The 60,948-nt window shown below is 29.0% G+C and overlaps 3 protein-coding genes across 3 annotated transcripts in view; 1 reads left to right on the top strand and 2 right to left on the bottom strand.

Moving 5' to 3' along the window:
- The window catches only part of LOC105845678 (keratin-associated protein 4-3), a 2,641-nt gene extending 1,180 nt beyond the window's left edge, over positions 1–1,461 (top strand). Inside the window, exon 5 of the mRNA XM_065819062.1 lies at positions 1,347–1,461. Coding sequence (XP_065675134.1) covers positions 1,347–1,363 — 17 coding nt within the window. The 3' untranslated portion in view covers positions 1,364–1,461. The remainder of the gene's footprint in view (positions 1–1,346) is intronic.
- An 821-nt stretch (positions 1,462–2,282) lies between these two features.
- On the bottom strand, positions 2,283–4,701 carry LOC136091974 (jerky protein homolog-like). Its single transcript, XM_065819694.1, has 3 exons — positions 4,660–4,701; positions 2,921–3,503; positions 2,283–2,764 (listed from the first exon to the last, which is right to left on the bottom strand). Exons 1-3 carry the CDS (start codon positions 4,699–4,701, stop codon positions 2,283–2,285), a joined length of 1,107 nt encoding a protein of 368 aa, XP_065675766.1.
- A 24,952-nt stretch (positions 4,702–29,653) lies between these two features.
- LOC100208135 (NADH dehydrogenase [ubiquinone] iron-sulfur protein 3, mitochondrial) lies at positions 29,654–56,884 on the bottom strand. Its single transcript, XM_065820633.1, has 6 exons — positions 56,724–56,884; positions 56,145–56,234; positions 46,649–46,878; positions 42,346–42,471; positions 29,936–30,055; positions 29,654–29,845 (listed from the first exon to the last, which is right to left on the bottom strand). Exons 1-6 carry the CDS (start codon positions 56,812–56,814, stop codon positions 29,696–29,698), a joined length of 807 nt encoding a protein of 268 aa, XP_065676705.1. The 5' UTR covers positions 56,815–56,884; the 3' UTR covers positions 29,654–29,695.
- Between the last annotated feature and the right edge of the window lie 4,064 nt (positions 56,885–60,948).

The following is a 60,948-nucleotide window of genomic DNA, read 5'->3' on the forward strand; positions in this document are numbered from 1 at the left end:
TTTAAATTTACTTTGTTCCATTTGTTTACTGTGGTGTTTTTTAAAAAGAGGCGTATGTGTTATTCTCACCTGCAAAATCTTGGCTCCTTTAGATTTTCTCCTTACTCTCATCATTAAAATACTTTTTACCTTTTGTTTTGCAATTCCTTTAGCGGTGCTATGTGACAAATTATTCAGCCCTCTTGGAGTTACGTTAATAAGAAATAAAAAAATAACAAATATAATGTTTTGCATAAATTCAATTGCCATATTTTTAACATAATTTTAATCAATTTTAAGAATTAGTGCGGAAAATTATTCGTTTGGCTAAAAATTAGTCTATCACATTTGTTTGAGCACTGAAAACATAACGCCGCATTATTGCCGATATATATACATATATATGTATATATATATATATATATATATATATATATATATATATATATATATATATATATATATATATATATATATATATATGCATATATATATATGTATACATATATATATATGTATACATATATATATATATATATATATATATATATATATATATATATATATATATATATATATATATATATATATATATATATGTGTATACATATATATATATATATGTATACATATATATACTATATATATATATATATATATATATATATATATATATATATATATATATATATATATATATGTATACATTATATGTATACATTGTTCTTAAAAGAACAGAGCAATTATGTATTAGTAGAAAATCACTTAACAAAATTTTTTTCCATTTAACACTGTGTTTCATCAACAAAGATTCATCAGATTTCTGATGAACCTTTGTTGATGAAACACAGTGTTAAATGGAAAAAAATTTTGTTAAGTGATTTTCTACTAATATATATATATATATATATATATATATATATATATATATATATATATATATATATATATATATATATATATATATAGATATATATATATATATATTTATATATTTATATATATATTTATATATATATATATATTTATATATATATATATATATATTTATATATATATATATATTTATATATATATATATATATATATATATATATATATATTTATATATATATATATATATATATATATATATATATATATATATATGCATTCATATATATATATATATATATATATATATATATATATATATATATATATATATATATATATATATATATATATATATATATATATATATATATATATATATATATATATATATATATGTTTTCATATATATGTTTGTGTGTTTGTGTGTGTGTGTGTATGCGTGTGCGTGTGTGTATTATGTTACACTGTCATTTTTTACCATTTTTGTTTAGATGAAAGAAAGAAATAAAAAAGATAATTCCCACAAAGCACAAGTTTTTTCTTAATAAACAAGTAAAAGTTGTAACAAAAGATAAATTTTGAAATATATATTTACTTGAAATTGTATTTTCCAAATGAAGTTATTCTTATGTCGTATACCTTAAACTTAGTTATTTTAGTGTCAAGAAAGAACTAATGTTAAACTTTACAAAATAACAACAAAAGGGTTGATTATCATTCTGATTACCATTGCTAGCCATTGAGCTAAATAACTAATTATACGTTTAATAAACTCTGATAGTTGGAATTAATAATCTAATAGTCGGATTAGTTTGGTTTACCTTAACTAAACACATTCTATTGTGAACAACCCTTTTCTTTCTAGGTTTTGAACCCAAACCTGTTGTTTTTCTAGCTGCAAATATGGCAAACATTTATATAATTAAAATAATACAATGAACGCTCTATGTAAGCAACTCATTTGAACCAATTTCAAATAAAAATGTTCTTATTGGGAAAAGTTGCTTATAGGCAAAAAAGGAGTATAAAAATACTTAAAGTCAAGAAAATATTTTTATTTATTTCTTTTACAAACTAATAAATTCAGTTTTTTTTGAAAAAGATAACATTTTACTATTATCATCATATAAGCCTAGTTATTAATTATATATATATTTTTTTAAATTAAACAATCAAAATATAATAAATCTGTCGTTTAGTACAGCACTAATAGCCTAAACAAACAAAAACAATAACATATATTTGTTCATGATAATGAACAAATATATGAATTGTAAATGATACACCCAGAAATATACTTTTTCTCTTATTTTTAGTAACAAAATAACCTAATTGCAGGGTAAATCATCTAATGGAGTAGTTTCACTTTCTACTTGGGGATTTTCTTCAAGGTTAAATGAATAATTTGCCTCGTCTTTTCCACTTGTCTACTTCATAATTTTAGTATCTGCTAAATTACAATCATTAAATATCGAATTATACAATCTTGCCAAGAGAATATCATCTTCTTCTGAAAAGTGATCGGAAGGAAAGTTGTATTTAATTTCATCACTTGACAAAAAATGATGTTTAAATGAATTTTGTATAACTGACACTGGAATTTCATTCCATGCCTGCACCACTAAGTAAATAACATCATTCAAGTTTATATTTTTCTGTGCTGAAACTGTTCCATCTTCTGCACTTAAGGCTCCAAGACATGCAAATAGATGTTTGCGATGGCGTTGTTTTAGTGATTTTATCACACTTTGATCTAATGGTTGCAATAATGGTGAGTCATTAAGGGGAAAGAACATAACTTTGAAAATCGGGTTACCAGTAAAATTATTTTCAGACACAAGGCAAGTTGCATTATTTATTAAGAGAAGGGCTTTTACTGGAAGATTTTTAGATTCAAAGTGTCGAGTAACTGAAGGTATGAATATATCATTATACCAGTCACTAAAAAGTGTATAAGTTTGCCAAGCATTTTTGGATAATTTTTAATATACTGGCAAATATATACTTTTGAAGCAACAAGAAAATTTCGATTTCCTTATCATCATCAAATTTAATTTATGTGTACCTGTAGCGTTTACGCATCGCATAATTGTTACTCTTTCCTTCATTGCCTTTCTTCCAGCAGCGGTTTTTTCAAAATTTGTAACGTTAATTTTATTGGGCAACCTTTTATAGATAAAACTAGGTTCGTCGCAAACATATATTTGTTCAGGCAAAAAACCATTTTCAGCAATATAATTTTTAAATTTATTTTTAAATGAAATTGCTAGTTCCACCTTGCAAGACATACTCTCTCTACAAACCAACAAAATCCGTATACCGTGGTATTTTTTAAATTTCGTTAACCATCCATCACTTGTTACAAATGTTTCAGGTCCATTATTTAATCTATTTACTTCAAGTGCTCTTAATTTTATCATTTCTTTTGTAACTAAATTGTTTAAATATCGCCGCAAGAAAACACTGTATCGCCGCAAGAAAACACTGTATTGCCGCAAGAAAACACTGTATCGCCGCAAGAAAACACTGAACTCTGATTCACATACGTTTTGAATGCTTCTTCTTTCTTTATTTTCTTTTACTCTACTTATTGTAGATTTAGCCACTTCGTTACCAATGTCCTTTGTTTTCTTATCATTTTCAATGTCCTTTAAAATAGATATTTTACCATTTAACAAAATTTAACGTCTTTTTTTTTTTCTGATTCATACTTTATGGTTAAATTTAAAGCACAAAAATTTTAATTTATTAATTAACAGAAAATAACAGAATTCAAGTAACTGCTCTGTTTAACAGAAATTCCCTTCAAAACTGGCAGCACAAAACACAAACATATTCCAATAACAGAATTTTTTACAATTTGAGGTTATGTTATTATGAACAGCTAATTTTACTTCTAAATTAATCTAAACTTAACTCAAATATTTAGCTTTACAAAAATAAGTTGCTTAATCAGAACAGTTGAACTAAAAAAAATTTCTTATATAGAGATTACTTATAGAGAGGTAGTTATGAAGTAGTTGTATATGAAGTAAATGTATAGAGGTTGCTTATTAAGAATGTTACTTATAGAGAGGTTGCTTAAAAGCAAATCTCTACATTACACAGTGGGCCAGAATGCACTTTTACTGGACAAAATTCATAACTAATAGAGTATTTAATTATTTTAGTTTAAATAATTTATTATACAACAATCAGTTTGGCTTTAAGAAGAATAACTCAACCGAGCATGCAATTATTCAGTTGGTACGTGAGATTTCCAATTCTTTTGAAAAATCTCAATTTACATTAGGAATTTTTATCGATCTTTCAAAAGCATTTGATACTGTGGATCATGATATTTTACTTTATAAACTTAATTATTACGGAATAAATGAAAGAGTTAGTAAATGGTTTCAAAGTTATTTATCCAACAGAAAACAATTTGTTTCTTGTAATGATCTTAATCATACACAGTTTTTAAATGTTTCCTGTGGTGTTCCGCAAGGTTCCATCTTAGGCCCTCTTTTGTTCTTAATATATATCAACGACTTGCATAAAGCATCAAATCTTCTAAGTATTATGTTTGCTGATGACATAAACTTATTTCTATCTAACAGTGACATCTACCTACTATTCTCCGTTATGAACAAAGAACTTCAAAACATATCTAAATGGTTTAAAAGTAACAAATTAACATTAAATGTAAACAAAACAAAATGGATTTTTTTCCACCCGCTCTCCAAAAAACGTTCTCTACCCCAAAATTTACCAAAAATTTTTATTGACCATAATGAAATAAAAAGAGATTCTGTAACTAAATACCTGGGGGTTTTCATTGACGAGAACATCACATGGAAACATCATATTAACTATGTCTGCTCGAAAGTTTCAAAAAGTATTGGAATTCTATATAAGGCGCGTACTCATTTAGATAAAAATAATTTAACTAAACTTTATTATTCTTTTATTCATAGTTATATAAGTTATGGAATTATTGCCTGGGGTAGTACTGATCAAAGTAAGTTACAATGTCTCCATCGCCGTCAGAAACATGCGATCCGTGTAATTAATTTTGCGGATCGGTTCTCAAATTCCTCAATATTTTTCAATCAAATGAAAATCCTCAATGTTTATAAACAAAACGTATATAAAAATTTATCTTTTGTTTATATGTGGAAGTATGATTTATCTCCTTTAATTTTTAAAGACCTTTTTATTTTGAAACCTCTAAGCAAGTTTAACATGAGGAATAATAACTATTTAAATAAACCACTCTGTCGAACAAAGTTCAATCAATTCTGTATCACTTATCGTGCAGCTCATCTCTGGAACAAAATTATTTTGCCTAACTTCGGCTTACCCCTAACTTATTCTGTTTTTAAAATTAAATTAAAAGATCTCATTCTCTCTATTGAAAATATCTTAGAATATTTTTAATTTGTCTTATGATATATAATAATTTTGAAATGTATGTTCAATCTTTGTTTTATACTTGTTGACAATTTGTTTCTATTTATCTAAGTACTATTTTAATATTTTTATGTTAATTTTTTACGTTCTCTTATTGTAAAAAGGCGTTTTTATAATACTTTATGTACTCTGTTTTGTAAAAGGCTCCTGACGATAAGATCATTTGATCTTCTTTTAGAAGCCTTGTTTGTATTTGAAAAAAATATGTAATTTATATATATTACGTCAAATGTAAACAAAAACTTACGAAAAAAATAAAAAAAATAAAAAAAACTAATTTAATATTAGAGCTATATTCACTAAAATTAGTATGAGTACTAATATGATGTCTGCGCTTTTTATGAAGGTAATATTTTTTTATTTCGTTGCTATGGATACCTTTATTTTGCTTAGCAACAACCTACTTTTGTTATCTGCAGATATTTTATAAGTGCTATATTCACTAAATTTGGCATGAGTACCAATATGAGATCACACTTCTTACAAAAGTGATAATTTTTTAAATTTAGTTGTTATGGATACTTATATTGCTTAGTTACCGGAACTTTCCTTAGTTACAAAGTGGTAAATTGATATTTGAATATCTTATCGGATTTTTGACCCACCTATATCGAATAAAAATTGAGTATTTAGGTAAATAATGTTTTAGGAATAATAAAAGCAAAAAATAGTGCAATTAAACGTTATCAATTTTAAATTACATCAAAAAATTATAAAACAATAATATCGTTTGAAGATTGTTTAAGTAATTGTAAAACATCTGAAGGAAATGCTTTATGATTTGTTTGGTGTGATGTTGATTTACGCAATGATGAAATAACAGGATCACTGGAAACTAGGAGTCTATTGATAAGATCAGTATTTGTTGCTTTTCTGGATGTTTTTCGGCTGAAATTTTCGCGATAAGATTTAAAGTCTTTATTTCTAGCCTCTTGAGCTTCCTCTGACATAAGTCCGATGGGTAATGTAAGGCTTTTAATTATGTCATGTCCATGTATCAATACTTTGTGAACTGATTGAGCCATGTAATACCATGGATAAAGGGACACATATAGTCTAAAAGTGTCAAAACAATAATCCTTGAACTTTAAGCAGTCTATTTCATATCCTGAAGAGAGCGTTACCAAGATAATGTAAAATCTGAATATAAGGTTTTGGTCAATACCCAGAATTTCAGCTGTTTGTTCATATGCTGCAAAAGCAGGCCTTGAGGTATTGCCATCGTTACTTGTTCCAGAACCACCACTTTTAGGGAAATCAACAACAAGTCCCATTTTGTTCATAAAATCAGTCTGAATCTTTTGTTTAGCTACAGATGCCTTTTCTTTGTGTTCTTTAGATCTTGCTTGCCACTTTCTTGTTTCTTTTTTATATGCAATGTGCAATAACATCTCAAAAAATCGAATCCATGCATGAAGACTGGAAAGACCATATTTGAACTCTCTGTTAGTATAATCTATATTAAGGATATCAAGACTATTCATATTTTTTGGAGAGACACCACACACTGAACAGCATTGGTATGAGTTATTTTTTTCAGATAATATTGTTTGAACCTTCCCATCAATCATTGTAAGTTCAATAATACAATTCACTTCAATAGAAGATCCGCAAACCTCTAATAAAATCATACCCAAGCTTTCTATCTCACTTTTAATGTACTGATCTTCTTCAATCACAGATTCCTTGGATTCCATTTTGTATGCAAATCTTATGGGTCTACAATAGGCTGTGGAGGACGACTTTTGATTTCTCCAAATAGGCACCTTTTCGTTGCTGTTGTTAAATCCAGTCAAATCCAATGGGACAAGACAAGTAATAAATAATGATTCTTCACGCTTTAAATCTCTGTTAATGTCGGGTTCTGATAAAAATTGTTTATAAATGCTTTGGCCAGTAGCACCATCAAAACCAGCCTTACACGTTAGTGTCATTGTTTTTATTGCTTTGTCGTTCAATATCAAGTGCCTTAGCACAGGTTCCTGAACTGCACAGATTCTTTGCAAAGTATGAGTCATTAAATCTTTTAAAGGAACTGAAGCTGAATAGTCCTCCACTGTTATGTTTGCAGGATAACATTTCAATTTTGCATCTCTGACATCATTGTAAGCGGGGTAGATGTTATATTCTTTCTTCAAGGCTCCGCTTCTAATCAATTGATAGGAAGCTTTTGTCAGACTTGCATCAATTATTAAAGCCAGTGCTTCGTCTGCTGAATATTTAGTTGCTTTATCTGTATTTGATATATTTAAAACATTCTTGGCAGCAATAACAACAGATTCATCTCTAAATTTTTTATTAGCAGCAAAAAATAATTCATTGGATGAATGAGATTCAATTAAACAAGATACACGCCGTTTTTTAGTTTTATTAGAACTATTATCAAATGCAACTGGTTTTTGACCACGTCTACTTGCAGTTGGTTCATTGTCTTTTTTTCTGACAATTAAATATTCATTAAGTCAGTTCACAAACTTCTTTTCAAAATTTTTCACGGTATAGTTTGCAGATTTCCACTTTTTTTTATACAAGTAAACAAATCGTTGAACAGCATGTCTAAAATCAACGTCTTTAAAATCAGCAAATTTTGGCTGAATAAATTTTAATATATCTTCAGTAATATTTTGTTTTGAAATACTAAGATTGTTTTTTTGGAGAAAATTATGAATGTCTAAGTTTAACAAAACCATATCTAAATAATTATTGTAACAAGTATTTTGTATTTAAAAGTAAAATGTTATAATATATATGCCGCCTGGACTACTAATACTTGTTAGTAATTAAGTTACTACAAGTGTTAGTAATTAAAATTAAAAGTAATTAAATTACTGTCAGTGTTAGTAATTAAATTACTAACAACTACCGAAAATATGTTGTTGCTATGTTATGCAAAGTAAGGTATCCATAGTAACCAAAAAAAGTTAACCTCATAAGAATTCTGAATCTCATTTTAATACATACCCCCAATATTGTGTATTTAGCGCAAGTAAAATACTGTTAAAACAACGTTAATGTAAAAATGAGTTGTTGCTATGCAAAATTTAGTACCATAGCAACCAAGTTAAAACATACATAAAATCTGAACGGGGATTTAAGGGGACGAGCAATCAATTAAAACTCGATTGAAGCATCATATAGCTCAAATAAATATAAAACAACGCATGGCAAATTGTGGTAATTATTAGTTATTGTGCGGCAAAAAATAAGTTTCTTAAGAAATTTTTTTTTTTAATCTGTGATTTTCAAAGTATAACTGAGATAACATGCTATAACAAATTTATTTCACACATTGGTTTTTCTTATCTCTAAATACTCTAGAATAACATGTACTAATTTTTTGTTTCAAAAACGTAGATGTAATTGAAATATAACACAACGTTGATGTCACCGTTAATTTTTTATTTATAATTTTTTTATTTTTTTATTTTATCTCAATATTCAAATGCTTAGAGTCCTGGTAACTAAGGGAATTAATATAAATAAATTATTAATAGATTTCTCCTAATATATGTAGATACTAAAATTAAATAGGTTTTCAAGATTAGACAACTAAAATTTTTCCCATTTTGTCCACCTACTGGCCCACTGTGCATTATAGCAAAACTCTTCATTATAACAAACTAAAATCTCTACATTATAACAAAGATTAACTATTAAAGTATTAAAAAAAATTAAGATATAATTTCTGCAGTGAAATTTAAATTTGAGCAAAAAACATTTATGGCACGTTTTTGTGGTACTATTTTCCACTGCGCGCCGCGGCTATTTTAATAAATTTATTATTAATAGTACCACAAAAACGTGCCATAAATGTTTTTTGCTCAAATTTAAATTTCACTGCAGAAATTATATCTTAATTTTTTTTAATACTTTAGTAGTTAATCTTTGTTATAATGTAGAGATTTCAGCAAATTTTATGTAAAAAGATAATTTTTGAAGCCCAACTGTTTCATATTTTTGTAAATCTTCAATTGAAGCTCATTTGCTTCGTCACTTTAAAAGTTATTTTCTATAAAACTTTTTATAAATAAGTATAAAGTGTTATACATTTTTGAAAGCATCATGCTATGGAGATTTTAGAACAAATTCATAATTTTAATTGTATGGTTTTGTTTACTAATAATTAAACTACAAAATGAGCTAGAAAATAAAAAATCCTAAAGTTTACCAATATTTTTAGTAGTCACCCACGCTTCCCCACGCTTTATTTTTGTAATTGATTTGTAGCTTAGATGTTCATAAAATTGGTTTATTAAAAATTAGGTGCGGATACATGCGGTTTCTAAAATTATAGATAAAAAAAGTGTTAAAAGTCAGAAAACAGAAAACTGCTTTTTATCGTGCTTTCACACTATATCTGTTTATAACAATAATTTTGCGTAAGTTATTTTGTCTATTTTTTATTAAGAATTGATTTTGATGGACATACATTCTATTATTAGTATTGTTATTGGTTGTTGTATATGAAGTTAAAATCCAAATATACTCTTTACGGCCATCTATATTTAACAAATGTTGTAATGGAATACTAGTGAAACACGAACTTTTTTAACAATGATAGATGGAAAAGTGGCTCAGATATTAACGGATACGCCTTCTGCATCTACATGTACAATAGGTGAAGCTACACGACAAATGAACGATTTGACTAAAGTGTCTGCTAGGCTCGATAATGAAAGTTCGTATTAATACGGACTATCCACACTACATGCCAGGATTCACACTACATGCCAAAAATAGTCAGCTAAAAGTAAAGAAAAAAATGACAAAAGAAAAAAAAGGAGACCTTGGTACAGAAACGTATTCGTGAGCAGCTAGGGTTAACCGTCAACAAACCGAAAAAAGTAAGTCGCTATACCAATTATGGTAATACTGCTAGAAAATGTTTTTACAATGCAAGCTGCTTTTCTGAAATCACTAGAGTAAATAAAAATTTGATTAAGCGACATAATTCTAGAAGCTCTCTCCTTAGGTGTTATGATAAATACTGAATGTTTTGGCACATAGGCTACAGAAACTGCCTACATTTATGTGAGTAATTATACCTTGAACTATATGCCGTCTTCAGTACACAAAATATTACTTCACGGAGAAAATAACATAAAAAAAATGGTCAACTTTCAGAAGATGCGCAAAAAAAAAGGTAAATGTTTTTTTAAAAATTTCAAAAGTTACGTGTTTGTTTTTATTCTTGAGTTTAGCCAAAAGCTCGTATAAATGTTTTTATATATATTTTTTGTATATGAATACATTTTCCAATTAAATAAGCATTTTATGTATTTTTTGCTGTTTCGAATACTTTAAAAGTTTTTTCATATAATTAAAAAGAACATGTTTAATTTAAAAATAAAATAAAAAATGAAAATTTTGAATTTTTTGATTTTTATTTACAAATTTTATACTTAAATTTTTTTTTTTATAAAATATATTTCTTTAGAAGCGTCATATACTACTTCACATTATGCAAAATTTCAACACTTAATCTTTAGTAACAAAAAAGTTATTGATTTTTGATCCAAAACAGACCTTTATTATCCACCGTGCGGCGCTGCGATTCAGATACGTTTCGTTAGCGGATAAGTCCGCGCTTTTTAACTTGTCGTAACTTATGATCTCGTTTCGTTGTTAAACACTGTTGTATACTCTTATTATTAATATATCAGAAGATAATAAAAAACAAGCTTAGTTAATGAGTAACTAAAACGATAGTTTAAATGTTTTTAGTCTTAGCTTCATTTTTACTTTTAAAAACAATTTCATTGTTTTAGATCATTTCCATCATTTTTTATTTGATTTTATGATTTTGTGATTATTATCTTAGTTATAAACAGTTTTTACTATAGGTCATAGGTTGAATTCACCTTAGTTTATTTAAGGTTTAAAGGATTAAAAATGGCACATTGGACAAAGTTATCAATTGCGCAGTTTAGAAAAAGGAAATCAGATAAAGAAATTGAGCTAACCAAATTGAATAAATTTAATAAAAAACTTCTTTATCCTCAAAAGTGTTCTGGCAAAACCTCTGAGACATCAACTTTAACATTAGAAAAGAATGAGAATATAGGCTACCCAGGCAATGACGAGTTTGACAAATTAAAAAAAAAAAAAACGGAAACTGCAAAAGATGTTCTCAAAATATAATATGATGAACAAAGTGAAAACTGATTTCTCAGATCCTACTTCTAGGGAAAGATTATTAATACACAAAGAAAAATTAGAAGCGTTTTTTGGTTGAAAAGACCCAAAACAAGTTTGCAAAGATTTTTCTCTCGGTAGAAAATCTCTATGTAGAAAATCTATATATAGAAAATCTCTATGTAGAAAAGCTTCTCTGTTTCGCAAAAATTTTTCTTTATGTAAAATAAAGTTATCAGGAGTGTAAGCACAAGCCTCGCTCAGAACAATGATTGGCATAACATATCAGTAATTCTCTTTTTACATGAAAAAGGTTTAGAGCACTTTCTAACTTTAATACTTGGAAGCGCTTCTGTGCAAATCTAAAGAGAAACATCCAAGTTAACCAGAGCAACTGGGAAAAATGCTGGGTATCCCACATGGGTCTAATTGTGATATTGTTAGCGTCATCCAACTGGGTCCTATTTGACGGGAAATGCAATAATGAACCCAGATATTTGTTCAGTAAAGCGCATTTTCTTAGTTTAAGTTTGTTTTTCTTGAATAAAAAAAGAAATTGAGAATCTGTATTCTAAAGTTCTTTTTTCATTCAAGTGTCGCATTTTTTATTTAACATAAAAAAGTTAAGGTACTATTAATATTAAACTCGCTGTTAAGGCAAAAATTTGTATTAGACGCATGATTATTTAGTATGACATAATTTGTATGAATTAGTTTAAAAAAAAGATTTCAATTTCAAAATGTTTTTAAGCTACAAAAAATTATTATTATACAATTACTTGGTACTAACTGTTTGACAATAGTTCTATTCTCACTTAGATGTTCTCTCATTACGCCGCCATGATTGCATAATAATATTCTTCTTTAATTTGTATCGTTTTTTCTTCTTTAGTGCTATCTTCCATTTTTACACTAAGTTTATTAAGTAAAATAAAGATTTGAACAATATAATAATTTATAGCATATATACTTCCAAAGAAATAAAGATTAGAAATGTTTATTGATAACATTAATTAGGACATACTTGCAGTGTGCCATATTTTGCGCATAACAAACAAGTATAAGGCAACTAAAGACACAAGTAAAAGATACAAGCCGGCTCAATACAGTATATAAACCGTGTACGTGTAAGATAACCATAGCTGAATTAGAGTAGAGGTTCAGGGAATGAAATTTATTTAAAAGCAAACATTAAAAACAAAACACTATTACTATTAAATCTCTTAAACAGAAAGTTTATTATAATTGTGAAAAAATGACAATACAAATTAAAAGAAAAATACAAAAATAAATACAGGAGAAATAAAATCTCAATGTGAAATACAATTTATAATGCTGTGTAAATACTTTTAGTTGCTATCACCAGTTGCAATCGCAAGGACTGACAGGCAGTCTGCAGGGAATCTAAAGCAGTTTTATAAAATGGTTAATGATTGATGTTATTAGCCTTGACAAGAATAGCTTGTAAACAACTATTATATAGCAAGATTACAATGTTATCATTTAAATTTTTAAGTCTTGCTTAAATTAACATCAAGTCCTTAGTCAGCTAGGCTGAGGGTTTAATATCTATATAATTTTATATATAGAAAACTAGTCAATATCAATAACATTTTGATTAGATCTAATTGAACAATATTATGACATGAAAATTATTTTCTCTAACTTGAAAACATTCAAAAATTAAAAATAGATTTAACTTTGACTTATTTCACAATAACAAAATTAGTAATTAAACTTATTATTACAATAAAAATCCACTTAAAACTCTATAACCAAGTGTAACAACCAAGTGTAACAGCCTAGTGTAACAACCTAGTATAACAACCAAGTGTAAAAACAAATTGTAACAACCAAGTGTAACATCAAGTGTAACAACCTAGTGTAACAACCTAGTGTAACAACCAAGTGTAACAACCAAGTGTAACAATCAAGTGTAACAACCAAGTGTAATTTTCTCCTAAAAAAATTTGCCAAAGAATGTTCTTGAACTTTCTTCATAAAATTTATACTCCTCCTTGGTCCTTAAGGACTATACAAATAATAATCGTCGTATTTTTGGGGCATGGAATCCATTTTCGGCTTCACCGTTTGATTGTAGTACGTCTTCTTGACTTGTCTCCAACACACTTTTACTTTGCTCAACATGGTTTTCCGCGTTATCACAACCGTTGTTTGTGTTCATTTCTATTTCGACTTCAGGAATACTGCATAATGTTGAAGTGTTATTTCGAAATCAAATAATGCTTTACGTGACGCGGAACACCATTAACTTCAACAACTTGTTTCGAAATGTTTCCAGTTAGTTTGGCTGGCTGCCACTTAGTATTTCACTTTGCATTTGGTGGTTTCAACCATACGTTATCATTATTTTCAAACGTTTCGTTTATATCAGCTTTTGCCGGAAGAGTATCATTTCACGTCAATTTGATACCTGTATATTTTCTCAATTGGTCTTGAATTGTTTTTGTCGGCTAAGACATTGTACAAATATATTGTTTCCGGTATTGACATTTCAATCTTTCTGCAATTCTCTCAATTGTATAATGGTTTCTTACCACAATTTCATTTCATTTGTAATCATAAGCAGCTCGAAACTTAATGCGCACTCCCCAACCATCAAGAAAACTTCTCAACTCCTCAGTTTTAAAAGTTTCTTTGTTATCTGTCAAAATTTCAGATGGCGCTCCTCGCTCACAAACGATCAGGCGGAGTATTCAAGTAATGGCAATACTTCTGTATGAACTCGAAAGTTGTCGCCGCAGTGCGTATCTTGAAGGTCCGCAATCAATTAGAGTAAAAAATATTTCTGTGCAAAAATGCGTGATATCCACGGCCACTTTTTCCCAACTTTTTTTAGCGCTCAATTTTCCCTTCGTCCATTGTACAGGTGCTGGATCTAATAACTGATATGGTTCGCAATTCACTTAATATTATCCCGTTGACAAAAATGTCGTCCACGTAAGCGGATGCTTTCCTCTTCACCATTTTGTCTTGATGAATAATAAAACTCACAACAGATTTCATTATCTTTGGCGCAACATTTAATTCAAAACCAAGTCGTATCAAACAATACTTTTTGTTTTGAAATACCATTGTTTGGAATGACCTTGCGTCAATCAATAATTGCTGATTTGTTTCCCATTCTTCACCATTCCCTCAGCTTCTTAATACACACATCTGAATCTCTTGTATACGTTTTGATAAAACTATTCACTTCTCTCCAGTCCAAAACGGGTCTGACTTTATTATATTTATTTCGTTGAATAACAGTCATTAAGGGAATTTGTCCTTGGGTGGTAGGACCACCAAAAAGATCCTACCACCCAAAAGAATCTTATTTTCGTCATTGTCAATTAACCATTTACGATTGACCCAATCCCATAATTTGTTTTTGTTTTCTGCTCTTGCATATTTGGTATGACGTATTTGGTAACTTTGTTATATAATTGGTCGGGTATTTCTCCATTTCTCCATTTCCATTGAACTTCCCATTCGACACCATTAAATATTGCTTCATGATCTTGTTTTTTAATTTAAATTTTATTGACTTTACCATCGGAGAATTCTGGGGTTTATTTCTTGACAACAGTTTTTGATTTATGATTATCTTTGAACTTCCGGTGTCTACCATAGCTGTCGCTAACATACCGGTAACCTTCAGATGAATAATAGATAATGCACTAATTCCACCATTGTTCAGAGGCGACGTAGCGTACAATTCTTCCTCCTGCACTCGTTTCCCTACGCCTTTAAACATTTTCCAGCCACTTGTCCTTCATCCCCACATTTAAAACATCGAAAAATGTTCTTCGAAACCAGGTTCTTTGCAAGGGAACAGTTTCTCGCAATATGATTTAACCCTTTGCAGTTGTAGGGTAGAGCGGGGCATATATCTCACCTAAAAATTACTTAAAAAAATTTTTTTTTCGATAAAACATTTTAGATTATTGTGCTTCATTATTGTAGAGAAAATTCTAGAAATACCAAAATGCATTAAAAGTACCAAATGCATTAGTAAGTTTGCGAAAAATAAAATTTACGAATTTTCGTAATATTTTATTTTTCGCAAACTTACTAATGCATTTGGTACTTTTAATGCATTTTGGTATTTCTAGAATTTTCTCTACAATAATGAAGCACAATAATCTAAAATGTTTTAGATTATTGTGCTTCATTACTATTGCTAATTTGCTTTATTTATAAAAAGTTCATATTCTTTAGACAGTACTTTTTATCTTCTTTTAGAATGTGATTTTTAAAAAATATCTGGAATAGAATTTTTGAATCGTATTAATTTCAGTAAAATGATTTTTGTTGGGCATATCGGGACAACAAGTTTTTTATATAATCGTCAATATTACTATGGTAGTAATGCTGTTTAAGGTTGTTTTTTTTATCTAAAATATTATTTTTCTTATTTAGAAAAGCCATATTGGTAATTATTTCAAGTTAATTGTTATTTTTATAACTTAACTTCGATTATTACAAGTGTTTAGTGTAAACAACAAAGGTAAGAATTTATATAAGAATGATCAATCACCCAAAATGGGATGAAATATAGTTTTAGCTGAGAGTAAAAAGAAACTTAAAACTAGAAAAGCTGCTGATACATATTGCATATTTAAGTTTGCTCTACATTGGCATATTGTTAATAAGCCAGCTCATCAAAATTGTTCCCAAATAGTTTCAGGATTTTTTTTGTGTGATTTATGTGATCCATAATATTTTTGTTTAATTTTAAATTTAGTAGTTACCAATTTAATAATATATTCTAGTTTTGCCCTACTTAATTTTTAGAACAATTTCTTATTTTTGTTTGTTTAATAGTACATAATTTAATAGTGTATTTTATAATAAAACAGAAAAAAAATCTTTTTTTTAGTTATTTCTTTTTTGCATAAGTGTATGGGCATGTCGTTTATCTGGATATGTTACTTTTTTGAGAGTTTAATGTCTGAACATTTACAACATTGAACATTAAATTAAATGATAAAATATCTTCATTTCTTTTTAATCATTTTTTTAAAGCGTTACAATTAACAAATAACTGCTGCTTTTTAACTGCCCCCTTTTGCCCCACCCACTCCCAAAATTTAAAAATTTTACTAGTCTAGAGTTTTGTTACTTTGGTTTTCGTGGCTTATTTTAAAATGTTTTTTTGTCTTTCCGTTTTTTTATATCAACGAGTTTTGGGTAATTTATAAAAAACAGTGTTAACAATGATTAGTTTATCCGCAACTAGTATTTGTTTCTTAAGTGTTCCTATATGTCCCGCTCTAACCTAACACACCAACGGAACCTTTGTAGCTTGATTTCGAAACACAGCATCAACAGCATTATCTACGCATACATGGTTCAAAGCAGCTTACTTTGGGTAACATAACATCAATTGGATCTATAACGGCTTGACATCTTGATGATAAATCCTCGGGCAGTCCAACGACAAACACCAATCAAACAGATTCTTCTGACAATTTCGCGAGATAAGCTAATCGTTTCAAGTCGGCCGAAAACACATCAACTTTATCTCCAACATATATTTATCGTTTTACAAAAAGTTTGTTTGCCGTATAAGCATCTACAGAGAATGCTGCTAACAAAACACGCTTGACTTCTTCTTCTTGCTTATTTTTAGCGTTTAAAGTATCATATTTTAAAGAAGCAGTTTTTCTTAGAAGGATTGGAAAGAGTAATTCCAGCTTTACATTGTGTATTTTTGCTTTCGTTTGGTGTATCCAAACGACAGCGTCCGGAAGTCCATCATACTTTTTAAACATATCCAATAATTTAATACTTAAATCTATGCTCGGTTAGCTTTAAATTTCTTGCTCCAATCAAAACTTCTTTTCTTTTCAAAAATTTATTTTTCAACCTGAATTCCACTCATTCACATCTTTCAAAAAGTTTAACATAAATTTATATAAAACAACTATCCACAAAAATCGACAAATACATAATGTTTTTTAAGTATGATACACCTGTGCACACAAATACACATGTTTTTTAAGAAATTCTTTTTTTTCAAATAGTTCAAATAATTCAAGCGTTACTAACAATACTTTAAGAGTTGTCATGTAGGGGCAAAATTTAAAAAACATTTATGATTATGATTATGGTTTTTCTTTAATTATTTTTAGGCTTATAAAATACATGTTAAACTCAACTTTGATAAATATAATATAAAACTGTGCACGAGTGAAACAAAAATGAAAAAAAAAAAGTTACAACTTACCCCACACCATCTTATTATTCTTAGTAGTTAGTAATAATATATATGTATTATTTATTAAATCTTTGTGTAGGGTAGATACGGGTAATCTGAGCACCTTAAGCGAAAATTAGGATATTTTTAAAAATAATTATGCTGCATCCATAGTTTTTGCGAATAAATAAATTTAAGGGATCCCTACTCATGATCCACTTAGATATTTGGGCACCCGAAATTTTTTCTTAAAATCACAGATGTTTTAAAAATGTTTAATTGGAAGTTCACGTCTCGTTCCAAATTGATGTCGAAAAATTTTCTCAGAGGCAGGGTTTGAATCAAGAATCCTTTGTTTCTGAGGCAAGTGCGCTACCACTGCGCCACAACTGCTCAAAAGTGTCAAAATTATGATATATATGTTTCCATTATTTGATGTTCTACCACCACCAGATTACGGAACATCAACTATCAAGCCTATTTCATCTTTAAATCTATTTTAAACTTGTTGCTTCAGATCCTCTACTTTAGATTTATCTTCTACTGTTCTTGCTGCCACTATTTCAAAGTCATTTAATATCCAATATGTGATAAACATTCAAAAAAAAGTCTTCAAGCATGTACGGATGATAAATCAAATGAATAACTGCCTTTCATACCCTTTTTCAAAACCATTTTGTCAATATCATTCATTGCGTTGGGACTTGCCCCACATATAGTACAGCATTGACTAGAATTTGTAACGTCTGAAAGAGCAGTGTGAACTTTTCCATCAATTATAGCAATTTGTATTGTATGATGTATTTTGATTTTTTTATTGTTTATACCAACTTCAGTATCTTGCAAGTTTAAAATCTCAAGCTTAATGAGATCCTCTTCTGAATTAGAAACTGCTGCCGTTTCTCTTTCAAATTTAAAACGCAGAGGTCTACATTACCATGTTGACGATGTTCGAGGATTTCGCCAAGCTAGGTACCGCTTTCCATTTGAAAAGCCACACAAGCCAAATGGCACTAGGCAAGAAATAAAAAGTGACTGCTCATTGTTTAATTTTCTTGTTACTGTACCTTGCAATATTTGTTTATATATTGTGGCAGGATAGCTCAGTTGGTTAGAGCGTCAAACTAAAAGTTAAAACCCGGACTGTTGTACGATACGGGTTCAAATCCTGCCACCGCCAACTCAGCGCTTTGGATTAGTCTTAATGACTATTTGTGGCTGTTCCTATGCTAAGTCAACAATATCTTCGGATATAACATTGTATAGAAAAATATAGCATGAAAATTCAAATAAAAAAAAATAGAAAAATACAAAATGTCATGTCACCATAAAAGCCTGTTTTGTATATCAGAGAAAGACTGAGTCTTTCTCTGAGATACAAAATATCTGGAGTCCCTTCAGTGCTAAGGACATCATACTGTGCCTTGCCTCTTTTGTTTGCTGTATGATCCACCAAAGCTTGCAGTTTTATTTCAGCTGAAAAGTCTGAGACAGATATATTTGCAGAATATATCTAACTCAGACTTTTAGGATGCAAAGAATAACAGCTTTGCATCCCAAGCATCATTATACGGAAGATATATTTCAACTCCCTTTTCAACTGCTAGATTTTGAATAATTTGGTAGAAAGCTTTTGCCAATCTAACATCTAAAAAAAAACAAAGAGCTTCATCTTCAGACATTCTGCTATATTTTTTGAGGTTCTTTCAATTGGATTTTCTTTTCTCCGTTTAATTTCTGAAGCAAATTGTAACGCAGAACAGAATACATTTCAGTTAAGTGACTAACTTTTTGTTTTTTGGCCTTAGTAGTGTAGTCATCACAGTTTGCTTTAGTTTGTCTTCCTATAGGTATTGGTGTTACATTTAAATCTTTAGGAACATGACTTTGCCGCCATTTTTTATTCTCTTCTTTAATTCGAGCCATGCTGCTATATGACTTCCGCCACCTATCTCGTCGCTGCGTTGTTAAAGTTCGTAATTGCTTCTTGTTGCAATCCAAATTCATAGCATTAATAGATTTTTCCATAATACCAGAGTCAGGTATTTGAAAGTTATTGATGATTGTGCATAAAGAATGCACAGAAATCAAAATATTTCATTTTCAGAGTACAAAGACAAAAAATGTATTACTTAATTTAAATAAGAACAATAACAACAATATAAGAAAGATGATGTATTAATAAGGTTAGTGAAGCCATTTACTCATATAATAGTGTGTAAATGCTTACATTTTATATAATTTGTAAAGTAAGTTAAAAGTAATTTATATAAAGTAAGAAAATAAATTTACTTATACTTTACTTAATAACTTTGACAGGATCTTGTACAAAAGTAATGCAAAAAAGTAAAACTTTAAGGCACTAACATTTAGTTTGCCGCAACATTTCATTTGCGCGGTTTTAGGTACTTCTTCCCTGTAAAGTTTGAAAATATCAATAATATGTTTCCGCCCGTGATTAAAACCCTCTCTAATTTCGGTCCATGATAGTTTTAGCTATAATTATCATTCTCTGAATCAAACCGTCTCAAAAATGTTCACTCTCTGGCCAACCATTCGAAAGGTCTGGAATTTAGACAAAGCTGAAACAAGGCAGTTAGCTGAAGGCGCATACACCCATGGGAAACTCAGAAAGGGCGTTTTTATTTGAAAGGAAAATAATTGTCATAATAGTAAGTTCTTTTTAACAAGACTTTTACGTAAATGTATTTGTTATTAAAAAACTAAGAAGAGAAAGTTTAAACCTGTCCTGATTTATACGGGCTATAACACCACGATGTGAAGATTAAGGAGTCCCGAACTTTGTAAGAGGACGCTTTATTTTGTAAAGATTTTTTTGCCACTTTGATACAAAAAATGTCCACCTGCTCAAGAATATCCTTTGACTCTAAAAGTCTTGGTTTAAACAATATTATAGATATTATAAAGAAACCTCTTTTTAAAATTTTTAATCTTTCCCTAAAAAACGGCATTTTTCCTGACAATAACCATTCCACGGAACATGCAGTAATTGATCTTGCCAAACAAATTTTAAATGGTTTTGATAACAATAGTTACACATTCGGAATTTTTTTAGATCTATCAAAAGTATTTGATACTGTCAACCACATGATTCTTATTTATAAACTACGCAATTATGAAGTAGTTCACTCCAACTTAAAGTGAATGCAATGTTATTTACAAAATCGTAAACATGGAGTACCTTATGACTTAACATGTTCCCCATTTGAATCAATAAGTTGCGGAGTTCCCCAAGGATTAATACTTGGTCCTCTGCTGTTTTTAATTTATATTAATGATACTTATTTGCCTTCAAAAATATTTAATTATGTTATTTTTGCTGAAGACACTAATGTTTTCTTTTCTGACTCAAATTTAAAAAATATTTTTTTATATTGTAACCTCAGAATTAACATATCTTAATGAGTGATTTAGAGCAAATAAACTTTCATTAAATATTGAAAAAACGAAACATATTTTGTTTGCTAAATCATTTAAATCCGAGAACCTTCCACTTAAATTACCTGAACTAACAATTAACAATATTAAAATAAAAAGAGTTTTTTCAATGAAAATACTCGGAATAATTTTCGATGAACATTTAAATTGGAAAAGCCAAATAAAGCTAGATTATGTACAAGACAAAACATCTTTTAAATAAAATATGTTCAAAAAATTTATACTTTTCATTTATACATAGTCATAATAACTATCGTAATATTGCCTGGGCAAACAATCATTCATATTTCCTAAAAATTATTTATACAAAATAAAAACAAGCAAGTTGATTAGTTTTGGGCGCAGATAGATACGAAAGTGCCGAGCAGTTACTCAAGAAATAAATGTTCAAAACGTATATTTTTTTAAAAGCTTCACTCGAATTAATCATAAATATGAATCAAAAGACTCAATGAGTAATTACTACATCCCACTAACATCACTCAAAAAATGACTTCTCGACTATAAGCCGGGGACCACGCTTGTGGAATTCGGTTCTTGACGAAAATATGAAAAAAAAAAATCTATTGATACATTTAAAAGAACTATAAAAAAAAACTTACTAAATTTAAACATTACGTACATTCTCTCATTTTTTTTAAAAAATTGAAATAATTTTCAAAGGTTATGGTTATATAAAGTTTAGAAAATGGTTTCTCTTTTTCTAAAATAACATAATTAAACAGGAAAATTTGGTATTTCAACTACACATATATTAATTTTTTAAATATATTCCCAAAAATTACAAAACTACAATTGTCAACTAAAATAGAATTATTAAACTCAAACTTCAGAAAAACACATGATCATCAATTTTTAATGACGAGTTTTTAATGACTTTATTATGTACGGATATTTTGGGACTAGGCAATAAGACTATTTTTTTCATCTTTTTGCCCCCGCCATTCGTATATTTTACAAAAGAAAAGTAGTAATTTGTAAGGCAAATTTAGAAAAATAAAAAATTATAAAAATGAAAAATCAACCACTGCATTAATGAATGTCTTTTTGTAATTAAAAAAAAACAAAAATCAATGACGAAATTAAATTTGAAAAAAAACTAATTTTAAAATTATCAAATTAATAATAATAAAAATAAGAATAATTTGAACAGTATTATAATATTGTTTAAAAAATACAAATGATCTTATAGTCTAAAGTTGCTTATAAAAACTTAAGTCCGCGTCATTTGATTATTCACTGATTTAAGAGTTAAATTAACTTTCACTTCGAACTTTTTAAAGAGGAACAGAATTTGATTGTCAGACGAACTTATAACTTAATTAAAGATAATATTTTAAATCCCTTAAATGATTGGGGAGGTTGCTCAAAATTTATATGCTTATAGTTTTTGAACACTAAGAGATAATTACATGACATTTGAGACTTGTTAATGAACTTAAATTTAGTTTAAAATGTTAAAAAAATGTACCTATATATAAATGTTATAAACTCATCGCTCTTACGCTAATGGCATGAAATGTTATTAGTGTGAGAGCGATGAAAATAGCGACGAAATGGAAAATTAAAATTTTAGGGATTTATTGTTAACAGACTCCGATTATCGCAATACTTTTGAAAAGCATAACATAAGCATGAATATATAAATGTTTGGAGTTTGCTTCATATCGTTAAATAAAATTAAATTCTCAATCAAAAACAAAAAGCTTGCTACGAGCCTAATTTTAAATATGTGATTGGAGTCTGGTTGTTTAAATATTGTGATTTGCACTTTTGTTAACTTTTTTACATTAAATTTTTAAAAATTTAAAGTAAAAAAAGTAACAAAAATTTACTAAAATAAAAAGAACTTGAAGTTATTTCATCTGTATGATTAAACAACATCAAAATACTTTTTTTCACAATCGACCATATACTTTTAAATTTGAAAGTGTGCTTTTTTGAACCATCTTTCTAAATTCGCTATATTAAATAAATTAAAATAGGCGGTTGTTGTGGTTATGAAAAGTTATAAATTTTCGTTAAGTTAATTACTTTTACTTTTTTAACTTTAATTTCTTTTTTTTAAATTACTCTTGATGTTACCTACGTCAGTTATTTAAAAGTTTTTTTATTGTTATTGTCTGGTTTATTGTTCTTGCTTTGGAAATGGCTCTGCATTTTGCAATTTTATTCTAAGTTTTGCATTTTGGCTTCTTTTATTCAGCATGGTTATTGATAAAACCAATTTAACCAAAATGAAAGTTGTTTCTGGAAATGACTAACTAGAATAATTGTTAGATAATAGAATAATGAAGGAATAATTGTTGTCTGGAATAGACTAATTGAAATTAGTTTATTCCAGACAGCAGTTTTATGAATAGCTACTAACAAATAAATCAAAAAAATAAAATTAATTTTCATTTCTGCTAGAGTGGTTGTTACGATCAGAGCCGTCCCGAACGGGGAGTGAAGGGGTATCCCCCTCTCCCAAGCTGTTATATATGCATTTGAGTTAGTACATTTGTACATTTAGCATTTCAGTTGGCAAGTTTTAAAGTATAGTTGACAAATGTCAAATATCGAGGACCTTTAATTTTTTGTGTGTGTCTCTAGTTGGCAAAAAACACATACGACCCCCTCCCTCTCCTCCCTCAAAGAAAGACCTCTTCGGGACGACCCTGACAACAACCACGCTGAATAAGAAAAGCAAAAAGCAGCAGCATCGCTACAAATATGCCCGGCTCCTTTACGGTAAATTTTTATCAGGGCCACTAACCTATTTGTTCCCAACAAAAAAATTAATACTAAAACAAATAAATCAAAAAAAATGCCTTTTCAAAGCTTTTTTGCAAAAAAATCTTTCTTTCTAAAAATTTATAAACCCTAACTTTAAAAAAAAAGCAAATATAAGAGAAAATAAATAAGGGTACGACCCCCATTGCCCAGGAAACAAATTTAACACGCATGTTCATCGGGATTACACAAATGCTGATAAAGTAAAATCAAAGTAAAGTTTGAAATATCAAGTAAAATCAAAAAAAAAAAAAGAGAGATTCAAATAAGTGGAGTTCTCCAGTTGCCTCTGAAAACAATTTTAAGGTGTACTTTTATCAAAATTACACAAATGCTGGAAGTTTCAGAGCTCTAGCTAGTCTGGAAGGTCGTTTGGAACGTTTGAAAAAAAAAATACAAGTTTATTCTAAAGCACTATTTTAATTGAATAAGATTTTATTTTTCTAATCATCCTTGTGCGGGTTGGACACCAACGCAAAAAAAGGAGGTTATTAGGGTTCCCACAACCTTTAGTAGAAGTATGAACAGGTTTCCTTGCCATTTTTTTTTTAGATAGGTTATATATGATAAAACGGAATAAAAGATTATGTCTGATAAACACTCTTTTAATCATATAAATTATATCAAATAGTTTAAATGAATTATAATTTTTTGAAAACTGTTTAAGCAGTCGATGTCATTGCGGATACCAAAAATGTTATATTGCATCATATTATTATAACAAATTACTTGATTGAAAAGGCAAATACAAAGAAATAAAACTGGAGAAAAAGCGCGCTCTAACGAACATTGACTAAGTCAAGATTTACACATGCATGAATTACCTATAGCTTAGAAATTATGCCCCTTCCCTCCCCCCTTCCCCGCAAAAATGTTTCATTATGGCCACTAACCTATTTCTGCTCAACAAAAAAAATCAATGATTATTTAACAGCCCCTATTAGCACTCATGCAGCAGGAAGCCGGTCTCTACACTACTGGTGTACCCGCATGTTGACTATATTTGCCCCTATTTATAATAGAACTAACCCTTTATGAAATACTTAAAAAAAGATCCTTTCCCTATGCCCCACCACAAACACTGCCCACATACATCAGAGTATTACCTGAAGTATTACCCAAAAGTGCCCTCAATCAGTATATTACCCAGAAACAAGTATTACCCAGAAATATATTACCCAGAAACAAGTATTACCCAGAAGTGCCCTCAAAGCAATGGTTTGAATACGGTAAATATCTCAAAATTTATGTTAAATCAACATTAAATGACTGTTCTTTGAGAAAGTAAATAATATATTTTACATTTTACTTATTTGCAAAGTAAAGTATACAATTTCAAGGAAAAAATTTATTTTTATTTGTAATAGTAAATAACAATTTTTTTCAAATTACTCTTATATTAGTTGTTTGTGCTAATTAGTTACTTTTACACGTAAAAGTAATTTGTTGTTATGATGTAGTTTTATTTTACTTTGTAAAGTAAGTGTAATGTTCATTAAATATCATACGTAAAACTTACGTAATTACGTAAGTTTACTTTATAAATAACTTATTTTACATTTAAAGAGTAAATTACAATTTGATGTAAGTTTTTAACATAATTAAAACCAAAATTACTTTTCAAAGTAATTTACTTTACGCGACTTACCATTAAAAGTAAGACTTATTATTACAAGTAAAAGTAAAAATGTAAATAAATTTTATTTGTAAGTAAATTACTTTTTCAAATAACAATTACTCATTTAAAAAACTTAACTTAAGTAATTAAGTTTTACACGTTTATTTATATAATTAATTTATATAAAAAAAAAGGAATTACTTTTAAATGTAAGTAAATTATATATTTTTATATGAGTTTTGTAAAGTAATTTACGCTAAAAAATAATTCGCCTTTTTTATATCAAAATAAGTAAAAGTTCCACCCAAGTTATACTTTTTTAACATTATAATTACCTGCAATGTAGTGTTGTTATAGCTCGTTTGAAAGTAAAAAAATAGTTAAAAAATATTATATAAATTAAAACGCAAATGCAGCTAATTTAAAAGCACAACAAGATATCGGTTTGACAAGTACTTTTAAAATTTCATTTATTATTTGGTATTTTTTTAAACTGTGCATAATTTCTTGTATTACTGTTGATTAATGTTAATAGAATAATATATATACACATATTATATACATTTTTAAAAAGCTTGGTAATTAAGTTTTTAATAACGTATCATATGACTGTATCAAATGTATCACACGACTGTATCAAAACATTTTTATAAATCACTTATTGGCGGACGTGTATTTCAGGCACCCTCATTTAGTAAATCCGTAAAAAACGAATCACGTTTTACAACATTTATTGAAAATTATACTTTAACCCAAAAATAAAATTTATTATATTGAAAGCCATACCCAAACCAAACCCTAAGCCAAACCTAAACCAAACCCGGAGCCTAACCGTAAGTTTTAGGGTTAGGGTTTGGTTAGGGTATGATTTTCAACAATACTTGTTTCGTATAAGACTTTTTACGGACTTACTAGAGGGGGTGCCTGAAAACGTCCGCCTATTTTTTTCAAAAATATTTACTAGAACTACTAATGTTTAAGTTACAATAAAATCTGAACTCGGTTTAACTCATATACGAAAACAATTTTGAATAAAGTATTTACAAAAAAAAATCTTACATTTTTAGTCTCGAATGTATATGAACAAAAATGTCACTTTATCAAGTAAAATAAGAAACTATACATTTATTTTGTATGCATTTACCTACTTCTTTAACGTTCATCGTGATTTATTAAAGATTTTACTGCATAAAACCTCAAATAAAAATTTTAAAAGTTTGACTGGAAATGTAAAAAGCAAATTCAAACAGCTCACGCGAGGTCCGAGTTTTAACTACTGTTAAACCTGGAAGAGGAGTGGACAATACTCACATTGTTATTTAGTGATGTAGCTTTTAAAAAGTTTTCATAATATATAGTTAATAACATACTTTTATAAAATTCTCTTAATTGACTTTTGGTCGACTTATACCTTGTAATTTCTCCACTGTGCGCCATTATACGTCATTATGCAAGTGTTTTGATGTTGGTTAAATTAAACGAATTAAACTACAAGTTGTTTGACTATCCGTGGTATTCACCAGATTTGGCTTCCTCCATATAATACCTCTTTAGAAACTTGAATAGTAATGGCCGTTTTTTTTTCCTGAATATGAAGCCAGTTTTATTATAAAAAATATTTGTTATTTTATTTTTACCTTCAAATCGTTTTGGCCAATCTATATCAGCCATCATTTAAAAAACAATAAAAAGTTATTTGGGTAGAAAAAAATAATAATAATGATCACAGATAAAGAAACCTCGTTGGCGATAGTTTATGTTGTTGCAAAGAAAACTCTTAAAAATTTGGTTTGTTTTTTAAATTGTTTGATGTGATTTTCATTAACATTAAATTTTGATTCAGTCATTAAAATTAGTCAGTTTGTTTAAGAAGAATTTTTGTAATCGTATCTTTACAAACAAGGTTTACAAGAATTCAAAAATTTCAGCATTTATGTAAACTAGATTACCATAGATATATAAATCATACAACATGGTTTAAATTTAAAAAAGTTTTATTTGACATAACAGTCATTCTTTAGATACTCCAAGAAAATCCAATAGTATTTGTACTAAACACCACTTAACTCTTTAACGGTGTATAACGGTTATATCCGTCGAAGGTAAAGTGATACTTATATGTAGACAACGGATATAGCCGTCGTTGATTATCCTTTATTTTGAAGACTTGTATCTCAGGCAAAACTCTATGATTTTTTTTAGTTTTTTACTAAAAGATATGAAAATAGTTCTATTTTATGGTCTGTATTTATTTTTTCACGATTCATTAATTTCTTATTCAAAGTAAAAATTCAACTAAAAAAATGGCGCATGAAAATGGCACAAAACAACAATTGAAAAAAATGGTACAAAACACCAACCGGTTTTCAACTTTAATTTTTCAAAAAAATACGTATACTGCAGAAGAAGCCTTTATTTTTTTTTTTTTTTTGCGTCAGAAGAAATGTTTTCTTGCTCAAGTGAATCAGAATATACCGAATCCAGATATAGAAGTTCATGAACTCCAGTTGCACTCGTGACTATCTGTTAGACTTTTTGTAGAGCTTTTTGTACCTCAGCGCAATGTTGCAATCGAAGAATCTTTATTATTATGGAAAGGACGATTGAGTAGGAAACATATCCCAAATAAACATGCATGGTTTGGTTTTAAGTCTTTTATGCTAGCAGAATCTAAAACAGGTTTTATTTGGAATGGTTTACTGTACACAGGAAAGATGGAAAAGGTAAACAATAATAATTAAAATTTAACACATATAAACGCACATATTGTCATGACACTTATAGTTAGAACAAAGGTTATTGTGTATTTATTAACGATTGGTACGCTTCTGTTGAAGTTTGTCAAAATCTTTTTCGGAAAGGTCTTCCAAATGGAATAATTTTCAAGAAGCTACAATGAGATGAGAGTTTAATTAACAATATAATAAAATATGGGTGGTGTTGATGAAGGTAATCAAATGTTAACGGCTTACACCTAAGAACGTAGAAAACCAAGAAATGGTATAAAAATAATTTATGCATCTATTAAACAAATTGGTTTATAACGCTTACTGTATTGGTTAGAAGCTTGGATTTGCAAAAACATTAACTTTATTTCGCCAAAGCATTATTAATTACATATTTTCAAATTACATTACCAAGAACACCAATTTAAAATCTAGAGGTTTTATTTATCGAATGAGACTACTTGGGAAACTTTAGTACCTCCGAATCCAATCAAGACAAACTCAACAAGAAGATGTGCAGTATGTAGTGCTAACAAAATTAGAACTATAGATACACGTGTGTTGATTGTGATGTTGGTCTGTATGTTAATTCTTGCTTTTAACATTATCATATTTCTAAAGACTTGAAATTAAAAGTTTTATAACGTATGTTATTAAAAAATTGTAAAAAAAATATCGCTTAAACGTCCAACGCTAACAATCAAATTCTGACTTTTGGATCGAAACTCAGCACCGTACGACAGCGCCTCAGGCTGCGTATCAAATACGCTATGAGGCTCCAACCACAATATGCAAAGCATGTACTCTAATGCAAATATATGTACGTATGTATCAAGGTGGCCACATAAGATTTTTATAGGAAAAAAAGGATATTAAAAGTTTTTAGAGAAGATTCTGCATTTAATTTAGAGGATTTTTTTTACAAAACTAAAAAATTTTAAATGAAACCAAGAGACTTTTTATTTACAAGTTAAACGTCTATCTTTCTATACTTATGAGGTTTGCTCAGGGGTCAATAATGCTATTTTTTATACTAAATGACAACGATTTGCTAAAGCAATTTTTTACAATCCAACGCCCTTTCAGAAGTTAAGCAGATTTGAAGACCAGGAACTTTGATAATTTCAACTGTTTTAAATAAATAAATAAATAAATAAATATATATATATATATATATATATATATATATATATATATATATATATATATATACACGCACACATTCATACCCTTCAGAAGGCGAATAACTTTCACTGTTTAATTGTGGCTTCTAGGAAAATACAGTTGATCGAAATTGCGATGAGACACGCGCGGTGACTAGTATTTACGGTAACTAACTTAGGGGTTGTCCATAAATTACGTCACGCTCGGAGGGAAGACAACGTAGCAATATTTTGAAACTTTTTAAAGTTACTAAATTAAGACAAATTAATATTAAAAAATTTGATAAACAAATATATACATAAAAAGTTAATCCTTTTTTGCACTTTCAAGTTTAGAAACCAATTTTCGATGTTTTGGAAATTGCTCCCAAGGGCTTTGAAGCTCAAACTTTCGAAACTCTTGTGCAAGCTCAACAGGATCTTGTACTAATCGTTTTAGTTCGGAATCATAGCGAATCTTTAAATAACAAAAATTTATTTATAAAATAAAAAAAAGTATTAAAAACAACTATTATTATAAAACATTAAATAACACTTATTATTATACCTCATAAAATCCCGATAGAGGGAAATCCTTTCTCAATGGATGTCCTTCAAACCCGTAATCTGTTAGTATTCTTCGTAGATCTGGGTGGTTAGAGAAAAACACACCGTACATGTCCCATATCTATAAAACACGTGACAAATAGGGGAAATCAGATTATAAAAACAAAAATCAAAAAACGGAGCAATAAAAATGTTTTATATAAAAATCTATACTTCATTCAAGCTACATTTTGTAACTTTTGTCTTTCGATCTTAAATTAGTTTTAAGAAAAAACGAAAGTCATATAAAAATTATATAAAATATTGATTTATTATCACAAAAACAAACTGACCGACAGAAATTGCTGGCTGACCTAAAACAAAACAAAAACAAACAAGAAAATACAGCTAATGCTATATTTATCATTTATATCTGTTAAATTTATGACTTATGCATAGAGGGATGCGTGATACAGATACTTAATTTAGTTACTCACTACTAAGTCAGACTGCCAATACACCTGATGCAAATTTAAATTGACGTTCTGCCAAAACCTAATGCAAATTATATGGTCTCATTCAAGGCCACTGCAAAAAGAATCAGGTTGAGCGCGGTACTTTCAGAAGCGAATGGTAGATTTGAACCTATACTTTCAGAATCTCGGGTTTTTTTCGTCTCAGTTGTCGGTCCATACGAGACAATATTTTTCCGAGACGAGATCTCGTACGAAACCAAGATAAACCGAGATTTTTTCAAAAATGTTAAAACTATGAAAATAAACTGAAATTTTTTGAAAATTTTGTGTTTTATAATTTTTTATTATTATTATATTAATGAACCATAAATTTTCTACATTTATCAAATTAATGTTGACTCTTGAAAAAACTTTTCAAAAGACTTAAGTTATTCAAAGTTGCAGCTGTCATTCTCTCCCGTTTCTTACTACGGTGGTTGCTTGAAATTGAAAAATTTTGTTCACATCGAGTCGATGTTGGCTTGATTAATTTCAACGCATTTTCTAACATGCATAACTTTTCTGATCTGAATCCAGTCTTAACGTAGCTGTTAAATTCATCAGCAGTCAAATTATAAGGATCTTGGATTTGTTGTCGGGCATTGGATTCTCTTTTTTTTTCTAGGTGGGTCTTTGAGCTTTGGAACAAAGTTTGAAGTTGTTCGACGTCTTAAGGAAGCGAGAAGACGTAACTTAGGATTATTGGGAGTCTGTTCGACTGTCTGATGAGCTTCAGATGCAATTTCCACAACATCACCACTGTCATCATTACTGGATGGAGTGAAAAAATGTTTAAGCCAGAGTCTTTTCGCTTCTTCGATAATTTCTTTATTTGATGAGAGTAAGAATGGGGACACTTTCGGCTCTTCAAGAACTCTTGGATTGTTGAGAAATTTGAGCAGACTAACAGTTAAGATCGAATCCTTTTAAAAATCTCTATTTCAATTTCTTCAATTAAATGAGCACAAATAAAACTTTTCTTCATTCGCAATTCCTTTAACAAAAACTCTAATGCGCCTTCTGCAATGTACAAGTCAGCATCATCACCACTCAAGGCATCCATAGCCATTTTACATGGTTGAAGAGTTGCTACCAGTTCAGGAACGTTTGTCTCTAAATAATCAGGCCAATCATGTCCAAATGATTTAAGAGTTTTTTTCATAGCTGGGATCATGTCTTTAAAAGTTTTCAACATTTTCAATGCACTGTTCCATTGAGTTCTGACATCAAAAACTAGCAATTTGAATTTGATTCCAAGAGATTGAGTATTTCCTTTAAGCTTTTTGACAAATTTAAGTTTGTATTGGAATTTTTTTTAAATAGTTCGAACATCTTTGAGAGTTTTAGTACTAGGCAATGCAGGATTGTACTCAAATGCTTCCTCATCTTCCACATTTTCTTCATCAGAATTTGCTTCAACTTTATTTTTGTCTTCATCCTCTTCTTCGTTTGTTTCTTAACTAAGCACGCTTGGTGCGTTGCAAAAACTCAGAGATGTACATGCTAACATGTCACTTTTTGTATCTGATTCTTCTTCGCTTTGGTCTGATAATAAATTCTTATTTGCTCGATTGATATCTTTTTACGTTTTAGTACTCGTGTCACACAAAGATGGATTCCATGATCATAGCAAATGTGACTTTGAGAGTCTTTGAAAGAGACGGAAGGATTTAGTGCAAATACTTGCCCCATCCACAGTTTGACCAAGGCAATCTCGGTCAGGATCAATGCCGAAGGTTATTTATTGATAATTTTGCAACCTCAAAAGGGTTTTAGCATCACATTCTTTTCCCATTTTGATCATACCAAGATTTTGATTGTAATTGTTGGGTCCAAAAATATAGATGTTCATAACTTAATTTTTGTTTAAATGTTGTCTTATCACTCACATAGGAAAACTTTCCTCAATTGGATATTATCAGCATTATTTCCTTCATCACTTTGTCTCTCACATACGCTAATGAGCTATAAATTGTCAGACGAACTCTCTCGACGTTTTTGTAAGCATCAACCTATGTGTAATTTTCAATCAGCTTTTGCACCAATGGATTCGCAATTTGGTTGAAACTAAGTCCAATATTAGATGCTAGCTTAGCAACAATTTCGTCAGTCAATGTTTCACATTAAAAAACTAGTCAAACATTTTTGAGCGAGATTGATGATGCGTTGATTTTTTTTGATTTGTCAGCAGAAGGAACATGGCAATATTGATGGAACTTCCATAAATGAGCGTGAATTTGTTTTGTATTGAAGTCTGTTTGAATTTTTCCTTCGCACTGTCAAGACACAATGTGCATTCAACGTCATTTTTTCAATTTTGTCAAAGTTGCAGTTGCTATACCAAATGTTATGACATTTGGTAAATTATTTTTTTATGAATAAATTTAATAAACACTTACTTAAATTTATGCTGAGGACTCGTGTTTACTCAAAAACGTTTTGACTCTTCTCTCATTAAAAAACGAAAGCTTAAATTTTGAAGGTTTTCAATCATTTTCAGTTATCTCGGTTTTTATATTTTCACATTTATTTTCTCGATATTCAGAGACCGAGATTCCAATAAAGAAAAATGACTGAGATTTCCGAGACCGAGATGTCAGAGACGAGTGAGATCTGAAAGTATAATTTGAACCTCGAACCTTTATATTGTAACTCTGTTTATTCTACGCTGCTCAAATTCTTTGCTACTGACAGTGCAGAATACAGAAAGTTTTTACAAGAAAAATTGAAGAGATAGAGTTAACATATTTAACATACCTAACTACTATGACCTATTTTACAGGTCCTTTTTTTAGCTAACTTTATTACTATGGATCACAATTATTTTTATAAATTTTTAACTGTAGGGTGTGTTGATTCATTTTTTTTTTTTTTTTGAAAATCAAAAAAGAGTAGTTAATATATGTATTTTTACTATTAGTTAAATACAGGAAAAATTAAAATGCTAAATTTCAGTGCAAGCTTGGTATAATTTTGATTTGAATATTTCATCTTTTAGGTAGTTTTAGACGTTAGTCATAATTTACTCAAAGAAAGAGGCTCACTTCTATCCTTGCCAAGCATCTTCCCAACCTTGATTGGTCCAGCCCCAACTTTTATGACCTTACTGCGCCACTAACATCATGGATCGTTAATATTGAAATTCAAAAAGCTTTTTACACAGACTATTTTTACAAAGTTTTTACTTTTCTTTTCAGATGTTCACAAAATAAATTTTATGAAAGGCTGGGCAGGTTATATAAAGTATGTACACAGTATAGCCACCAATTGTAAACTCCCTTTGTCCCAACTTTTAATTACTCCTCCCTCTCTGCAATTGTATGCATTATTAATCAAAAAAAGGAGACCCCTTTTAAAAAATAAATAAACAACAATAAAAACCAAGTTTTTAGCATATTCAACATTTTTTAAAGTCTTTAGCTACTCCACCTGCAACTTTTCAATTCTACCATATTTTTTTTGCTAACATTTTTTGACATATGTGTTTTTATACATATGTATTCTTCTACATTTTTCTGCAAAACATGCTTTGTAAAATTGCTTCAGAGTCTGCATACCATGCTGATCGCCTAATTGTTGGTATAACAATATCTAAAACATCTTTACTCTGAGTTTTAAGTAGTTCTAGTTGATAAAATACATGTCTAGGTCCTTTAAACCAACTTGATTTAACTTTTATATTAAACTAATTAGGTATATAAACACTAATTATAAAGTTCACAATAAATCTTAAATTCTTTAGGTTTCCGTCAGTAAGACCATGATGAGATTTTGCCACATTCTGCAAAATTGAAGTGCTGTTGTTAGTCATCTACTGTGACAGACTGGTCCAATTTCCAGAATTGCTAACCTGATAGATAGTACTCCAGTCTATATTGCTTGACAAATTTGATAAGCTTTGGTCAGTGCTTAATAATCTCCTGACTGAGATAAATCAAAGGAAGACCTAAATTTATCTTAACAAAGTTTGTATTAATCTTAATCTCGGTTGCTGTGTCAAGCATTTTTCCAAGTGCTTCAGACCATTTATATTAAGATAGCGTTACACCATCTAAATGCGCAGTTAGATGTCTTAACCCTAATTCACCAGTGTGTAGATTACAAACGATCCAAACTAATCTTTTATTTAACTTTTTTCTACCCATTGCATGACTCCACCTGCCCAACCAGTATTGATATTTGTACTATCTCTTCAAATGGCTATGAGATGTTGATTTTGATTTTTACTGCTTAACCAAGTGATCTTCAATAACTTCAGTTTTTCTTTTATTAGTCTTATCTGGAACAAAATGAGAAAGATAGTCACCACCAGGATCATTAACAACAGAGCCATGTTCTTTTTCAATCAAATAAGGAAAACTTCTTTTATTCACTTTTATAAACATTTTTGTGGCATCTACTTTCCCATAAAAAAGAAGAAATGAAACTGGTTTTTTTTCTAGGTCTAATTCAAACTAATTGTTTAATTCTTTTGCTAACTTTTCCTGAGTCCTTTTAACCTTATTATGATCATTAATGAGTTGGTAATTGCTTTTGCTAATAAGCTTTGTTCCAAACCGCCAGTTTCAGTCCTCTGAGAGTGGATAAATTGAAGCTCTAAAATCGGTATTTTCTGATCTCTCTTACATTTACACTCTATATGAACTTTTCTATACATTCTTGATCATATTTGTATTCTGAACAAAGGATTAGTTTACATTTGAAAAATAAGATGTCCACAAGTTTGCTAATTTTGATTGAAAATGCACTGAAATAAAATCACTTTTGAAAGTAACACTTTTTTTAAAAAGTTATATTTTTTCACTACTCTTTTTCCTTTATTTTAAGAAATATGTTATCTAAAAAATTGACACATAGTAAGCGACCGGGGTTGGAATGTGACAGGGCCGGGTTTGATAAAACATAGCTGGGGCAGGGTTTGTGACCGGGGCTGCATAAATATTTATACATCCTAAAGTATATTTTTTAACTCAAAATTCATGTTATATTACTTTATATATATGCAAATATATAAACATCATTATATATCAACATATATATCATCATGATGATTATTATCTACATGATCATAATAATCAGCATTACCATCTTCTTACTCATCATCAAGAGTATAAAGTTGAGTCGTCAGCAAATAGATGTGAAATTTTCATGAACATCATTATTATAGATAAGTAACAATACAGGAGCAAAGACAGAACCTTGTAGCACCCTTAAAGTTACTTAAAATAAAGAAGAGTGTATGCCTTCAAGAATAACTTTAATACTGCAGTTAGAAAGAAATGACTCTTGAAAATGATTTAATAATCTCAAAAAATTTATAAAGATTTATAAAAATTTATAAAGAAACTAATAACAGTGTGAAGACTAATTGTAGCCTAGTTGGAGAGACCAAAGCGTTTTCTAGCACTTTGCACAAGCAGCCGATTTTTAATCTGATCTCTCTTCTGTAACAGCGTAAGGCTTGCAGTGTCTAAAACGAAACTTATTTAATTACTGCAAAAAATATTGTTGACATTCCTATATTGATGAATTAGAACTCTATTACTCTCGGACAAAGTCTAAAAGCACATTGTAAATGTAATTAGGCCTGCTTATTTGCTAAACTTGAGTCACTCTCTCATTGTTGTAAGGTTGCATTTCTTTTTTTTTTCTACTAATACTTTAAACTCACCTCCCCAGGCCGAGAAGGCCACTAAAGATGAGGAGGCTACCTAATTATGGTTATAACCCTCTCTAAACACTATAACTCCATAACACAAACCTTGATGAACAAAATCGCTGCGCGGAGAAATAAGTTAAGCGCTGTACTACCAGGGATGTGGTAGGGATCGAACTCGGAACCTCTTGCTTAAGAAGCGATCGCTCTACCACTACACCATTACCGTGTTATACTCAAAACTTAATAGTGGTTGCTTGCAATCTTATTGAAACTAAATTAGAGTTTAAAAAAATATATTAATATATGCCAGTATTTAATAAATAGTAAGTGTAAGTATAAAATTATAATATTATAAACTTTTTTCTAGCCCTTGCTATCAACCCCTGCTAAATCTTATATTTTTGCCGGGGCCAGATTTGCAAAAAGTCACATTTTTAGCCGGGGGTGGGTTGGGGCTACAGTCAATTCATTTTGACATACCCTAGTTTAACAGTAATGGGTAATTCCATGTCAAATCATCCAAAAAAATTAAAAAATGTCACCCTATGTTTGGGATTTTGCTAATTTTTTTATATGTTATATGGTTTATGAAAATTAAGAAAATTTGAAATTTGAAACCTCTAACCCCTTACGGTTCTTGAGATATTCAGGTTTTAATTTTCTTATTTATGCTGACTCAGCATTTTTTGCAAAATGTATTTTTGTCATTAAATAGCAATAATTAATGGACGAAATAAGGTATCATTCTGAAATTTGTACATAGACAATCTTCCATATGGCGGATACAACTATTAAATTAAAAAAATTTTTAGACCATGTTAAGTACATGTAAATTGAATAATAATGGCATTTATTTTGAGGTATTTTGACGGTCAAATTTGTGATGTCACCTTGATAATTTTTTTTTAGGCATTACTATAACTTACAATATAGGTATCAAACTTCACTATTAATTAAAAATATATTATTGCATTTTTTGACTTTTCTAAATTCAGCCTTTCAAGTAAAGCTTATATAAATGCTGAGTCAGCATAAAATTTATTGCTAACTTATTAATGAAAAAATTAGCTATATCTTAATTTCTGGTTGTAAAAAGTCATTTTCAAAGTCATTTTGAAGGCAATAATAGATGTATATAAATATAAATTCTAAATTTTTTGTACCTGGGGTAGGCCCCCCCCGCCCTCCCAAAAAAAACGAAAATTTTCCTAATTTTGTAAAAAGTTATTTTTAAAGTCATTTTGAGAGCAATGATAAATTTTTAGGTATTTATAAATATTTAGTGGGGTAGGCTTCCCCCTCACCCGCCCTACCACAAAAAATATATATATATTTTGCTAATTTTGTTATACCAATAAAATAAGGATTGCTTTCTTAAAATTTTTCCATCAAGCTTTTGGATGCCAGCTAGGTTGAGGGTCGCAAATAGGCATATTACCAAATCTTTCCAAAAATGTTTTAATGAAAATATATAAAGACAAGTTACCAAGAGATTTTTATTTGTGAGGCCAAATTGTGCTAATTACACATACAATTATATTGTAACTATATTTAAAAAAATTATATACAAGTATAAAAATAATGACGCAATAGAAACTTTTTCTAAAAATCTTGATTATTTTGTTCAATAATTTTTGCCAACTCAATTTCTGAAATTTTGTATACACGACCATTTGTTGTAGATGGCGGATCAATGGTACATAAAATATGATTTGATGGGACCCAACACATATCTTCTCGTGCAGGCCTAGAAAAACTTGGACTGGGACCATGTGGGTGCATAAATTGAATTTTATAATCTCCTTCTCCTTCATCTTTTTTGTTTATAATTCCAATCCACCAAAAGCTGTCATACATGCAAGCTACATAGTCCATATGATTATAAATAACTTGCTGCACAACCAGCTCATTTGGTATCTGCACAAGCTTAAATGTCTGAACATCAGTTTGTTGACTCATTCTTTTAAAAGAAATTGTATATTTATCAATTGGTATAAAATGGTGAAAGGATCTTGTTCCTGGCAAGGTTCTTCCCATAGTAAACCTTGGTTGCAATGATGATCGTACTTCATTTATTTCTATTTTATAAACTAAAATAAATTGAATGTTTTTTATATTGGTTACACAAAATTCAAACATCTTATCTACCTCCAAAATCTGTCCAGTCACTGTTCTTTTTAAACTAGCTTGTGCAGTTAATTGTTTCACTGTGCCGCCAATGCCATCACAAGCAGACTTACCATGGCTAGTAGCAAAAAAAACCCATTCAGCATCAATATCAAAGTCTTCTTTGTGATGACAAAGATTAATAAAGTTTTTAAAGTTTTTATATTGTGCTGCACATCCATCAGTGAAGTATTTAATATTACTAATCTGTAAAATGTTTGCCTTAATGTAATTGGTAATGAGCTGTTGTATTTTATATACAAAGTATACATCATGCTCAGCGTCATCAGAAAGGATGCAAAATGACTTTAATAGTAGTTTATCATTTGATTTATAGTAAATAATAATAGGGTGAAGTGTACATTTTGGTTTATTCCAATGGTAACTTAGCACCTCATCCTGAACAATAAATTGGAAGTTCTCTGCAAAGTCACCCAATACTATACACTCATTTTGATTTAATAACTCTTTACAGTCTTTGAGGTACTAGGCTTGACTTTTAGCTATAAGTGAATGAGATGTTAATTTATCTATTTTATTGTATATAAGGTCGATAACATCTTCAATATTATTTTTTTGATTGATCAGCGTAGTTCTATCTGTATGCTGCCATTGGTTAATTGTTATTTCTTTATCGCTGTTGTCAAACTTTGCTGTTAAGAATTCTTTTAAAGCAGCAATACCAGGGCATAACGGACATCGATGTAACATGCACTCTACATTATCCCTATTGCAAACAATCATTTCCATCAAATCTCTATAGTCTTTGTCAATTTTAAGAGCATCAGTTAACAACTTAACATTCTGATGATAGGTACAGACACAAACACAGTGGGTGCCAGACGAGTTTGTGGTTATACACCATCTAGGGCGAAGGCTGCAAAACTTAGAAAATCTGACGTTTAAGTTAGAATGTTGGAATTTAAATGCTACATATAGTTCCTTTAAATTAATCAATATTAGTCTTTATTGCATGTGTACCCTATACTGACAAAATCTTTTTTTCCAGGCAGCATTCGTGTGTACTCGTCACTTTGATAAAAGCTATGAACAAGATCAATGGTTGCGTGGGAAAGCGACTTTCCTTTTTTTGATGATGGTTTATGCAAAATTCCATGTTTTTTTTAGCTTTTCTAGCTTCTCGTACTAGGTAATTAGATACATTAAAAAATTCTGCAGACTTTGCGAGTGACCATGATTCTGGAGTTAGTGTTAATATCTGAATTTTTGCGGAGTATGATGTCACATTTTTTATCTTATCTTTCAATTCATTTAAAAGTGAGTATAGATCGTCAATTTGGTTATCAATTGAAGAACTTAATGGTGTACAAGATGGTGTCAATGTAATCATAGGATCAATATCATAAACTTTTTTTATTTTGTTTGCTGTTGCTCCAGTTATTTGATCAAATTTTCTTTTGGCAGCTGGTAATCGTTGGTGTTTTGGAATTGATTTAAGCTTAATAGGTGACACACCTATAGATCCAAGACTTTCATTGAGAGATGAACGTTGTTCTTGTTCAGGCTCAATCCTACTATAGCATTGATCAATTGATTTTAATTCTTTATTTATACAATGCACCCTTTTGTAACAACAACTGCATAATTTCCACCCAGGTACAGCAGCAATGTCTTGTGTTTTTAGAGTTATTGCCATTGATAGCGATATCTTCACATTTCCTATGAAAAAAAGGAAACAATCATTTCTAAAAACTAATATCAACTCACCATCATTGTAAAGAACAAATGAGTGTAATTGTTAATTTATAAATGTACCTAATTTTTTTTAAATTTATTTAACTACTATTTTAATCAAAATAATAAACTGTTTCATCAAAATAGTATAAAAATTACCTTTCACATTTTTCTTTCGATTTCCATGTTTTTTATATAGATTACACCATTTCTGAAATTTTCTTTCAAATGCAGCTCCAAAGTATTCTCTATGATAATAGCAAACTGTTGTAAACAATTTTTCACAATCAAATAAACCAGCTCTCCATAATAACTCTTGTTTTTCAACACTTGAAAACGCTGATAGATCTAAAAGACCTTGTCTTCTTGTTAAATCTTGCTTGTGGCAATCAATATTACATTCTAATCCTATAGAACACTTTTCCATAATCTAAACTTTTTAATCTATTCATCTATAAAAATCTGATTTTGAAAAATTTTACTAAAAAAATTTTTTTAGAAATACCATTCACATTATTTAGTTTATGGAAAACTATTTATACAAATTATTTGTTAGGATGTGTCATATTATATGACTTCCTTATATATATATGATTAAAAGGTAATTAAATTTTATTTTATTTACCAATCATTTAGTATAATTTATAACATTCATTAATTAGTTAAGTAAATATAAAATTGCTGCAAAGTAATAGGAAACTAATATTTACAACACGAAATTTTTGTTTAACCTTGCTTGTGGCAGTCAAAATTACATTCTAATCCAATAGAACACTTTTCCATCATTTAAAGTTTTTAATCTATTCGAAAAATCTGATTTTTATATATTTTACTAAATAAATTTATTTAGAAATACCATGAACATTATTTGGTTTATAGAAAACTCTTATTACAAATTATTTGTTAGGATGTGTCATATATGACTTCCTTATATATATGATTTAAAGGTAATTAAATTTTATTTTATTTACCAATCATATAGTATCATTCATAACATTCTTTAATTAGTTAAGCAAATATAAAATTCCTGCAAAGTAACAGTAAACTAATATTTACAGAATGAAGTCTAAACAGAAGCAATAAAATAAAAATGGGGGAGGGGGAAGGGAAGCCTCCCTCAGGTACCAAATATTTATAAATACGTATACATTTATCATTGCCCTCAAAATGACTTTTTAAAAAAAATTATAATTTTGTAAAAAAACTTTTTACAAAATTAGGAAAATTTTCATTTTTTTTTGGGAGGGCGGGGGGGGGGGGCCTACCCCAGGTACAAAAAATTTAGAATTTATATTTATATACATCTATTATTGCCTTCAAAATGACTTTGAAAATGACTTTTTACAACCAGAAATTAAGATATAGCTAATTTTTTTATAATTAAGTTAGCAATAAATTTTATGCTGACTCAGCATTTATATAAGCTTTACTTAAAAGGCTGAATTTAGAAAAGTCAAAAAATGCAATAATATATTTTTAATTAAGAGTGAAGTTTGATACCTATATTGTAAGTTATAGTAATGCCTAAAAAAAAATTATCAAGGTGACATCACAAATTTGACCGTCAAAATACCTCAAAATAAATGCCATTATTATTCAATTTACATGTACTTAACGTGGTCTAAAAATTTTTTTAATCTAATATTTGTATCTGCCATATGGAAGATTTTCTATGTACCAAATTTCAGAATGATACCTTATTTCGTCCATTAATTATTGCTATTTAATGACAAAAATACATTTTGCAAAAAATGCTGAGTCAGCATAAATAAGAAAATTGAAACCTGAATATCTCAAGAACCGTAAGGGGTTGGAGGTTCCAAATTTTAAATTTTCTTAATTTTTATAAACCCTATAACATATTAAAAAATTAGCAAAATCCCAAACATGGGGTGACATGACCTGGATGATTTGACATGGAATTACCCTAATTGCTATTGGTTATAAATATTAGTTATTAATATTTTTTGAAATCTGATTTTATAACACAAGATATAAATTCATATTTTATTCAATTTTATAACACAAGATGTGTCTTCACCAACATAACATTATGCTATTTAACAACACCAACGGCATCTTACATTTATCTTAGGTTATGCATTTCTCGTTTATGTTAAAGATACTTATATTATTAACCTGTTTATGCAATCAATTAGTTAAGTCTGCGCATTTAACGACCAGTACTATATGCAATTTTTTTTCTTAAAGTAAAAAGACTTTACATTCAAACTTTTTCATATCTTGGAAATTAATAAATAAAGAGAGTTCTAATCTTATTTCCAGTAAGTTAGTCCAGACAGCTAGTAATAACAATAACAAAAGGAAGAAATTTTAAGTTACTTTTTATAAAGTGCAGCACAGTGTAAAAAATATTTTATTATTCTAAATAACTACCTCTCTTTCAGCCCAATTTGCTGAATGAAATAAGGAAGAAGCAGAATCCAGTGGTGTAAGTTCATCTGTGTATGTTTTTACTCGAATTCGTGTGTTATAACGCACAGATAGCAAGTTGTAAACAACCTAAATGTGATATATGACAAAACTAATATATAGGATAATACATTCTTTAAAATATAACCCTTAGTATTTACTATAAAGACATATACCTAAAAAAAAATCTCTTATCTCAAGAAAAAAACATTAAAAAGAATTACCTATATAAATTTATTAAAAAAGTGAATAAAAAAATTATAAATATTATTTCAAATAAATGCTTTTGTGTGGAGAAAAGAAATGTTAAGAATAAAATTGTTGAGAATAAAAGTGTTGATAATAAGAGTGTTGAGACTACGAGTGTTGAGAAAAGAAATGTTGAGATTAAAAATGTTGATAATAAGAGTTTTGAAACTACGTGTGTGGAGAAAAAAAATGTTGAGAATAAAATTGTTGAGTATAAGAGCGTTGATAATAAGAGTGATGAGAATATATAATTATTTAATCAGACATTTATATACACTACTATCAGAATCACTCTAACATTGAGAATACATACAGACTCTCGTTATCTTGACTACTTGATATCTCAAACTTTTGTGCATCCCGAACTTTATTTCTGGTCCTTTGCACACTTGTTTGAGCCAAAGTCCTCTCCATATCTGGAACTCTTCATATCTCAAACTTTTTTTCCTGTCCTAAGAGTTTGAGATATCGAAATTCAACTGTAATATGTATGTATATATATACACACACGCACACACGCCATTTAAAAAATAAAATATTCAATCCTAATGAATCCTAATGAATCCTGATAATATTGAAACCTAATGGTTTTAAAAAAAATTGATTTAGATTTTAATATTAGCAATTTTTATTTTTAATTAAATTTAATAATTCTTTTTTTAGTTTTTTTTTTGTTTTTTTTTGCATTTTTTAAAATTCTTGTTTTTAAAGCTTGATACAAGTTTTTGCTTATGTCAGATTCATAATTGTAGTTGACTTAAAACAAAAAACTTTTTCTGCTTAAAGCAAATTTGAGTCTCGACGACATAGTGCTTTGGCTTATAAAGGCTCCTACAGGCTTTAAAGCCTTGACTAAATCTTTAAGAATTAGCAGCTCTTAATTTGATATTGTTATTTGAGACTGCACTTGAATAAGTGCCATTTTAATACATTTGCTTAACTTGACGAAGCGTTCAACCATATCAAATAATAAGCTCCAACGTGTCATGCAGTCTAAAATAAGTTTAAGTTCATGTCCAAACATTTTTTATGTTTTTATGTTATGATTTTACATGTTTTTGCAACATTTTATCTTTGTTTTTGTATTTTATTTTTGTGTTTTTGCAACATGTCATCATATTTAACAGGTGATTTTTTAAACAACTTTATTGCGCAAACTTTTTTTAAATTTTTAAAATTTTTAAAACAACAACTTTTATGGAACTATTTTCAAATTCAATGTAGCCGAGCTCTTCACCTTGATTATATTCATCAACAGTTTAGCTATATATGAAATTGTTAACTTTCGTGTCTTTTAATTCAGCCGTTAATTGAATCTTAATACTTTTAGCATAATGAATGGCTATTTAATGCTTAATCTTTAGATACTTTTGCAAAACACTTTTACCTCCTTTAATTTTAATTAACACTTTTGCCTCTCTTAATTGTTACAATGATGTTACAGTTTTTGTTTACTTTGCACTTTAAGAAATACTCTCAAATAGGAGCATTGCTTTTAAATTTATAGAAAGTCATTTTAAAATAGTTTTTCTATGTTGCTTTGAAATATTATTATGAAAAAAGTACAACAGTTTTAAACTATGTGTAGGCTATAATGGTATCCAACATCAACATTATAAAAAGTAGTGTTATGTAAAATAAAAAACCGGGAGCCAAACATCTGAACCAAATAGATCCAGATCTGGATCTCAAAAAAATGGTATGGGTAGCGGGTATTTAATTCCAGATCTTGGATCCAACTACGCCTTAGTTATCAGTTCTGACTGAAGCGCCTCTAACAGGAGTATAAGAATTTTAAGTAAGTTTACAAAACTTAGAAAACCTAATCATGACATCAAAGGAAATTTTTATGAACTTTAAAGCTCTTTCATATTAACAAGTAAGATATCCTTACCATAAATTTGGATTAACATTGGTAGAATTCATGAACTTGATTTTTTAATTCATCTCCCTAATAGACCTTCCTTTTTTTTTTTTAAAGTTCTGGTAATATGCCATGCATTTGTTTCAAGTACCTTTCAGTTTTTATCATTCTTAGCTGAAAAATAAATGAGTATCATCAATGTATTAACTCTCAGGAAGCAAAGTCAATAATTTCAGTTTTCCTGATTTTAAAGAAATATCAAACATCGTTTTAAATAATTTAAATAGTGAGTTGAATAGTTGAATTTTATAATTTCTTGTTGAGAGTTTTTTTGTAACACAGCTCTTTTGTTTTTGCATCATTTATTTAATCTGGAAAAACTCATTTATTTAATCTGGAAAAACTGCTTCTAGGTTGAAGTGTGGATATTATTTATCTTTCATTTTGCATAGCCAACACTTTTGGAGATAGTAGTTTTTAAGGTGAACAACAGGATATTGATGCTTGAGTTAGAGTTTTTATTTGAAGTGTGAGTCTTATTCGTATTGCTATCTTTATCTTTATATAAATCTATGAATGAATCCTTTCATAGCCTTCTAATGGTTTTTTAAATACAATAATTTTTAACATTCTGTGCTAATTTTATGACCAGGTATTATATCTAACTCCATAGCTACAGCAAAGCTGATTACTTTGAAAGATTCTAATAAATAACCAAAAGATAAAAAATAAGTTACCTTATTTCTAAATTTTGAATTTAATTTGTTTTTTTAAATGGATTGCACAGAAAACTTTCATCATACAAAGCCTCAAATCTAACCAAGAAGACCTTTTAATGGCTTTTAATTAATGATTTGCTTTACATCTTGGGTTCTTGACCGTTTCTGTTATTATCTTATTTAATTTTCCTGATTAAAAACAGTGAATTACGTTTCAGTGATTTAAGAGGGTTTAGGAGGTTTTGTTTTAACAAAATTTTTAAAGTTTTAACTGCTATTTTTAGGACGTAGAAAGCCATTTATAGAAACTAAAAAACATGGCATTAAAAAACTCAACGCCAATGTTTTACAACAAAAAGTCAGAATTGTATTTAATAAAAAACAAGATGGTTTGCTGAAATTTTATATTAAAAATATAAAATAATTAAAAAAATAATAATAATATTAAAAACTTCCGAAAATGAACAAAACGTTTTTGATACTGAAGTTTAAAAAAAAAATTAGGAATGCAAATTATCATATCTTATAAACCACTAAAGATTTTATGCTCATTAATACAAACCAAAACAGCCAACCAAATATCATCAATATCTAAGGTGGTCCGTTTTTAGAATAAGCTATTGAGGATTTCTGTTTGCAATCCCACACACTAAAAAATAAAGGTAGAAATTTTTAGTTAAGGTAGGATATGTGATATACCCTTAGTAAGGTATAATTTTCTACCTTATAAGGTAGAAAGTTATACCTTTAAGTTAGAAAATTGCATGACAAATAATTGCTTTTATTAAAATTTTCTACCTTAAAAGGTAAAAAATTATACCTTACTAAGGGTATATCACATATCCTACCTTAAGGTAGAAATTTTTATCTTTTTTTTTTAGTGTGCAGATTGGAAGTTGTTTCCAAGATATCAAGTTACAATAAAGACCATGTACGGTACTAACTGCTTTAAGTGTCTCAGTCAGGCCACTCAGTCAGGCCACTCAGCAGCCAAAAAAACAGAATATATGCGCAATTGGATAAGTCAAGCTTAATGTCTGAGACAACTTTAATACACTGGTTTCAAACAGCAATTTAATAATGCAAGATTAAAACTAAATTGATTTAATTGATAAACTTTGCAAAGTTTATCAATTAAACTTGGATATGTACTATTAATCCAAGTTTAACAAGTAAACTTAGATAATTAGAATTCTACTTGCACAAATAGAATTCTACTTGCACAAATAGAATTCTACTTGCACAAATAAAATTCTACTTGCACAAAATGAGAAAGAACTCTAAATGCAGTGTTTGGATATCACACTAACTGAAAGCTAGACCAGCAAGCAAACAACTGAATACATCTTTTGTCATTGCACCATGATATACAAAAAATTATCTTTAAAAATCACAAATATATAGAAAAACATTTTTTTAACTTTAAAATAATTACCTCAAACCGATACGGCTTTGACGGCCAATCAACTGCTGTTATATCCATTAACTGTTTAAACTGTGCATTAGTATGATCGCGAAGAAACGTTAAAATAGGTATTACACCATCTGGAGATATAAGAACCTGAAGTTCATCACCTTCGGTAACTTCAGCGCTCTGAACAAACTTAGGCATTGAGTCAGAAACAAATTGGCCAAATTCCATAAGCCTTGTTGTTGTTGGACTATCTAAAATAAGAGCAAAATAAAGTATAAAATTAGTATAAAAATAAAAAAACAAACGTAACAAATATAAATAGATGTAATGTATTGATATTTAACCTCAACAACAAAAAATTCTGAAAACGATTTTTGATTGTTAATGATACCACAAAAAACTTGGAAAAATTTCTGAGTCGGTCTATGATTTAGATGTGATAGTAATATAAAAATTTTTGTGATAATGAATACGTCTCTGCCTAAATATGTCTCTAAATGATACCAGTTGTTAAAAACAAGAAAATAAACCATAAACATAATCAGATTAAAATAACTTGTTATAAATTTTTATATATGATACAATAATCATAACTTGCAATATCTTGTAAATTACAAGTAATTTTGTACATTTACTTTGTAAAAGTTACAATGTATGAATTTTTTTAAAGTATACTTATCACAACTCTTTTAAAAGTATACTTACTAAACATTTTAAGCAGATCCAAAACAGATATTTATAAATTATAAATATCTGTTTTGGATTATAATGGATTATGTCTTTACAAAAAGAATAAAACTAATAGTTAAAGTTGTTGGGTTAACTATCCTGATTTTTCTACCCTAAAAAATAAATTTCTTCTACCCTAACTATCCTGATTTTTTTTTTGGAAAAAATATCAGGATAGCTAGGGTAGAAAAAATTTTAATTTTGAACTCAGAGTCCTTAATAAAAAATGGGCTTTAGTCTAAAAAAACTATAGGTTCCAAAAATTAAAATCCACTGAATTTCTCTCTAATGCAGTCTCTATGTCTTTCCGTATTTTTAAAGCTCTTGACAGGAAAAAAAGCTGGAGAACCAAGTTTTCAAAACTGGAGAGCAGTAATGAACTTGGTTATTATATCAAGATCATGGCTGAAATTAACATAAAAAATATTATTGCAAACAATTTTGCCAGCATTGCCCTTTTCTATAAGAGAGAGAGAGGGGGGGGGGGGTTAAAACCTTGATAAACCTTTGTAAATAGGTGGGGTAGTATGTGCATTTGTATATGTATGTTTTATTTATTATGTAAAAACACTTCACACAGCATTTTGTGACAGTTTTTACTTTACACATCATAACAATCTCATTTATAAAATATCTGAAGAAATCAAATTTATACAAACTATAAATTAAAATATTTAAAAACTATTACAAACAAAAAAAGACTAGACCACACATATTTTAATAATTGAGATTATGAATTGCTTGTAAAAAATAATTAAATAAAGTAAACCTCCAAGACACATTTTATATTTTAAAGATTAGCTCAAAAATATTTAAATGGTAAATTTAGTGTTAATATGATTCAGTTTAACTTTATATCAAGCTTATGTGCTCCAAATGATGACTCAGAGGATAGCGATGATTGAAGAAAAATATTCAATACTTTGTATTAATCTAGCATTAATCTTAAAAATTAAAACATGTAGTGCTTAAAACAAATAAGTTATTCTCACCCTGTTTAAAATAAATAAATTGTTCATTCTCACCCAATTTAGGAAGTATGCTAATACTATATTAATATATTTACATTCGATCAAATACAAATATGTTAATCCTAGATTTCTCACATACAAATTCAAATTGAAATATGTATTATCAGAGTTTTTAAATACAATTACAAGTACAAATATTTGTATTTTAAGTGAAGAAAACATATAAAGATTTTCAAGGGATTTTTTTTGTTTTTTAAAATGAAATGATCAAACTTACTAAAGTTACTTTTCTCTAAACATAAAATAAACATATATATAGTCACATTTTTTATTTTAAATTTTTTTAAAGTTGAAGTTAAGATGAAACTTATTTAATAGATTGTGGTGATAAGTATTGTGTAGATGAAACTTTTTGTAATATTTTTTAAGTTATTAATTATTTGTGTTATTATGTACATTATTGTACAGTGGGGCAGAATTAATGTACATTATTGTACATTATTGTACAGTGGGGCAGAATTACTTGAAAACTGGACATTTGACAAAAATGTAAAAAGGCTTTATGAAACATTTTTTGGTGGTAATGTATTAAGTCTCTGATTATGTATAGAGTCTCTGTTTCATAGTATCCGCATATTTTTTAAGGATAGGACTGGCCTTTAACCCTGTAGAACCCATAATCTACCTCATTTCTTTTAATACTTAGTTATTATTACTACTTTGTTTTTATAGTGTTAAAGCTGAAGTTTGTTAAAAGCTCCAAACTTTTTTCAGGGATTCTTCAATTTTCGGTTTCCAGCTACCTTTTGCTAATGTAAAAACATTTTTAAAGTGTTTAAAATATATATTATTAGGTTTTTAAAAATAGTGCATTTAAAATATTTTATTTATATTTATTTTTTTCAAACAATGAGCTTTTTGTTTATGTCCTTACATAGATACAGCTTCAAATATTTTTTTTATAAAATTATTTTTGATCATTTTTTTTATGAAATTATTTTTGATTTTTGATCATCTGTAATCTGGTGATTACAGATTGTAAAACCTTTTTTATTTATTTTTTTGCATGTATTGAGCCCTTGTGTGTGTAATAGTGGAAATGTGTCAATTACCTCAATAGAAACCAGGTAACAAAACCAGGTCATGAACCATGTACTAATTACACTTTTTTTTGTTGGGAGATTTGTTTTACGCAAATTTAAATGAATAAAACTAATCAAGTTTTCGAGTAACTTTTTTTGAGTTTACATTAAATTCGAATTACTGTAATTTATTCTAGTGATTAGAATACGTTTTAATATTACTTATTCATGCACGTTTTTAATTTTCTTCTTTTTTCTATTATCTGGTTTTTTTTTAAAAAACTTTATTCAAAATTACTTGAAAAAACATTAAAAGTGTCTGACAATTGTAAATAAATGTTTAAAAATCTATGGAGTATTTTTTCCTAAGTCTAACAATTGCCCTGAAAATAATCATTTAATTTAAAAATCCAAAACAAAAAAAAATTACTTTTGTTCAGTTTTAAAGCTATTCTGACCCACTGCGCATAGGGCAAACCCCAGTGAAAACATTTAATTTTTTATAAAATTCAACCCTTAGTACCAGATTTTGCTGATTTTATACCATTCAAAGATTTTAATTAATTACAAAGATCCAAAAATTTTCATCATGTAATTCCAATCGGTTTTAAAGATAACTGTTTTAACTTTGTCTAGAACCAACAAAAGTCCCCCATTTTCAAAAATTTTGTTTCTATATAGTGCCTAATGGAAATATGTGCTGAAAAATATGCACCCTAACATATTTTAAGGCAAGGAGTCTGAAAAAACAACTTAAAAACATTTTAAAATGAACATAACACCTAAAAATTAAACCTTTATCACAGTTTTACTGGAGCAAGTTTAATTACAAGAATGCCAATGTAGCTTAATTTATTTTTTAGATGTTATCCTGAATAGTTTAGCTATTATCAAGTTGAAAGTGGTCTTTTATAAAACAGGAAAAAAACATGGTCAAATCTACATAAATTATTTACTTCGGAATTATGATAAATCATAATAAGAAAAAATTGTCTTCATGCAACGAATACAGTTCCAATCATATCGAATTGTTCCTTAAGCTATTGTCGACTTGTTGCTTCTGTTTCCTTGATAGTTTTATAAAATTTGATCCTAAGTTTCAAAAATTTATCATAACTCGACTCAAAAGGTAGGGGGGAGGGAGGAAGCAAATCAAACAATAAAAAAAAGGCATATGTGGAGCAATTTATTCTTTCAGAAGTTGTATTAAAGAATTTAGTTACAATTATCACAATTATGTAAATTGTGCTTTTTATGACACAAAATTAAAAAACATTGTCAAATGTACTAAAATTTATTACTTTTTACTTATAAAATATGAATTTTACATTTATAAAACTATAACAAATAAACTAGAAGAAAAAAAACACTTGAAAAAATAAAACAAAAAAAGACAAACTCTGCCAGTATAATAAATTCGTCGTAACCTAAACTATTTTAGGCACCTTGAGTTTTGTGTTTAGCCATTAATGCAAAGTAAGTTGATTTAATGTGTGAAAAAAAAAAGTTCTTCATATACTAATAATGTAACAGCCTTAATAATTTTTTGAGTAATAAAATTTAAAAAAGTAACAAAAGTAAAACTGTGATCGCTTTTCCATTGATTAAATTCAATTTTTTCACTTCATATAAAAATGCTTTTAAGCTATCAAATCCTTGGCATTTGGCACATCTATGAATCATGCATTCATTATTGTTTATACCACATACTAATTTTGACATTAAACCTTTGTATGTAACACTCAATCTGATACCATTTATGAGCAATATTGAGTTTTGATGATGTATACAAACACATAAACAGTGTGTAGCATTAGAACCCACACTAATACATCATTTTAGATGCACACTAAAACATTTGAAAATTCTTTTTCAAAATTGGGAGTGTTTACATTTATAACCAATATAAAGTTTATAAAGGTTGCACAATAAAAATATTTTTTGTTGTAGGCCTTTTTTAACCTTAACAATCTTTTTTACCAGACATAATACTGGAGTATTTATTCCAACAACAATACACATATATTTAGGATCTATATTTTAAGCGACTCTAAAAAAATGACATTAAAAAAATAATAAAAGCAGCACCGCCATACTAACCTAATATATTATACTTAAATTCACCCCAGTAAAACTGTAGGTTTAAACTTTAGGCGTTATGTTCATTTTAAAATGTTTAGTTGTTTTATCTGATTCCTTGCCCTATAATATGTAAGTGCAAACATTTTTAGCTTTAAATTACATACAGTAATTTAATTTAATTATGTAACAAAAACCAAACCATTTTTTATATTGCAGATTTTTGGCAAACTTAAAATAGTTATATCTTTGAAACTGGTTGAAGTTTTTTTCAATTTTCTCTTTCGCTTTACTTGTTAAATTAAATGAAGTGAATGAAATTATTTGATAAACAATTAAAGAATTGTAAAAGATTGATCAAATGATTGTATAGAATAAATGAAAACAAGTCTTATAATAAAAACTTAAAACAAATTTTAAAATCAGTTTTAGTGTTAGTTCAGTTTAGAAAATAAATAAAATAGTACTTAGCAACAACAACAAAAAATTTACATTGCAGCCATCAGCCAAATTTCCTTTTTTATTTTATGTTTCTGTAATTCCATATTATTATTCAAGTAACACAATATATATAATATAATAACATAGTATGCATAAAGAAAAAGTTATAACAATTACAATAAACAATGCTGCACAATCTTTTTGCACAATCTCTACAGGATCCGGATCGAGTAATAAAATCCGGATAGAGTAAAAAAAAAAGTTTCACTAAGAGAGACAGGAATAATTGATGCAGTGGCATTTTGTTGTCATAAAGCTGACATATTAGCCACTGTAATGGTCTTTCTACTTCTTTCATTATCAATTTGATAACACCATTGGATCATCCGGTGTTGACATTTGTGCTACAGCATTTAACTAGGAAGTGACCGGGGCCCCAGCCCTGACTAAAAATCAGACTTTTTGTAAACCCGGCCTCAGCCCTAGCAAAACTTTAAGATTTATCACAGATTGATTGCCAGTTAGAAAAAAAATTGTAATACTTTATATATTATAATTCTAAACTTACATTTGCTGTTTATTAAATACTGGCATATATTTATATACTTTTAATTCCAACAAGATCGCAGATAGAGAATAAGTTAAAATACTAGGAAACGGTTAACTGAAGACTTAGAAAGTTGTATGTTGATAAAAAAAAAAGTTGGCTTAATAAAAGTTTTTATAGCATTTGGGACAGATACAGTAAGAGGATGCACCTGTTGAATAAGAAGCCTAGCAAGAATGAGTTATGGTTTATCGTAATAGAGATGATAGCTCATTTGAGCATTAACCATAATAGTATTTGTAGAAAAAAAGAAAGAAATACAACCTTACAACAATGGGAGAGTGGCTTTAGCTTGGCAAATAAAGCAGGTCTAATTACATTCACAATGTGCTTTTAGACTTTGTCCGAGAGTAAAATGGTTGTTATTCATCAATATATGAATACCAACAATATTTTTTGCAGTAATTAAATGAGTTATGTTTTCTAACAAAAATTGTAGATTTTAAGAAATCCACAATTTTTTTAAGCACTGCAAGCCTTAGGCTGTTACAGAAGAGAGATCAGATTAAAAATCAACTGCTTGTTCTAATCAATTAAAAAGTGAAGATTTTTTTAAAGACAAGAGTATAAAGTTGAGTTGTCAGCAAATAGAGCCACTTTAGATATAAGATTTTCATGAAGGCCATTAGTATAGATAAGAAACAATACAGGAGCAAAGATAGAACCTGTGGTACCCTTAAAGTTACTTGAAATAAAGAAGAGTGTAGGCCTACAAGAATAACTTTAATACTGCAGTTAGAAAGAAATAATTTAATAGTTTCAAAACCTTTATATAAAAGTTTAGCAAAAACTGAAGAGAGTTCTGGAGAACACTTTTTTAAGACTATAATGGAAATCTTGTCTGTAGCACAAACTTTAGTGTTTAATTGTGAATTAACTTTGGATGTTTAACAATGGGTTAATCTGTTTAACGAGCATGAAGTCTATGGCCATTAAATTCAAGAGTCAAATTAGAGTAAAATTTCTTTGCCAATTACTCTACCTTATTCCAGGGAGAAGTTAAATAATAAGACCCATGAATCAGAGATTAAATGTTTAATTACCTTGATAACACCGTTGAAGACTAACCAAAAGTCTCTAGAACCTAACATCTGAGGTAAGATACAGATACAGTAAACTTAAAATAACAGAGCTTAACATCAGACATGACCTTTTTACATTGGTTTCTTGAAATTATAAAAGGACATTTGTTCCTAAGAGAAATGCTCTTGTAAAAAAAGATGAAAATAATGATTAATGTTTAATAAAGCAACAGTTCAAAATGGCAAAAAATGTGGAGTAGAATGAGGCTTGACTTGAAATTGAAAAGAAGAAATAAAAGCATCCAAACTTTTATTCCAGAAGTAATAAAAGCTTCCAAGACTAAATAGCAAACATATATGTTTATATCCATAATATGTGCTTCATGCATACATATTATGGATATAAATATGTTTGCTATTTATTTAAATGCTGGCATACAATAACCTTTCATATTTATATAAACAGAATTTTGTATTTACATGGTGTAGTATTTGCCGAAAGAGAAGATGATTAGATGGATGTGTGGTGTGACTCTAGCAAGACAAGAAAAGGAGGCATAATCTTATACAGATTAGAAAAAAATGTTGTATCAATCAATGTTTGTTAGAAAAGATTAAAGTGATTTAGGTATCAGCATGTTGAGAGGTAGCAGCTTCAGGAGAAAATGGTAGTGGTAGAAGTAAGAAAACTTAAATAGAGTGCCATACATATTGTATAAATGAGCTTTAGTTAAGAAAAGAAAATGCTTTATATTGTTTATATTAGAGAAACAGCATTAAAGAGGAAAGATGATGATGATGATGATGATGATGATGATGATGATGATGATGATGATGATGATGATGATGATGATGATGATGATGATGATGATGATGATGATGATGATAATGATGATGTTGACCATGTTGATATATATGCAAAATATAACATGAATTTTATATAAAAAATTTAATTTAGGATGCATAAATGTTTATGCAGCCCCGATCACAAATCAGGCCCTGACCCTGGCTACATTTTATGAAACCCAGACCCGGCCCTGGTCAAATATCAACCCCGGTTGCTTACTACATCCAATGCTATCAATTTACTTAAATTTTATTTGTGCAGAAGTAATCTATAATACTTTAATAGATTTCAACTGCTGTCCCAGTAAATGGTGATATATGATCAATGTATGAGGAACCAGGTTCTTTTATTGATGATACGTGTTTTTTGGTAATAATTTGACAATAATCTTTTTTAACTAAGGTGCTCTTTTTCATATTCACTAAAGTTTTATCCTAACGTCCTTCAAAACAGAGACATCACACAACAGTTAACTTGTCTCTTGTTTGTGTTATTTCACATCAATACTTAATTCTCTCATTCTGATCTACCTTATTTAATTGAAAATATTGGATATATTCTCTATTGTTACTAGTATAAAGTCCTGATGTTATGGCTGCAGCTGAACTGTTAGAGAGTCCTTGTCTGTTGCATGCTCTTGCCATTGCTGATATGCATCATCTTAGTACTGGTGATTATACAGAAGAGGATTTAAATACAGTCATATAAATTACATACAAATGATGATGTCTAATGCTTTTTGTTCCCACTTTTTCTTCTGTGCCAATAAACATTAAGCGATTTGTTTGCTGGTCAATTAAAATTTTTATTTAAGAGTAGTAACCTTACATACTTTATAGCAGTTACAATGCTGTAAAGTATGTAAGGTTACTAAATTTAAGTTTTTTGACAATGTACCAAGTGCATTTGCATGCTGCAAAATGTCAAAAAGTTTAAATTTGCTTTTGCCTCAAAAGCATAAAAACTTTGTTTTGCACTTCTCTTGTCATTATGTTGGATCTTAAATGGCTTTATCGTTTTGTTATATTTGTCATGGTAAACCTTGAATTGTCTTAAAACCTGCGTATGTGATATCATCGGATTAGAATTTCAATCAAATTTTTTACAATGTTTGCACATACTTTTTTTGCTACTTCTTATACATTTTTGGTATGAAAGTTTGGTTTCAGCTCATGCTTAACTAAGAGATCTCTTAGTTAAGCATGAGCTGAAGACACTCTTTACCACACTCTTTTATAATATGAAATGATAAGGCATTGAGTGGCTAAAAAATTTAATTAAAGAGTGTAGTAAAAAGTACAATAAAGAGTGAGGTAAAAAATGTGCCATTGAGTAGCTCAAGTTTCTGAAAAAAATCTGAGTCAATCCCATTTAGTGAATAATAATTAAAATTTTATCTTTGAAAATTTTAATTTATTGGAGAATTAAGTATGTTTTCTGTTTACTTAATGGATTTATAAATCAGGATAGCATATATCAAAATATATCTTAAGAAATATATTGAAATATATCTTATTTATACTTAGCTTATACAGAAAAAATTACAGAAAAAATGCTTTAACAGAAAAAATTAAACAACATTCACATTAAAAAAAATCATTTTAATTATTATAACATTAATAATCACTTTAAAATTTTCAATTTTCTAACTAGGAAATTCAATTTGGAGAAATTGGTAAATAATTGAAGTCAATAGAGTCAATTAGATATACCAGTAAAATAATGAACTTTCACATTACCTTGTGTTGAGACGGCAGTGCTTGATAAACGAATTTGTTTATACTTTTGAAGCAGTGCAATCCCCAGGGCTTGCCTTGCAAAGAATGCATCTTTAAAAGTAATATATTAATAATTTAATTTTTTAATTTATTTAAAACATAATAAAAAAAGTAAATTAAAAGATTCAAAACAAAAAATTTTAGTTTTTATTAATTTCTTTATATAAACACAATAGAAAATTTTTTTTTAATTTTTTTTTTTTTTAATTTTCAAAGATAAATATTTTAACGAGCATTGTGTAGAAACTTCCCTTATATTTTTGCAATGGAAATACGCGACTACGAAACTTTTTGACAATCTTTTCAATCATCTTGCAAAATCCAAAAACACCTAGATCCTCAAACAAATAACAAGGCAATATAAAAAATACTTTCCTATTTAAAGTGTACAAATGACTATAATTATTATTGTAATTATTATCGCATGTATTATCTGCAGGTTTTAAATAGTGCACGCTTTAATTTCAAGTTTGCTTTAAATTAAATTTATGAATTCGCACTCTTTATAATTTGCTTTTATAACTTCTTTCATTTTTATACCTTTATTTGCTCTTTTTGCAATGTTAGAACATATCACTGGGTTTCTAAACGCTTTAGAGGCGCAGAACACAAACCTAGAAGAAAACGCCATTTTATGCAAAGCTGGATACTTGTAAGTCGGAAAATATTTTGTTGAAGTTCGTAGATCTCGTTTACTCAACTCTAAAAAATTTGAAGAAATTGATTAGTAAAAATTAGACAACTTTCATTTTTAAACAACTAATTAAACTAGTTTGTAATAAATAAAATATCACTGATTGCAACGCATGCTGAAAAAGACCAGACAGTTATTTGAGTGATAAATCACTTTAGCGGCAAGTTTAATAACTGCAATTCAAAATAAGTTTATCAAGTTTCTGTTTAAAGCTTAGCACTAATTTGATAAGTTTGACATCAAAAGGCAAATTTTTTCAAATTGGAATAACGAGATTTGTAAAACAGTTTCTTCTAATTGAGTGTCTACTGTTCTAAGAAATATATCTTTGGTTTTGAAATATACTCACGGACACTCTTAGCTGGTCCTGTTGGTCAACAAAAGCTCTATAAGGAAGATACCATGTTAAGCTGATAGAATAGATATATATATATATATATATATATATATATATATATATATATATATATATATATATATATATATATATATATATTTATATCTTAAGAAGAATAAGAATTTAGTTCCTAATTTGGTTTATTTTACCGTATAGTACATTTTTATCATAGAGTATATATTTTTTTTTAACATTTTGTTATAGGTGCCTCAAGAAGATCTAACGGTCTTGTCGCAGACCACTGGAAAATAACATTTAAGTAAGAAGTTCATGCCTCTTCCCTTCCAGATGAAGTAAAATATGCCCAGACTCATAATTAACCTATGATCTTTTGCTTCTAAAGCAAGCACTCTAACCAGCTGCTAATAATATATATAATCTGAGATGCCGATTGAATAGGAAATATGGTGCAATTTGTCATAAAAGGGCACAAACAAAAATTAACAATATCTACAAATCTACAAACAAAATATGCCATGATAGTTCAATTAACTTAAACTAAAAAGTATTAAATTTGATGATAAATTTTTTTCTAATTTCACGTCTTAAAAAATATAAGTTTCACGAATTTTATTTGTATACTAAAGCAACTGAATCTGTTGAAATTTGCATTTGCAAAACATATTTTACCAGTAAACTCTCTAATTCTATTGTTTGTTTAAAAGATTACTAAACCTATCGCAAAAATTGCCTAAAAAATTGGCGGATGAATCGCTATTTACAAAATGACATTAAATCTGATCAAGTTCAAATTACTCTAAAAGGTACATATATTGATATTATCTCATCTTGTGATCTTAGTGTTGATGGTTATCTTTCTTTAATTCGTAAAGAATCCAACAGTCACATGCTTGACCTGGGCATTTACAATAGTAAGAATTCACCCATTTGTTGTGAAACTAGGTTTGAATCCACAGACTATTCTTTGATGTGCTTCCGATTAGCACCATTTTACTTTATTGCCTTTCTCTTTGTTCTATATCGCTCTCCTTCATCTCAAGACTGCACTGTTTTTGATGTTATTTCTGATCATATTGACCAAGCCCTCTCTCTTTATCCATCAGCTAATATAGTTGTTGTCGGTGACTTTAATGCTCACCACTCTGAATGGCTTGGCTCTATTGTCACTGATTCTGCAGGCATTAAAGCCCACAACTTTTGTCTTTCTGAATCCCTAACTCAAATAGTCAATTTTCCAACTCGCTTTCCAGACAATCCGAATCATTTACCTTCTCTACTCGACTTATGTCTTGATTCTGATCCTAGTCAGTGCTCAGTTTCTCCACATTCACCCTTAGGTGCTTCTGATCACAGTTTGATCTCTCTAAAACGAATATCTCATTCTTCTTCATCACCGGAATCCCCCTATTATCGAACCTCTTACAACTACAGTAAAGCTGACTGGGATTCTTTCCGTAATTTTCTTCGTGATTGCCCTTGGGTAGAAATCTTTTGTCTTCCTGTCGACAAATGTGCTTCTACATAACTTCGTGGATTCAGGCTGGCATGGAACCTTTTGTTCCCTCTCGACAATTCCAGGTCAAGCCTCACTCTCCTTCTTGGTTTTCCTCACATCGTGCTGCTGCGATTGCCAATCGAGACCGTTACTTCCATATTTATCAGCAAAACAATTCTCCAGAAAAAAGACGTCTATTTATAACTGCCAGAAACAATTGTAAAAAGGTTTTGTCTAACGCCAAAACTCGCTATTCTCAGGTCATGAAATCTCGTATCTCATCTCAAAAATTAGGCTCTCGTGACTTCTGGAGAATATTTAATAATATCAATAATAATGGAAAATCTTTAATTCCACCTCTCTTGTATGGTTCAGACTTTGTCACTTCTATAGACAAAGCTGAATTGTTTGCTAAAAACTTTTCATCAATAGCATCTCTTGATTCCACTAGTTGCGTTCTACCTGATTTTGCCAACAAATAGGTTGATTCATTGCTTGACATTCATATCACTCCAGCTTCTGTAGCAAAAAAGATTTCCTGTGTAGATACTTCTAAAGCTTGTGGCCAGGACAACATACCTGTTATTATCTTGCAGAAGTGTTCTCCGGAGCTATCGTCTATACTCTCAAAACTGTTCAACAAGTGCTTATCAGAGTCTTGTTTTCCAGCCTGCTTGAAAGCGGCATCTGTTATCCCCATCTTCAAAAATTCTGGAGAGCGATCTGATTCAACTAACTACCGTCCTATTAGTCTTCTTCCTATCATAAGCAAGGTTTTTGAATCTTTAATTAACAAACACTTAATTTCTCATCTTGAATCTAATAACTTTCTGACCATCAATATGGATTTCGATCTTCTCGTTCTATAGCTGATTTGCTAACAGTAATAACCGATAGGTTTTATCGTGAATTAGATAAAGGTGGAGAGGTTAAGGCCACCGCTCTTGACATTTCAAAAGCTTTTGATAAAGTTTGGCATGCTGGTCTTTTCCATAAGGTTTCTTCTTATGGTGTATCCCGCAACATCTTTAAGATTATTGAATCCTTCCTTTCCAATCGTAGTATAAAAGTTGTCACTCTTCTTCTTATTCTGTAACTGCAGGGGTTTCTCAAGGTTCTATACTTGGCCTTATACTCTTTTTAATTTACATTAACGATCTTCCAGATATTTTCACATCTAAGGTGGCATTGTTTGCTGATGATACTACCATTTATTCTTGTCGTGATAAGAAACCAACACCCTCTGATTGCTTGGAGGGGGCATTTGAGCTTGAAAAGGATCTCACTTCTGCTACAGCATGGGGCTCACAGTGACTGGTGAACTTTAATTCAGATAAAAATCAATTTTTTTCAGACAATCGTTATCGCAATAATTTAGATCTTCCTATATTTGTGAACGGTGATGTACTCGATAAGTCATCCACTCTTCATCTTCTAGGGTTAACTCTTACTTCCATTCTTTCTTGGAAAACATATATCAAATCAGTTGCAAAATTAGCATCTGCTAAGTTTGCATCTCTTTATCGAGCTCGTCACTTTCTTACTTTGGATTCTGTTCTCTATCTCTATAAATCTCAAATCCGGCCTTGTATGGAATACTGTTGCCATATCTGGGGCGGTTCTTCTAATGATGCTCTTTCTCTTTTAGACAAGGTGCAAAAACGCATTGTAAACATTGTTGGACCTGCTCTTGCAGCCATCTCCAACCATTATCACATCGTCGTAATGTTGCTTTTCTTTCTCTTTTCTACAAATACTATAATTGGCACTGCTCCATAGAGCTAGCGTCTCTTGTGCCATCTAATAAAATTCATTCTCGTGTTACTCGTCATTCAATTAAGTGTCATCCTTTTTTTGTAACTGCTTCTAAGTGCTCCAAAAGCCCTTATTTGTCTAGTTTTTTTTCCTCGAACATCAGCTCTTTGGAATTCGCTTCCTTCATCTTGCTTTCCTGATTCATTCATATTTACGCCAATATAAATGATATTTATAAATCACGATTTTGTAAAAATGGGGCTCATTGATAAGACAGAATTATGTCTTCTTCTTGTTCCAGCCATTACTTTTTTTGTTGTATGTATATGAAAATTGCACTTATTGTAGAAGGCGAAACAAGCATATTAAAACAAAAAAATTAAAAAAAAAAGAAAAAAGAAATTAAAAATTGCTTACAAATGCGTTCCGATCATAATCGCATGCCGTAACTGCATGTTTTCCG

This window comes from Hydra vulgaris, chromosome 15 (assembly GCF_038396675.1).
Source record: "Hydra vulgaris chromosome 15, alternate assembly HydraT2T_AEP".
NCBI classification, from domain to species: Eukaryota; Metazoa; Cnidaria; class Hydrozoa; order Anthoathecata; family Hydridae; genus Hydra; species Hydra vulgaris.

Excerpts from the sequence above, each read along its gene's own strand:
- LOC136091974 (XM_065819694.1), bottom strand. The coding sequence starts at position 4,701 with ATGATGTTTCCATGTGATGTTCTCGTCAATGAAAACCCCCAG. Across the intron at positions 3,504-4,659 it reads TCGTCAATGAAAACCCCCAG|GACATTGAAAATGATAAGAA; the intron begins GTATTTAGTTAC and ends TCTATTTTAAAG. Across the intron at positions 2,765-2,920 it reads GCGATGCGTAAACGCTACAG|TTACTCGACACTTTGAATCT; the intron begins GTACACATAAAT and ends TCATACCTTCAG.
- LOC100208135 (XM_065820633.1), bottom strand. The coding sequence starts at position 56,814 with ATGGCGTTTTCTTCTAGGTTTGTGTTCTGCGCCTCTAAAGCGTTTAGA. Across the intron at positions 56,235-56,723 it reads TGCAAAAAGAGCAAATAAAG|ATGCATTCTTTGCAAGGCAA; the intron begins GTATAAAAATGA and ends TTACTTTTAAAG. Across the intron at positions 42,472-46,648 it reads CAAAGCCGTATCGGTTTGAG|GTTGTTTACAACTTGCTATC; the intron begins GTAATTATTTTA and ends TATCACATTTAG.